At 36.8% G+C, this 68,525-nt stretch overlaps 3 protein-coding genes across 4 annotated transcripts; 2 read left to right on the top strand and 1 right to left on the bottom strand.

The window, feature by feature from the left end:
• The first annotated feature begins 9,287 nt into the window (after positions 1–9,287).
• Positions 9,288–37,998, top strand: LOC102802486 (uncharacterized). Of its 2 annotated transcripts, XM_085501128.1 has the most exons (10): positions 9,288–9,374; positions 21,360–21,532; positions 22,102–22,303; positions 23,636–23,800; positions 24,790–24,971; positions 28,409–28,481; positions 28,709–28,873; positions 33,505–33,646; positions 35,276–35,290; positions 36,195–37,998. In XM_085501128.1, exons 1-10 carry the CDS (start codon positions 9,344–9,346, stop codon positions 36,334–36,336), a joined length of 1,290 nt encoding a protein of 429 aa, XP_085357254.1. In that variant the 5' UTR covers positions 9,288–9,343; the 3' UTR covers positions 36,337–37,998. The 2 variants fall into 2 exon arrangements, with proteins under 2 accessions (XP_085357254.1, XP_085357255.1); XM_085501129.1 differs by lacking the exon at positions 35,276–35,290.
• On the bottom strand, positions 37,185–52,148 carry LOC100373634 (uncharacterized). The gene is made up of 3 exons (XM_002739091.3): positions 51,929–52,148; positions 40,302–40,655; positions 37,185–39,492 (listed from the first exon to the last, which is right to left on the bottom strand). The coding sequence occupies exons 1-3, from the start codon at positions 51,984–51,986 to the stop codon at positions 38,408–38,410; spliced, it is 1,497 nt and encodes a 498-aa protein (XP_002739137.1). The 5' UTR covers positions 51,987–52,148; the 3' UTR covers positions 37,185–38,407.
• A 4,864-nt stretch (positions 52,149–57,012) lies between these two features.
• Positions 57,013–64,961, top strand: LOC100373786 (NSFL1 cofactor p47-like). Its single transcript, XM_006821953.2, has 10 exons — positions 57,013–57,153; positions 58,166–58,299; positions 59,091–59,192; positions 59,529–59,606; positions 59,850–60,009; positions 60,174–60,283; positions 61,010–61,147; positions 61,276–61,404; positions 62,772–62,831; positions 64,205–64,961. The coding sequence occupies exons 1-10, from the start codon at positions 57,052–57,054 to the stop codon at positions 64,335–64,337; spliced, it is 1,146 nt and encodes a 381-aa protein (XP_006822016.2). The 5' UTR covers positions 57,013–57,051; the 3' UTR covers positions 64,338–64,961.
• Positions 64,962–68,525: the final 3,564 nt, after the last annotated feature.

Genomic DNA, 68,525 nt, shown 5'->3' with positions numbered 1-68,525 from the left:
CTTTTGAAGACATGGGGACACTTTTGAAGTCAAACTAACGGTGACATTAAATGCAAATTATTAAACTAAAACTATTAAGGGACACTTTTGAAGACATGGGGACACTTTTGAAGTCATATTAATTTGTTCTATTTAGGAACAACTAACGGTGACATTAAATGCAAATTATTAAACTAAAACTATTAAGGGACACTTTTGAAGACATGGGGACACTTTTGAAGTCAAACTAACGGTGACATTAAATGCAAATTATTAAACTAAAACTATTAAGGGACACTTTTGAAGACATGGGGACACTTTTGAAGTCATATTAATTTGTTCTATTTAGGAACAACTAACGGTGACATTAAATGCAAATTATTAAACTAAAACTATTAAGGGACACTTTTGAAGACATGGGGACACTTTTGAAGACATATTAATTTGTCCTATTTAAGAACAACTAACGGTGACATAAATGAAATGCAAATTATTAAACTAAAACTATTAAGGGACACTTTTGAAGACATGGGGACACTTTTGAAGACATATTAATTTGTTCTATTTAGGAACAACTAACGGTGACATTAAATGCAAATTATTAAACTAAAACTATTAAGGGACACTTTTGAAGACATGGGGACACTTTTGAAGTCATATTAATTTGTCCTATTTAAGAACAATTAACGATGACATAAATGCAAATTATTAAATTAAAACTATTAAGGGACACTTTTGAAGATATGGGGACACGTATGAAGTCGTCTGAATTTTTTCTATTCACAAAAAACTAATGGTGACATAAGTGCAAATTATTAAACTAAAACTATTAAGGGACACTTTTGAAGTCATATTAATTTGTTCTATTTAGGAACAACTAACGGCGACATTAAATGCAAATAATTAAACTAAAATTATTTAGGGACACTTTTGAAGATATGGGGACACGTATGAAGACATTAATTTTTTATATTCATGAACAACTAATGGTGACATAAATGCAAATTATTAAACTAAAATTATTTAGGTACACTTTTGAAGATATGGGGACACGTATGAAGTCGTCTGAATTTTTTCTATTCACAAAAAAAAAAAACTAATGGTGACATAAGTGCAAATTATTAAACTTAAAACTATTAAGGGACACTTTTGAAGACATGGGGACACTTTTGAAGACATATTAATTTGTTCTATTCAAGAACAACTAATGTGACATAAATACAAATTATTAAATTAAAACTATTAAGGGACACTTTTGAAGACATGGGGACACTTTTGAAGACATTAATTGTTTATATTCATGAACAACTAATGGTGACATAAATGCAAATTATTAAACTAAAACTATTAAGGGACACTTTTGAAGACATGGGGACACTTTTAAAGTCATATTAATTTGTTCTATTTAAGAACAACTAATAGTGACATAAATGCAAATTATTAAATTAAAACTACTGAGAGACACTTTTGAAGACATGGGAACACTTTTGAAGACATGGGGACACTTTGGAAGTCAACTTTAATTTGTTCTATTTAAGAATAACAATGGTGACGTAAATGCAAATTATTAAACTAAAACTATTAAGGGACACTTTTAAAGACATGGGGACACTTTGGAAGTCAACTTAATTTGTTCTATTTAAGAACAACAATGGTGACATAAATGCAAATTATTAAATTAAAAATATTAAAGGACATTTTGAAGACATTGGAGAATGTCTACAGAGCGTGAGTCCAGAGAGATGAATTTGTTCTGTTTTTGTAGTGAGTAGTACTACATTATTTGCGAAACGAGATCGACGAAAGACCGACGTAACTTGTATTTCCTCGGCGTCGATTCTCGGTAAATGGATGAATTTTTATTCTGAAAGGCATATTAGCATAAATAATGAGCTGAACCAGGCATAACTTTACATCAGCGTAATGAGTCTGCATACTGAATATATCAGCAACGATTTGTTTGGTTGTTACATCACGGTGCTTTATTTCTAGTCATGTATTAAGAGTGCTGAAAATCATTATTTTAAAATAATATTAATTCAAATTCACCGACAGTGGCATCTCTAAACCACAGAAACGTGTAATTTTTCAATTTTTATAAATGATTGTTTTTATAGCACTGCTAAGTAACAGTTGACGTGAATTATCGGCAATATGTGGTTATTAATTAATAACCACACAATGCCATATGTTTAGATAATGAAATATGGCGCAAATGCATTATTTAGCATACCGTATGACATCAGTACGAAGACTTGGACCCAGAACTCTTTCATCCATAGAGATGATCTATGAAGACATCTATTTCATTGAAATACACAAGTGTTCCAAAAATGTATGTTTCATATCGACATGGTGTGGGTCACGTGTTTACATATGATGTAAAAAAGCCTACGTTATTTAGAAGTAATTTCTAAGCAACGCCCAGACAATTCATTTTAAAATTCATTTTGATACCGCTAAACAAATGTACATTGTCTCCAACAATATCACAGTGACTTCTCTCTGATATACTCTGGTTTCAGACATGGAATTAATGTTGAACGAAACTCATTTCCTAGACCACTCACAAAAATCAGCTACTTGACTTTACGTTCTTCTGAATAACTATGAAAACGTATAAATATCTAACTCACAAGAGTAATATGACCTAGTGAATATTTCTACTGTATTGAATCAGACTAGTTTGTGATGTCACTAAATAATAGTTGTATTTTTTATTGTATGTACCAGTAGAAATAAAAACGTGTGGGCATTCAAAATGGTAAACAACAGGAAATCCCTGGATATCTAGTATCTGTAGTATGGAGGGAATAAAATAGTGGAGCATAGATCGTTAATACAAGTCGTATAAGGAAAATTACAAGTTCAAAAACACATAACAAATGTTGCAAAATTGACAAAAATATCCCAAAAGAACAAAACACTTAATCGACAAGTACATTACACGACAAATTCTAATCAGTAAGAGATGTTGTATATAATTGATGATACATTTTTCTTTGATTTTGCTTTTGATTTTTTAACATCACTTCACCTATTAACGATATTAACGACCAACTATCACGTGAAACCAAATAAAAATCATTCAAAAATAACGTACTAATACCAAATTGATTCTGGATTCATTGACCAGGAAAAAATAGTTTTGGGATAATTATCACGGGGGGAATTCTTCTCCACAGGGTTCTCCACACGTGTCAGGGGGAAAACTCGTCTCGTCTCTATATCTCGTCCCCTTGAGGTACGGGATCGGGAAAGTCACTTTAACTTTACAGTCAAATAAGACACACACAACGAAATACGTTTCAGCTCTCGTCTTAGTCGGTCAATCGAGCACTCTATAAGACACAGCGCCCTGGGGAAAAGTGTCCCCAAGGCTCTCGCAAGGCTGAACCAAGACTCGCCCAAGACTGGACTGCGTCAAGGCTCGCCCCTGGACTCTCTCGGACTGGACTCGACTCGGCTCGACTCGACTGCGTCTGTCGTGGAGTATTCGCCAAGACCAACTCAAACTCTCTTTATTCATTTTCAAAACTCTAACCAATTACAAAGCAGTAACAGACTCTAGGGCGTAACCTTCAATCATAAAGCCAATCACACTAAGTACTGAATATGTCATATCTTTTGATTAATCGTTCACTACATTAATAACTACGGATGTCAGAATAGCGACGGTATCTTGTAATTAGTTCCAAATCACTGAGCCAAGTTCCGTCCAAAACTTCAAATAGGCCTACACGATGACAGACATAACACAGCAATTCGCTAATAATCAGTTAATTAAGTCGACCAACAGATACGCGAAAACAAATTCATGACATAATCGTCGAGCAGGGCCGGGTTGAAAGGTTCGGTTGACGAAATGAATACAATAGCACTGATTGGACCTACATGAATACTAACGAATTTCACATTCCCAAACAAAAAAATACTTGCTTGCAAATGTACAGTACTCATTTCACCCAACCTCCTGCTCGACTCCGCTTTTTGATTCTATTTTTGCTCGCTTCTGCAACCGCTTATTGAATTCTACCGGGTAATATCGCCCCCCGCTCGCTCGTATTTTAAATTCAGGGTACTGAAAATAGTATAGTTTATAGTTGTCTTTCTGGTTTTCACTGATGTTATAGTTAAATACATATATATTTCTGTCTATAATTATATGCACACAATCTAAACCTTTGACCTAAATTTGACTGGGATGGAATATTTTATTGTAAACAATATTCTGGCGTGACATACTGCCACAAAATGTACTAGTATTTCAGCACAAGTACGGCATGACTGTATAATTTGAGGGTTGAAAATCAGAATAATTAATCAAGTATTATATTTCACGTTTTCCCCGTGAAAAGGGATGCTGGCTGTTCCCTCTCTGGGCTCCCTCCCCGCGTATACTAGTCCTACCAACTCCTATCATGTTCTCATTTGGTGACGCGTGTCAAGCTATAACTGGGCATCAGTACTCATTTCGCCCAATCTTCCGCTTTTATCGCATTTTAACCAACCGCATATCGCCTAATTTACGACCGGAAAACGACCATATTTGTATTCCTTTCTTTTCGCACTCGCTTATCCAAACACTGATTATTGGCACATGAGTTGTCGAAATGGTTGTTTTAGTGCCATAGTTTGAGGATTCAACGAGTATTAACCATTATTTAATTTCGAACGACACTTCCAATCCATCATACTTTGTATCGTTACCTTTAGGATTACAGATCTCCAGTCAAGAGAGTGGCGTTTGGACGGAACCCCAAAATGACAGGGAGTAAAACACGGAAGTGGAAGAGCTGTCCATGCATTGACCAATCACACAAGAGCTCACAAACACCAATGAAATATTTGTTGTTGTACTTAAAGGGGCACCTTCCAGTTAAGCCTAATCTCACAACAAATTTACTTCCTGGATTAAAATAACAATGGATAACAAAGATAGATTAACATTGTAAACAACATAAACAATAGTGTCCCATGATTCTTTGGTGCAATCCATGGGATTGAGCGGTTCCCCTTTAACAAAAAGGTTTCGCACTAAAACCAATGGAACGTGCGTGCATGTGCGAGATATATGGGTCTCATATAAACAAAGATGGCAACTTTAACTGTTGCGCATATCAACGAGTACGAACTTAGTTTCCAAGCTTTTATTAGGCTCTTTTCATGTGATTGGAAGGTATCGAAGGAGTCACCGTCAGTGCAAGTCGCGCCCAGGTCAAACCTCATACTTGTAATTTCCGTTTGAAGAACGCATTGGATTGTGGGAAAATCAATGTTTATCAACACAAATGTCGCACATTCGCAGCGCGACGACTACCGCGCTTTAATTAATATTCATGAATGACTATAAATACATTAAAATGCTTCTTCATTAAATGAACCAAAAAATGCCTGCATTCACTGTAGTGTCCCGTGTTAAGACGTGTTTTAAGACTTCAAAAGTGTCCCAGAGCGAAAATGCATAATACGTGAATGTTCAACAACAAGCTGATAGAGAGGGACTGTGTTCCGTTTGAATCCAGGGCTGCTACCTCTTTCACAAATATATGATTATCGAGACATTTACGTGATACAGGCAATGCTAACTCCCTAAAGAAACCAGGAACATATTGATGCGTTTTCCAAAAAACAAATAAGCCACGGCCATGTATTTAAAATGCGAGCGAGCAGACGGGCGATATATAAATCAAAAAAATATAAATAAAGCGGAAATTATTCAACAAGCTGTTGTAAAAGCGAGTGAAAAAAATGATCGAAAAGCAGAAGCGCGCAATAGGTCGGGTGAAATTAGTGCTGTACATTAAGTTCCTTTGTAAAAATACGATCGGCCAAGAATAATCATTCTGAAGCACGCCAGATACAGAAAAAATGCAGTATTGAATATTGACATCGTTCGTCGTTTTACAGACTCGTTTTGCAAGTTTTAACGGCTACGTTCTGTTGAAGATATAAGACTTCACTTTCGGAGTTATTACCGAAGATAATGTACGACAGCAAAAAACATTTGGTTATGTGAAATTGATTAGCATTCATGTAGGTCCAATATGTACTGTTTTCTTTTTTTCATTCACGTTCGCATTTCTCTCACATTATGTCGCATCTCAACCAGTTCAGTAATACACAACTGAGCCTATAACCTGTTGTTAACAACAATTGTCTCACTGGAGCAAATTCATCTCATGGCACATCAACTCATGAAATTCAAGTTCGGTAAACAATGCTCTATTTCTTTCTTATAGAATGTTATTATTGTACTAATAGAGGCTGAGTAAATGATGAGCAAACTTCTGCATAATTTCACCTCAAATGTTTTTCCTTTGCAATTTGAATGCAGTCAATACATTATATACACCAATGGAGCCTTAAACTAAATGTCTTCTGATTGCTAGCAAATACCTCCATGTTGGATTATAATTTTATTTGGCATCTAATGTCAGGTTAAATGTATACCGAGAATTCGAACATAATTCTTATACTCACATATTGAGAAACTTAAAGGGCGGTGGTCGTCGCGCTGCGCATGTGCGACATTTGTGTTGATACATATTGATTTTCCCACAATCCAGTGCGCCCTTCTAATGGAAATCACAAGTATGAAGTTTGACCTGGGCGCGACTTGCACTAATTACTGCCGGTTACTCCCTGGTTACTCCCTCGATACCTTCCAGTCACCTAAAAAATACCTAATTAAAGCTTGGTAATGTCTCAATTTGTACTCCTTGATCTGCACAACAGTCAAAGTCGCCATTTTTGTTTATATGAGACCCATATACCCCGCGCACGCGTGTCGCGACGACTATCGCCCTTTAAGCTAACGTCTATGCACTGATACCAATAAGACACTTAAAAGCAAGGATTCAAATGACCATCGTTGTAATGCGCGCGGTCATTGGATTCAACATTATTTTTTTTAATCAACACTTCTGTTCATCCATCATTGTGAGAATGGATGTGCTGCTGGCTGTTTCAATTGACATAATTTAAAGTGTGATCCCCATTTCAAGAGAAAGATACATGTATTGTTTCTGAGGTGGTAACGGTCAGCCATTACGTATTCATACGAAAACATTACTATTCTGTTTTGCTGCTCCTTTCAGTTTGAATGCAGTCAATAAATTGTATACACCAAAGAAGCTATAAACCAAGATGTCTTTTGAGGACTAGCAAATACTTTCATGTTGGATTTAATTTGGATAACGCTTAATATGTGTCAAACTTTTAAACGTGTTCCAATCCCCTAGTACGCTAAGTAAGTAAATATCACCCATTGTCAGGCATAATATTGACTTGATTATCATTATACCATATACCGTGAGATTCTTGGGAATATCTTAAATATTGACTCTAATTTGCACGTTTTTCAACGTTGCATAAGTCCGTCTCATGAAATTCATATGTTATTCACGTGACTGAAAGTGATAAAAACCAGTGTCAGGATACTAGTGATCAAAAACGATCAAATTGACCGCCAGCTAATCACTTAGACTGCATTACTTTATCTAGGTTTCATCTAGGGGATGTCTGAACCACAGATCAATTTTTAAGTGTTCCCCTGTTTTTTTCTGGAATTGATTACATGACAGATCTGACGGTTCTCAAACATCCTCTTCATTCAGTGAAATGTTACCTTTTTTTGTTTGTTTTTCCATATACAGATTTACTTGAAAAATTACATTTCTGTAGTGTTCTGTTTTTCCATTAATTTATCGAAGAAATGTTATTATTGGAGTCAATTTTTCAAATGTAGTATCATCCTGTCAGTTCGTTTTGCGATAAAATTTTCACAAGTATATATTCGCTTAACGAAAGACAAGAATCCTCTAAATTGGGACTTTCCTCCATTCATTTCTGAAAAATATACATGTTTCCTATCAAGAAGACAAATAAAATTCAACAATAATGTTTCATCTGGGTCTGATAAAATCATACAAAGCCTGCTGGGAGGTGAACTCAGTTTCAGAGACCCACCCCACCAGAACAGCAAATCCTTCCATAGGGACATTGTATATCTACAGTCATGGAAGAGACGCTCATAGGTCTCTGCTTCGCTCTGGCAGAAGGTGCACAGTGGGCTAGGATATTTATGTGGGTTGATTCTATGTAGTCTCTTATTCGTATACAAAATGTTATGAAGAGTTTTGAATTGGAACTCTCTTGTCTTTGTATCAGTAGTCATTTTTAACAGGAGATTATATAATTTTTTCCAATGTATGGACGTGTTAATGTTCAATTCCTCACATAGTTTGTTTTCACTAATCGGCGGAGTGAAGTCTCTGTCTCGCATTTCTTTTTTCAAATTTTGAGGGGATATTGCATCTAGTTGAGTAGGGATGTCTAATATTTATACAAATTCCATTAATTACATTTGTTTTGTTTTTTAATTTGTTAGGAATGGCTGATACTAGTCCAATTCATTTCAATTTCTGCAGTAATGAGAGATTGTTTTGATCAATAGTTTGCCAAGGTATCAGGAGATTTCCATTGAAGAGATCTGATACTCTACTTATCCCTTTTTGCTCAAAGTCTTCAAAGAAAATCATGTTACCCCCTATCAATATCCCGATTATTCCAAATACATTGATTCGTATTCTCAAAATAGGGTTTTGTTTCCCCTTCCCAAATTTCTAAGCATTCTGAGACAAAATCACCTAACCGCACCGACAGCTTGCTGGTTTCGTAATTACATTTGAATATAAGACTACCACCCACAGTCTTGAGTTGTTTATCCACAAACAACTTCCATGGATGTTCAAATCCAGGGCTCATGTATCGTTTAATCCATAGAATCCTATGCACCTTCCTCATAATGTAGAGATTTGACATATTATTGCCTCCCTGTCCCACCCCCCTATCATTGTATTTCTGGCAATTTTGTCTGCTCCATCTCACAAAAAATTATGAATTATTTTGTGAACTACCTTAATTGTAGTATTTTTAATAGTAGTAGAGTTAAGAAGATAGGAAAACTGAGACATTCCAAATGTCTTTATAATTTGTACCTTGCCAAATAAAGATAGTTTTCTCCTCTTCCAAGAATTGAGAGCAATTTTCATATTATTCATTGCCTTATTAATATTTTTTCTATAATTCTCCTCTTTATTGTAGGAGAAATGTGTACCTACAATCTTGATAGGGGAAGAGTGAAATGTTACTTTTAGCGTGCAATTGTACGTGTAGTTGTGGTATTTAATTGACTATTTCTTTTCCAAGAAAGGGTCCGGACCCACAACTACCCTCTAATAGATCCATCCGTCTTCTATAGTGGTTAACAGGTGTGTTAACGTTGTTACACCAATTGTTCTTTAATTTTGCGACAGCGCGTTGTTTAGACTGTTTTGCGACATAGAGCCCATCAACAAAGATGGCCGCCTCCGAAGCGAGAGAAATAAAAGGTAAACAAAAACTATTTTGCCCTTTGCACTGCAAATATGCTTCTCTTCAGTGCATAAAGTATTTCTAGTTGTTATCAGGGGAATTAACTATATGAGGTACAGTATGCTAACCTTAGCAAATGATTTTTTTTTTAAAACCAGTTCTTCACAGCCCTGTCAGTCGCACCATTTATTTATTAATTATTAATTGTCTGACATTTAGTAAACAAGTTCAGGTGTTACATCGAAGTGGTTGACGCGTAGCTAGTGAATCGTCTCGCATGATAAAACTACCATACACGACTCAAACTAGGTCCTGACAAAACATTCCGCTCATAAATAACGCTATGGCAATGGAACTATATACAAACCCTACAATTTTATTAATGGTCGCCCGCAACGTACAACGCATAAACTGCAGCAAATGGTACCCACGTCTATTACAGTAATTGCAGTAACCAGATTTGTGGTCTTCTGCATTACATATAAAATGCTTGGACACAGGCGATGGTGTGTCTGGTGCGTGTCATTTTAGCCGAACGACGCACCCTCGTAAAAGTGGTTTGAACTAACCAGCTATAATCATGCAGCTAAGTTAGTTGGTAATATTGATGTTTTGGTGTTCAGAACAGTATGGCATGACAGTAAAAGAAAATCCGTTTACTGGCTATTTTTGTCTCTAATAGAAAATGGTGTTTTAATTAAATGAGTGACTGCTTTTAATGTTTGTATTTGCATTCAAGATGTAAATAAGTTTGTCTTTATTTTGTAACAATTCAAGTTTCTGTGAATAGATTGATATGTATCAGACACAAAAGAAGCACTATAATAGCTTTTCAAAGCATTTAACTCTCCAGATAATTTTCTTTCTGTGACAGATCTGAAACTGAATACCTGTCATTGAATAGATATGTGCCTTGTTTGCACATGATTACATTTTTAATCACATAAAGGTATTATATTCCATAAATCTAAAATTCAAAATATAATTTGTTTTATGGACATTTATAAATATTTCTAAAATATTTATCCTGAAAGATGTTCACGTTTCATTCAAATGCCATGAAAGCAATTTTTTTTTAAATGCTTGAAATTACAGTAATTCGTTTAAAAATGGAATATAGACAAGAAAATGTAATTTTTAATATTGTTTGATAAAGTCATTGGACTGTGATTTACGATGGATTGAAAAACTTGTAGCACACATTCTAGTATTCGTTCAATAAAACAATGACATTCTTTAATATACACATACACTGGTTGTTTTGGTATGTACAATCACTGCACATGTGTATTAGTGGTTTTGATTTTTCATTTTGTTATGTGTAGTATGGGACTCATATCAAACACATGTGGTTGTAATAACCATTGCCCTTTAAATTAGGGTAAAATACTACACAAATGTAAAAATATTGTCATTTTCGTTATTTTTACAAGGATGAAGATTAATTAAAAATATGAGGTCATCATACTAAATTCAGAGAAAATCAATCAATAAAATAAAGTAAGAATATTTGTTTTAGAGCATTTTGCAATTATTTCCAATATCGTAAAATTGACAGATTTGTTTGTTTGTATACTGTTGGCTTTTACGAAAACAATTAATTTTAGATAGATTTTGACACAAAATAATTTCATTGCTATGTGTTTAATTAATATGTGCTCATGTGAAACAACTCAGGAGTAGCATTCTACCTCAAATGATTTCAGTATGATTGGGGAAAATGTAATTAAAAACCATCAAAACCCCCTCTATCATATGAGTATTTCTCTAGTTGAGTGCTAGAACACTAAACCCTACTGTCTTGTGTCATACACATATTGCTCACTGAATTGAATTTTGTGAAACTGTGCCCTCTAGTGGCAGTTTGTGCAGTGTAGCATCTAATGACCTGAAAGGAAAGGTCTCTGTTAATTTATTTCAAAACATGCCATGTTTAGTTTACAATAGTAAATAATACCAAAAGTTTGACTAGTGGTTGATAGCAAGGTTTTAGACTAAGCATACATTGTTACCTCACTTTTCATGAAATAAACATAAAATAAATGACATTGTTTATGTGTAAATATTATCAGAAAAACACTTCTTGATTGTCATCTGTTTTGTTTTTATATTTAATACATGTTTAAATTGCAGTGATGGATGGATAGATGGGTGGCTGACTAAAGCATCTATATATTGCAGTTAATTTTCCTTGACATTTTATTATACAAGTATTCATAAGGTTCAACTTCATTACAAATCACCTGCTGAATGTCTCCATGGATAGCAAAAATGAATGAGACTTCAGCATGTGATGTGTTGTGTGTTGTTATATTACTTATCTTCTATAACAGATTTACTCCACCCTCATTGGTGTGTCCCAAACTGGCTAAAATTAATATATTAGTTCAAACTGTAATTTGAGTTGCATATAAAAAAAAAAATATATTTAATAAAAATAAATCTGTTTAGTGCCATAATAGGTAGTCTAAAGATTATCTAATGAAGTTTAAACCAAATTTACATTTTGCCTTAAATGAGCATGTTTTGAGTGAATGTACTTAACAAAAATTTAGATGACCCCCTACAATAGACTTGTGTGGGATTCCTGTAGTTTCCTGGCTGCCTAACAACCATGTGTATGAGGGGGGGGGGGTGTCAAATCAATTTTATTTAACTTCTGGTCAGCAGAAACACACAGTTTCAGGCAGTTATTTTACCGTGCTTCTGCTTCAATTTTGTTCTGCACATGTTGATTCTGTATTGTAGTCATTCAACATTACCTTGAAAGCTCACATACTTTTCATAAAATACAGAAAACATATTTTATATTCATACACTCAAATTAAATATGAACAAAATATCATTTATATCCTTATAGTATCCCCATGTGCCTTTCGTGACCACGTTCATTTAAAATAGTAACCATGGCACATGTCTATTGTTTTCCAATTTTATATACTCTAATGGTCGCTTATTTATTGAAAATATGAAGAAAATAACGTTTAGTATTTCAATTTTGTCCAAACCACCTGAATAAACTCGTTACAGACTTGCAAATTACTGTATATTTTATTTTTACTAGAAGTTTATTTGCACTGGAGAAGTGACTCAATATAATATACAAGTAACCTGTAGAATACTGTGTGGGTAATATTTTTTATATTGATTTTTGTTGCATTTGCAGCAAATAGTTACCAAACAATGAGAAATCTACAGGATTGAATATACCCCACAGCTGGCTTCACATGCATTGTTCATAGTTCATATGGTGCTTACACCAGGATTTAATTACAGCACCTAGGCGGTATGTGGTTACAGCTTAATGTTCGAGTAATCGCAAGAAATTGACATGACAATAGAAATTCATTAAAGACTGCCACTCCCATGCAATTAACAGCGAGTGAAATTCCTGGGATTGAAACATATATTTTGAAGTCACTGATGTAGGCAACGAATAACTGCAAGTTGACATAAAGACGAGGTAGTTTATTTAATCAGTGGTCAACTAGATGCTGAAATTATAATTAATTTGTTTATTTCAATTTCTCCTGACGTCAAATAGAATACACTGGTGAAACACGGTAGTAACTGTGGGTGAAAGGATGTTTTGGGGTGTAGTTTACATTGTATATGGAGTGGTAGGGTCGGGTGTAATGTGTTCATTTCCAACTATTATGAAGTCACGTAGAATTTCACTTAATTTATTTTTGCTGACATGTTTTCAAGCATTACATGTGAATCTAATTTTCACTGCGCTGTGTCTCAATATAGTATGAGGGAAATGGCATATTCACTGGAATTTATTTCAGGGGAAAAATGTTTTCAGTGATAATGAAGTATTATGACAGATACCCTCCCCGTGGCTTTCATTGCGTATGAAAGTTATTTTCACGAGTGATGCGGTGTATCCTGCTGCCGTACTTTCACGAGCGAAGCCACGGGGAGGGTGTGGGGTTGTTATTATACACATGTCCCATATTTGATTATTTCATATTAAAAAAAGAACGTGCAACAAACCGGGATAGAAATTTAGATCGGGGAACCCAATTGCCCATTAATATGCTCCAAGACAGTGCTGCGACCTAGCAACGCTTGTCAGTGTAGAATGCGTGTCGCTGTACGTGTGAAAATAAAATAATCAGACGTCTAATTTAAGTCATTGTCCGAATAAATAACTCGTGGATGTTTAAGCGCGGTGGTCGTAGCACAGCGCGTGTTCGAATTTCATGTAAATAAACAATGTATTTTACACGCGTTGTATACGTCGCTGTGAGTCCCATATCAAACAGGACGTGACACGACGACTGTCGCCCTTTAGTTGGGACCACGACAGAACCAGAACTTAAACTGGGCGACTACGATACACGGTTGATGTTGAAGTTAAAAGTTCCTCCACAGATCTGTACATTGGCAAACATGCCGTGCAACTGCGGTACTCCACTGACGGAATGACTTTCGTTGAAATCGGTCGTCGCTGACTCGTGAGCTGCACACTACAACCTCGTTTGTGATGTTGCTTGCTTGTCGTGGATAGACTGAGTCTTGGTTACAGGTTAAATTTTGCTAATTTGGCGTTGGTAATCTTTATTTGGAACTGAGTAACGCCGCAACGTCTCCAGCAGAAACCTCATGGTATATCGATGTTGATGGTTGCGGCTCCATATTAATCAGAGATTTTACTGCGGGTCCAGGCAGCGGGTGGATCTTCCGAGAGCCCTTCAAGATTTATAAAACTCAGATTCCAGGTGGTCAACAAACATTAAGTTCTCCCAATCCTAGTATTCTATGTGATGTACATCTAACATTCCAAAAAATGCTGGTGAACGATTTGAACCTGACAAAAATACTTGAAATAGATACCAGGAAGGGGAGGGGGTAAAAGAAAAGTTATATAACATTTTATTATTCAATAATTTATTAAAATACACAAGTTTGTCCAACTCCCTGTGATACAACACCTCAGACATAGCTCATTGTCCTCGGCTGGAGTGTGGGCAAAAAGTTACTATTTGAATTTTTGATATCTTTTTTCATTAATGAGAAAGTTGACCCCGAAGTTAAAGTAACTGTTCAGCAGGAATGGCTTTTTAACTCTTCTGTGATTTTTTTTTTTGGCTTGGCTGATTTTGTCACGGTTCATACTTGACAGGCAGGTCGTACCATCACTAATTGGAAAAACAATCCTGACCCACCGCTACCATGGCAACAGCCAAAGTCTTGTAATAGCAGTGCCCAAATGATCATGCCTTTTATTTTGGCTACGTTGCGCACTGGTAAGAGATCACCGGCGCCGACATTGTTACCACTGTCAACGGAATCCCAACGCAGCTTTGAACTTTGAATAAAATGTAAATGCTGCTTCCAATCTAGAAAATACTATCGCAAAACGATTGGAAATTATACATTTAACGGTTGAATACGTCCTAACAATAAAATAAAGTGACTTCTAATGACTGCCATGTTATTTTGCAAACCTCGTATAAGGTGCCCGGTTTTAGTTATAAACAGACGTTAGCTTCACGTTCATGTCCCTTCCATGATAACAGCCGAAAACATATTGCTTGTTTTTTACCGGTTTTCATTGGCAACCGAAGTATTTTTATTTTGTAAACAAATTTTCGTCTGCTATTTTTATTCAGTTCAAATCGTTCAGCAACATTTTTGGCATATTAGGTGTACATCACATGGAATACTACGATTGTGAGAACTTGATGTATGTTGACTGATTTTTATCATAGTACGAAGTACCAGGAAGTTACTCAGTTCCAAATAAAGATTACCAACGTCAAATGAGCAACATTTGACTGGTAATCAAGATTCATGTAATCCATGGCTAACAAGCAACATCACAAGCGAAGTTGTAGCATGCAGTAAGTCATCCCGTCAGTGGAGTACCGCAGTAACACGGCATGTTTGCCATCAGCATTGTATTCAAACGAATCACGTGGTGTGCCGTTCTCGTTCAAACCCGGGATTCGATCAATAGGGGAGTCCCATTAAAAAAACACATTGCAAATCATGCAAGTTCAACATTTTCAAACCAATATACTAAAACAGAAATGCTCAGAGATGTAAATGAAGGATAGATATTACTTTTCACTATACACATCTCTGTTGATACTATCCCTCACATATTCTACTCCCAATTACTCCTGCGTAAAATGGACTAGCCTCTTCATGTTGACATTCAGACTAAAATCACGTGACAGGCTGTTAAAATTGGCTGTTGCATACTCTTTCGCCGGTCTGGAAAATGTGTTTAATTAACTCACATTCAAGCAACAATGCAGATTTCCCGGTGGGAGTGAGACTATTCAAACTCTGCCACTAAAAAATAGGGGTGTTTTCAGCAAAAAACGAATAACCCTGGAATACACACAATATATTGAATTTCGGAACAAATCGTGCATTACTTATAGCAGCAGAATACCACAGAAATATCAGACTAAACATGTAAACACTATATATTGTATTTCAGCCTGAACCCTCTATATTGCAATTCAAGGAATTAACCCCATATGTGCATCCATTTCCCACCTTGGTATCACCCACCCCTGAAAACAAACTCTTAATACCACGCTGAAGCGTTTGGTAATAAATTATCCGTGCAATTGTCAATAATAAAAAAATTACAGGATATTGTAATCATTGTTCTACAGAGTCTTGAGTCTAATATTGATTTTTTACTTCATCTTGATTGGTGACCTATTTTCAGACAACTATAGTATGGCAGTTTTTAATTAAATCATTGTTAGAGATTGTACCTTAGATCTGGATTATGATTGTAGATGTGGAACTATTCAATTCTCATAAATGTAATCAGAAGTTCAATATTTCAGTTAGTATAAATTTGTTCATAACCTATCTTCCCACAACAAGGCTAGAGCTCCATTGCTAGAGAGGAAATAGGTAAATTTTGTAAGATATTTTTATAATTTGTGAAAGTTGTACATCTGATTGAGAAAACTGTGTCATTTACTCTCCATTTGTGAAGAATCATACAATTATACAACAAAACTAGGATGAAAATATGCAAACAGGCAATTTTATTAAAGTAAAATAAAATTGAATAATAAAAAAAAAAACATTTTTTCTACATGGAATGCACAGTGAAAAAGAACAGTGACTATACCACATAGCCATAAACAATAAAACAACAACCTTGACAACGTTACTGTTGAACTACCTTTCTATTCACTTATGTGGAAACGGAATTTTTGTTTGTAATGTTCAAGTTTACTTCAAAGTAAAATCACTGCTATTCCAGAAGAATTTAAATCTAGTTCAGCCTTTTAGCATTTATCAAAAAAACAAAAACACCATGATTTAATTTCTGGACTAATGTTACCTTTATTTAGTGGTGTAAATATAGAATACAATGTGGAAATCTTGTACCACAGGTATCAATATAAAATTATTGGTAACTACATGCATTGTAGTGAACCACAACCACCTGTTGATTCAGTGGGTCCAAGTGCGAGCCAAATATATATTACCCACAATGCATTTTGTAAATACTAACCCATGCAATGTCATCAGTGTTTCAGTCAATTCTTCATTAAAGCTTGCTACTTTCTTCCAATGTTGAGATCTCCACAGTGTATCTTCATTCAGGTTCACTGTTGTGGCTACAAATCTGTAGAATCAATCATCCAAAACAAAATGTTTCAGTTGTAATATATTATTGCCAGTAAGCCTACCCAGAAGAGTGAAACAAAGAGGGTTCGTTTCTCAGTAGTTAAAAAGCAGTACCTTCTGTCTACTTGCCAGGCACTCAGTATTTATAGTTGTAACAGTGGAATCCAGGGGAAATGTGGCATAAAGCAGCAGGGCCTGTGTGCAGTTCTTATCCTTGTGCCCATAATCAAATAACTGTGTCTTTCATTGTGACAGATCACTGTAGGATTACTGGAACTTCATTTCCATTGGAACATGACTAGTATAGGTGTTTTCCATCTGTATGGATTTACCTAGCATTGCAACCTTTGCAATGTGTGAAACATAAGAAATACTATAAATAAATGTCCCATCCTAAGGACGCTGCTATATAAACATGAGTCCCATATTATTTTCTCCTGAATCTCTGTTTTAAACTACATTCAGTCAAAAAAGTTCTAAAATAAGTGAAAATAATTAATGAATTTAATTTTGGTCGAATTCAAAAACTTGTTTGTGTGGTATTTAAAAGTAAATTTGTTGCCCATCTTATTTCATATAGTTATACCCCCCTATCATTTAATGGTACATTCCTTTCTCTATCAGTTGATTCCCTTATATTGACAAAGGCTTCTATTGCTAAGGAACACGTGCATATGCATACATAGCAATGTCATTTGAATATCATTAGTCATTCTCTCAACCTTTATTACAAACCTTAATTTCTGTATAAACACACAATATATTTTGAACCTCTACTTAAATCATTTTGTTGCTAAGATTGCCAGATTCCAAGCTGTAAGATTCTACTTTGGAGTTGGATTTATTGTTACTGAAACGCTCTTCATTTATGTTTATTGTCTTGACAAAATGATCCATCCAGCCTGAAGCTGTGTAGACTGTATGCATACTGGGAATGATGACATAGCCTGGAAGGCATAGTATATGTAGTGAATGAGCTGCAGGGTATTAAGGCATACTTGCCATTCGTTGATTACTCAGATGTCTAGTTACTTTGTATTCCATGACAACCGCTACTCATATTCAGTCAACCGCTGTTCCACTATAAATCAGGAATAGTTTCACCCGAGATACCTGTGAAGTCTTTCTATTGAAACTTACATATGTTGACAGTAACTTGGGGAGATATGCATGCAGATGACTCCTACAACTTATGACTGCAGAGTTGGTTGTTTTGAGTTTGCACTGATAATTACTGAAAATTCCTCGCTGGATTGCATGTAGTATTGAAACAGTTACTCATATGCCGTGTATATTTCATCTGTAACCTTTGTATTGTGTGCGTTGCTTATCTCTGTGATTTTGAGACCGGTCGAAGGGCATCACGCCTTTTCTGACCATCACCGCCATCAATCTACACTCAATACATACTTGTGTCGTACTGCTGTACTCATTGAAAAGATTTGGTTACATTGTTATCTAGAAGAAAAAAAAATAATTACTGGTGTGGAACGTCTTGTGGCATGTGCTTGACTCTTGAGTGTTCATGGTTACCCGACTGAGTTGTGATGTCATGGTAATGTAGCGTATGGTTATTGATTGAGTCCATAGGTCATCTGTTTGTTTAACACTGTAGTTAAGTACAATATTACAGCCAAAATGTCGGTAAAAAAGCAAAAAAGCAAGGCAGTACGGACTAACACGTTTAGTGACAAAGACATACTAACGCAATGGAAGTCATTAGAAATAACAGACAGAGAAAACACTGCAGTGTCATCCAAAACCAACAGGGTTCTACGTGAGCAATCTATGACGCTGAGTGAGAAAATGAGGCTTGGTGAAAAGGCCTCCAGAGAATCAAACTCCTCTATTTCATCAGCGAAGGGGGCAGCAACTGTGACATGGTCACCGCAAACTAAACATCTTGCTGATGTTGGCACTACATCATATCCAAGTTCAATACAATATCAAGCGTTGGAATCGCGATCAACGACTGCTGCGCATATAAATTCAAGTTTATTGATGAATGTGTCGATGACAGGTCAGTCAGTAATTTGATTCAAATAAATATTTCATAACAGCTACACTCAAGTGTTTAATATTTTTGCTTACAGTATCTAAAAAAAATCCTTCAATCAACAGACATGTTTTCTAAACCCCCCCCCCCCAATTCAATTACCAATATATATACCGGTATATCTGCAGATTGATTTGTAGACTCTTTAATGGCAATGTATATAAAAGGGTGAATTGCTGCATTGTCAGGAAAATTGACTGGTTGATATAACAAACTAAAAGCAGTGAAAAATCAGCAATATTAAACCTGTCAGGGTTAAATACAAACACATTGCATTGTAGATTGGTCCTAATGAGAAAATTGCACTCCATAATCAGATTTCACAAAGTGTACAGTGAGAGCTGTATACCATGGGACTGAGGGAAAACAATACAATATAGTATTGATTTCTTTTCATCGCAAGAGAAAAAAATCAATATATATATATTCCGCACAAAAACCTGTTAGTTTTCTATTTGACTGTCTGTTTATTGTATAATAGACTAGGATACCCGATACCTTATTTTTGTTGGAATTTATTTTTGTTTAGAGCTCCATTAGTGCAAAATCATATAAAAAACTAATTTAGTCCTCCAGTGAAAATAAATGTTAAGTGAGAATAATGTTATGTACAAAACAATGGATTCTATACTGATGACCATTTAGCTTACCGTATGAATGCTGTGTGTCAAGTCAATGAACTCAATTTTCAGATTTCAGACACTTATACACATGGTGTCAGTTACAATCTGAAAATGCAATTAAAAGTTGATCTGACTACAAAAATAGCTTTGAAACATAATCAATGGAGTATATGCCACATTCATGTTATCTTTAGGAATTCACTTATAATTGTCTTACATTTTATGCCATACTTGTATAACGATTTTATGGATGAGTTGAATACAAGTACACGCCTTTAAAGTTGTAGATGTATTAGTTTACTGTGTTTAGAGTTAGTAAACATTGTAGTTTACATTACTGCCAACAACTTATGGATGCATGAATTGTATGCTGCCATTGTACAGCCTGAACAATAGTGCCATAGTGTCTCACTACTGGACAATGAAAATTGAAGGAGTTCTTAAAACCCATCATGTGGATAAATCTATTGTTGTAATAGGGTCATAATTAGGTCTGTCCTTACTTTGGTCACTTACAATATATACACTTTGTTTGTGATTGTGAGGTTGGATCACTTTAATTGCAAGTGTTTGTCTTCAATTTATCGGTAATGTTGCTTTCAGTGCATTGAGTCTTCTAGGATTCATTGGTTGTTTGGTTTTATAATTAAGACAAATACAAGTTTAGCAGGGTTATACTGGGAATGCTGTGTATGCACTACAAGTTTAGCAGGGTTATACTGGGAATGCTGTGTATGCACTACAAGTTTTAAAACTACGTTTCAAAATCATAAAGTCCATGCTGCATCGTCTCACTCTGATGTATGCTGTACATTTCCAGTGCATTTGTTTTTTGTTGTTTTGTTACCTTCCACTCTACCCTTCGCCATTCGCATATTACATTTAAATTTGTCCACAGCAAGTAACAAATTTAGTAACTTTTGTTAGTTCCACTAGGGCTAATTTAAAACTATGATATAATTATTCAGAGGGAATGATGTCATTTTAAAAACATACCATCCCCATAAACAGAAAAGTGAATTTTTCATAGTAAGACATTTTGTTTATAATAAAAAGTGTATGTTACAGTAGCCTATTTTTAAACAAAAACTAGTAAAGTTAAGCTAAACAAGTTGTTAAATTATAATAAAAACAATGTAGTATTAACCACTGTGTCTAAAACTATTATATCATTAGCAAAAACCCAACAAATACCACTGTAAGATCAAGTTACTGTAAAATGCTTCATTTTAGCTGGAATTAATTTTTGCTGAAAAGACTTTTTAGGGTGTTTTGTATGGAATTTATTTTCACTGATTTTTGAAAAGTTTAATGTAAATTATAGGAAAAAAGGTATATTGACTGGATTTTATTTTCACTGAATCATCCCTTCAGCGAAAATAAAGTATTTTACAGTATGCTCATTTATGTTCAGTGCAATATATGTGGTCTGATCATATATATAATTGGTGGAAAATAATTGGTGTGATACTTTGATGCTCTGTAATCAATTGCACTTATGTTGTGATAAGTTTTCATCAAGTCTCTGCAACACCAGATGTAATTCATTGCAAAATGTCTAACTTTATTTGTCACATCCAAATCAAATTTCTTTACGAAGAATTAAAATTGATGTATTGCATTGTGACATCATTCGTAACTTGCTATATGTATTATAATACCAGTCTGCTTAACCAATTCATCCAAGTATTCTGTTTTCACAGAGGATACCTACGCATTGGTTGAGGCTGCAGAGAAAGGTGATCCCAATAAAGTGAAAAATGTATTACAAGATGGCAGTGTGGATCCTGATTTCAAACGAAATCCTATGTTCCGTACTGCAATAGAAAGAGCATGTGGATATGGTCAAGTAGATGTTGTCCTGGAGCTCATTCAGGTATACATGTATATTTAATCTGAATTTGAACAATCAATCCTACTTTTGATAATGTTTCACATAATCTTTGCCATCATGAAGTTAACTATAATTCTAGCTAATGTGTTGCTCAGTACATAAATTCCTAGTCCCATACTTGTTTAGTGATTTAAAACTCATCTAAGGGAACTTACTATTAGTTGAACCACCTAATGTTTAATCAAGCAATAATTAGCTATTTTTCTCGTCAATTTCACCACCTTACAGAATATACCGGTAACCTCATACAAATGCTATCAATCCACTTTAGTGTTTTTTCTTATTGGTGAGAAATAAAACTAGTTACACCTTTGAGTGTTTCTGTGTTTCATTTCACGCTTTTTTGATATTATTTCTATTAGCATCTTTAATTCTACTAAAAGCCATTCTAATAAATCAACCAATAATACAATTTATTAATTTTTCATCTAACAAATCAGCCATCCCCAAAACTAAATATTTGTTTACAATTAAGATTTACAATACATTTTAATTAGTTTTTCGTTTTTGCGGCTATCCTTTTTTGAAAATTGACAGTGTTTTGTTTACAGAATGGAGCAGATCCTGAGCAGACTAATGCTGCTGGAAGGACTTTACTGCATGAAGCTTGTACCGGTGGACATACCGACATCGTGCAGATACTGATACGTTATATCCCGGATATCAATTCAGTTGATAGAACAGGCAGGAGTGCTGCACATTTAGCAGCTTTCAATGGAGAGACTGCATGCTTAGCCGTTCTAGCTGATAAAGGTAGGTGAGTGAGTTTACATTGAGCGGCAGTGCCATTAAAAAAAAAAAAAAATGTGCTTAAAGAGCTGCAAATCTTGAACATGTTAGCATCTACTTAAATTAGTTAGGTAGTTAAGTTAGGGTTAAGATGTTTTTTTTTTGTCTTCTCAACCCCTATTCAGCTCGACCCAATTTTCTGTTGACCCTTGTCATGTCATCCAGCTCATTCCTAAGCACTGTAAATATAACCATGTTACTGTGGAGATTATCAGATTAAAACATGTACAGTCTTGTTATGTGTAGCCGTCATTGATTATGCCTATCTCAATTATGCTATATTTTCATCCAAATGTCATTGCTAGCTGTCAGAACAAAACAATAATTGTCAGGAATTGTAACTTATTTGCTGTAATGTCATGAGGTTCAAAAAAGTATGTTGATTGTGCTAGGCTTGCTATCGGTGATTATACAACTTGATATTGTCTCATGGCTATATCAAATAGATCACAAATAAACATGGAATTACTTCTTTAAAAGTTATTTTCGCTGATTTTTGGATGATCAATACATCAGTTTCACAAAAACATTGAAATTTTTTTCTTTGTGGTACCCTGGGAGATATCCTATTACACGTATTTGAAATAATAAAAAAACAGGGGTCAGCAACATTGTTTTAAGAAAATCATATGTTTATATTATGCAGTTAATACACAGGCTTTTATGAGAAAAAAAACAAAAACATGGCCCTCTCAAATATATATAAAAAACATTGTAACTCAGGGTATTGATCATTCTCCTTTGCAGAGACTATGGTTTTTTTATCACTTAGCTAGGTAGTAACCAGGGACCCCCCCCCCCCCCCCCCCTAGTTGTGGCTCTCTAGGTCAGTTCATAAGCTTGAAGACTCTGCAAAGGAGAGTGGGTATTGATGGGGCTTTTAGGGAACAACATTTTTTAAAAATGAAATCAAATTGAACATTCTCAGGCATTTCACCACCAGTTCCCTCTTTTTATCACAAATTCACAAAATAGTCCTGTTTTTTTTTTTCAGAAGATTAGAGGAAAAATAGCCAAATTGGTTGAGTAAATATTGACTTAATTTTTGTCTATTGGCTCATTTCCAGAAACATCAAAAAAAGTGCAGAAAGATTTGGATGAGAAATTCTGGTGGTAAAAGTGATAAGCTCATATATATATATATACCATACAGTGTACCAGTATATATGGTGGCTTTAATAGGTGTTTTATTAACACACTGGCGTTCACAGAGATAAAATAGTACCAATATCTAGTTGTGGTTTTGAATCTGTAGTTGTCATTATCAGTAATACTTATTTCTATCTTCTACGTTAGGTGCTGATTTAAACCTTGGTGACAATCATGGTAAAACACCGTCACATTTAGCAGCAGAACGCAACCATCCTGGTATATTAGAGTATATGACAGAGAGAGGTATAGACACAGAACTTGGTGATGACAAAGGCAAAAGACCATCACACTATGCTGCAATCCATGGAGGTCAGACTGATATTTTGTTTTCATTTAGCTTAATCTTAAATTTTCATAACAGTGGCTATGATCTCACACTTTACCCATAATCCTTTGCAGGAGAATCAAGATAGCCGACTACATAGTACCGGCTACATATTTTCCTGCAGTTCTCTTAAAGAGGCAACCTGGATAACTTTTAATATTGTTGAGCATGCATGTTTGAATACAGTTTGTCGCAAAATGCATCTTGATAAAATTAATATATAGATTAATTTACTGTAACATAAAAAAAAAATAACGGTATTGAAGAAGTAAATATGGCATTATTCATTTGATATGGAGATGGTATTGAGCGATGTGTAGCTGAGGTCGAACTGCCTGCATGAGTGCATACTTTCAGTATCTTTGTGATAACCTTATTGTTTTAAATCTATTTTCTGTCTAAAGCAATAATTAAATGAGAGTTTATAGTTCCATTTTATGAACATTCATGTAGTGACAGAATTTTATTTCTGTTAAAGTGTCAATGACCTTGAATGCTGATAATGCTTTTTATAAATACTGCAAATTACATTGTTTTTGATGCTAGATGTAATATAATATTAGTTACTTACTTTTTAGTAACCTTATATTAAAACTACTATGCAGTATACATGTATTATAGTATTACTATGCTTTTATCCATTTGTCCTATATCTGTCTTACAATATTATATTGAAAAGGTAATTAATGTTACTCAGATATTCCCCCATGCCGTGCTGTTTATTACTTATTGATTGCCCAGAGATCTACTGTAAAGGCGTTAATTATTCACTGGGTTTTAATTTTGCTCATTTCGCTAAAATGCGCTAAATTAAAACCCAGTAAATATGTAAAATTTAGCATAGAACACATTATCTAAATGATAAAACCGTGAATTTAAAAACCCACTGAATATGCCTGAAATGGTAAATTAGCGAAAATTTAAACCCAGTGAAAATTAGTCATTTTACAGTAATTACTTTTTCTTTTTATAGGACTTGAATGTTTAGTATTCTTGGTACAGATTGACTGTGATATGACAAAGGTTGATAATGTTGGATGTTACCCAGCTCATTATGCCGCCGCACATGATCACATTGATTGTCTGAGATATCTTATAAAGACTGGGTCCACATTGGATATAAAGGATGGTACTGGGAGAACACTAGCGCATATGGTAGGATATAGATACATTTGTAGAGATGGATATTAGTTGTATAACACTAGCGCATATGGTAGGATATAGATACATTTGTAGAGATGGATATTAGTTGTATAACACTAGCGCATATGATAGGATATAGGATGCATTTGTAGAGATGGATATTAGTTGTATAACACTAGCGCATATGGTAGGATATAGGGTACATTTGTAGAGATGGATATTAGTTGTATAACACTAGCGCATATGGTAAGATATAGGGTACATTTGTAGAGATGGATATTAGTTGTATAACACTAGCGCATATGGTAGGATATAGATACATTTGTAGAGATGGATATTAGTTGTATAACACTAGCGCATATGGTAAGATATAGGGTACATTTGTAGAGATGGATATTAGTTGTATAACACTAGCGCATATGGTAAGATATAGGGTACATTTGTAGAGATGGATATTAGTTGTATAACACTAGCGCATATGGTAGGATATAGATACATTTGTAGAGATGGATATTAGTTGTATAACACTAGCACATATGGTAAGATATAGGGTACATTTGTAGAGATGGATATTAGTTGTATAACACTAACGCATATGGTAGGATATAGGGTACATTTGTAGAGATGGATATTAGTTGTATAACACTAGCGCATATGGTAAGATATAGGGTACATTTGTAGAGATGGAAGTTAGTTGTATATCACTAGCGCATATGGTAAGATATAGGGTACATTTGTAGAAATGGATATTAGTTTTATAACACTAGCGCATATGGTAGGATATAGGGTACAGTTGTAGAGATGGATATTAGTTGTATAACACTAGCGCATATGGTAGGATATAGGGTACATTTGTAGAGATGGATATTAGTTGTATAACACTAGCGCATATGGTAAGATATAGGGTACATTTGTAGAGATGGATATTAGTTGTATAACACTAGCGCATATGGTAGGATATAGATACATTTGTAGAGATGGATATTAGTTGTATAACACTAGCGCATATGGTAGGATATAGGGTACATTTGTAGAGATGGATATTAGTTGTATAACACTAGCGCATATGGTAAGATATAGGGTACATTTGTAGAGATGGATATTAGTTGTATAACACTAGCGCATATGGTAGGATATAGATACATTTGTAGAGATGGATATTAGTTGTATAACACTAGCGCATATGGTAGGATATAGATACATTTGTAGATATGGATATTAGTTGTATAACACTAGCGCATATGATAGGATATAGGATACATTTGTAGAGATGGATATTAGTTGTATAACACTAGCGCATATGGTAGGATATAGGGTACATTTGTAGAGATGGATATTAGTTGTATAACACTAGCGCATATGGTAAGATATAGGGTACATTTGTAAAGATGGATATTAGTTGTATAACACTAGCGCATATGGTAGGATATAGATACATTTGTAGAGATGGATATTAGTTGTATAACACTAGCGCATATGGTAAGATATAGGGTACATTTGTAGAGATGGATATTAGTTGTATAACACTAGCGCATATGGTAAGATATAGGGTACATTTGTAGAGATGGATATTAGTTGTATAACACTAGCACATATGGTAGGATATAGATACATTTGTAGAGATGGATATTAGTTGTATAACACTAGCACATATGGTAAGATATAGGGTACATTTGTAGAGATGGATATTAGTTGTATAACACTAGCGCATATGGTAGGATATAGTGTACATTTGTAGAGATGGATATTAGTTGTATAACACTAGCGCATATGGTAAGATATAGGGTACATTTGTAGAGATGGAAATTAGTTGTATAACACTAGCGCATATGGTAAGATATAGGGTACATTTGTAGAGATGGATATTAGTTGTATAACACTAGCACATATGGTAGGATATAGATACATTTGTAGAGATGGATATTAGTTGTATAACACTAGCACATATGGTAAGATATAGGGTACATTTGTAGAGATGGATATTAGTTGTATAACACTAGCGCATATGGTAGGATATAGGGTACATTTGTAGAGATGGATATTAGTTTTATAACACTAGCGCATATGGTAGGATATAGGGTACATTTGTAGAGATGGATATTATTTGTATATCACTAGCGCATATGGTAAGATATAGGGTACATTTGTAGAAATGGATATTAGTTGTATAACACTAGCGCATATGGTAAGATATAGGGTACATTTGTAGAGATGGATATTAGTTGTATAACACTAGCGCATATGGTAGAATATAGATACATTTGTAGAGATGGATATTAGTTGTATAACACTAGCGCATATGGTAGGATATAGGGTACATTTGTAGAAATGGATATTAGTTTTATAACACTAGCGCATATGGTAGGATATAGGGTACAGTTGTAGAGATGGATATTAGTTGTATAACACTAGCGCATATGGTAGGATATAGGGTACATTTGTAGAGATGGATATTAGTTGTATAAGACTAGCGCATATGGTAAGATATAGATACATTTGTAGAGATGGATATTAGTTTTATAACACTAGCGCATATGGTAGGATATAGGGTACATTTGTAGAAATGGATATTAGTTTTATAACACTAGCGCATATGGTAGGATATAGGGTACAGTTGTAGAGATGGATATTAGTTGTATAACTACTATAACTTGTAGTCTTATGATTATTTTTGGGAGTTGTTGATTTGTTTGAAAAATGTTATCATGTTTGCTCTATTGGAAGCACATCTCAAATAGTAGCACACATAAACTAACAATTGTAATGTTGTACACTTCATCATTGAAATGTGTCTTATTTTGACTATAGACTTCTGCCATTTACATATCAAGTGTATGCACTTTTGATAGTGTAATTATCATATTTTTGAGTGGTTGAATTATTAGTAATTTGTAATTATTAGTGTTATTATACAACATAATTGTAGAATTGAAAACATTTTTTGTGAAAGTAATTTTCAACCACAGAAAGTAAGAAAAAAAAAATATATAAGGTGGAATAATATCATATGTGACTGAATGTGTCAGTTACTCTCCTGCCGAATAGTTTCTTTGCTAGAGGAAAAAAACAACAAATTACAATTAGTTACAATTAATATTAGGATTATGAAATGACTTAGGATTTAAGGCATCAATGTAAGCACCCAGGTCACAAAATGTATATACAATACAATTTTTATCATATACTTTTTATAGCCTTAATTGGAAATAAATGCAAATCTTTAAAGCTGCTAGTTATTGATAAAAAAATGGAATCCCTGAATCCTCGGTGTTTATGTCAAAATGTTAAGAGAAAATATCCCACAGCATTGTAGAGCACAAGGTATGATAACAAGTTACAGAAACAAACAGTCCAAATATTACATTTCTAATTCTATTTCATCTAATCAAGACTGAATATTTGTGATTTATTTTTACAATGTGTGATGCATACATATTTGTACTGTGCAGGCTGCTCAACATGGTGCTATGACATGTCTACATTGGCTGTTTGAAAAGGGAGTCAATCCATATGCCAAAGATGGTAAGTCAAACCTGTATTAAAAATCTGTCATTGATTATACTGTATGATACTGCGAATCATTTATTTGTTTGTTTATATATTTGCTCATTATGCATCCATTGACATCTGTCCTTCTATCCATCCATCCATCCATCCATCCATCCATCCATCCATCTATGCACCGTCCATCAAAGTGCATGTATACAAATATACTGATTAGAGATGATTTGTTTGATTGTTGCTACCAGGTCAAGGTAATACTCCATTGCATATGGCTGCTGTTGGTGGTCATGGCAAGTGTTTTAATTGTTGTCTTCAACATAACAGTAGTCTGGAGATACAGAATAATAAAGAGGAGACGGCAATTGACATAGCTAGACGATTTGGGCATCCTGTGGTGATTGACAAAGCAGGTAAGACTATTCTTCTCAACTGTAAACAGTCTGATCAATTAATATAGGTACTGAACATAGCATATTCATCAATCAAGAATAATGGTACAGTTACAGTCCCTGAAATGGCAAAAATGATATTTAATCAATTTAAACATGATAATATGAAGTTATTACAAGGATATGTCAAAGTATGCATGAAGACAGTACAGCTGGACTATCGACTGATGCGCAGTGGAGGTCAATTCAACGGCGTACTGTCTGAGTGCATACTTTGAGGCATCATCATAATAACCTTATTATTATACATCTTTTGCTTCCAAAATCAAAGAGTGTAGAGCAGAATCAGCAATCAGCCATGTTTTTTTTTTTATTAGAGGACGCTTACGCACATAATCATTTCATATTTGGAATTTGCATTTCCTTATATGGTAGAATGAAAATACCCCGTAAAATACTGCAAAATTACGGCACGCTGTAACTTGTGGGGTAACAATGACAGATGTATAATAATATATGATACATCTATAACAAAATAATTTATTACATATCGATAATATTATATATATCTAGCACCAAATAGAATTTAATGTTAATTGTATTTGCACTTGTTCCAATATTCAAATTTTTCGTGCTTAATCACATTAACAATTAGTGAATGCATTCATAAATATTGACGCCACATTGGCACTTTCTACATTATATTTAACACATATGATGAAACTAAATTGCAAATGACCGTAGACTCCGGTCAGTCAAAATGACTATTTTGAACTGTAAGCATTAATCAGCGATTCTGCCAATGACGGAGAGATAGAATCTAGGTCAGGGGAAGCCCCATGACACCAAGATTCTTTTTTCTTACGTCATGAACCACGTGACCGAGGCCATATGGCAGTGCCATTACGACTGGCTGCGTAGCCTACTTTTTCCTGTTCGGGTTTCTGGCTTGGGTTGTTACCGTGGCCGCGGTAACCGACATTGTAGCTGGTAGGATAAGTTTTCCTTGTCTTTTTACCCTCAAGTCGATTTCCTCTTTGTGCATAGCATTTTTCACAATAAGGTAAATAAAACCTGGCGACGTAACTTAATCGCTGAACTATGGTTTCGTTGCGTCATCTTTTCCAACTGTATTTCGCTTCCCTCATGCATGTCGTGTTCATTTTATGCTTAATCAATGTATTTAGAAATGGATAGATGTAATGACAGCACCAGAGGCTCGCTGCTGTTTTGTCTCTTCGTTTTTTGAGACGACTGTGCAGTGGTATAATCAGAATTTAGCAGCATAGAACCCGCATCCAAAATGCTATTTTTGCCGTGGCTGCGTGCAGGGTTCAGGGTTTTTGCCTTGAAGGCATGTGTTTTTCACTGGAGTTCTGAGCCTGGGATGGTTTTTCAGAGCCATGCAAAATCACTGAGACTGACCGCATATTTTCACAGCAAGCGTGTTCAGTAAAAATTGGTTAAAGTGAGTTGCGTATTGGCATGAGTATAAAGTCCTCACGCTCGGCTACCGTTACTTCGTGTACTCAGACGTCGAGTAGAAGGCCCGATGGTGGAGGTACCGATATTTTTCGGTCTCCCCCCAGCTGATCGGAGGGCATCCTCACAGTCTGTGTTTTCAGGCGGTGGTTTACCCGATTTTACCGGCTACAGCGAGGCTGTGCCCCTGGAGATCTTTCCTCCTATGTGGCCCGTTGTGGGTCCTTTTGTGGATCCGTCCTTGCATGGCACCGAATTTGCCTCCAAGGGCTTTGGTCAAAGGACTGTCGGGGCAAATTGCGTCCCCTGGCAGGCCGGGTAGATCAGATGCAGTCGAAGTGAGCTGTCTCCACTACGCCCCCTCGGTCGGCAAGCATTGCTCGCATTCGAGTTGGGCTTTTTAGTAAATCATACAAGTCCCATCCCCACCCAACGCAACAGTTGATGTTCCTGGGCATGGAGTTTGACACAAAGGTAGGCTTGGTATAGCTATTTCAAGCATGTTGCTTGGCGCTAAGCAGCCTAGTCGAACGCCTAGTCAGTGCTCCCTTATTGTCCCTCCGAGAACTAATGCAAATCATCGGAATGATGACCTCGGTTTGAAGGGCAGTTCCCCAGGCCGCATTAGGCAGCCGCCCGGTACAACGCTTATTGCTGCAACACCAAGCTCTCCTACGGGAACTAGGTAGGCAGGTATTGATCTCGGACCAAGCGAAGGAACCCCTGCCCTGGTGGTTGCCACTGGCCAACCTCGAACAGGGGGTCCCCTTGGACCCACTCGCCCAAGCTATGACTCTGGTAATAAATGCCTCCCTCCAAGGTTGGGGAGCGCATCTATTGGACGAAAAAGCCCAAGGTATATGGCCTCCCCATTAGTTTCGGGACCGCCATATCAACCGGCACGAACTGAAAGCAGTGCACTTAGCACTACCACACTTTCTACCTGTAGTTAGAGACTACAGAGTTCTGCTCCGCACAGGCAACACAGCGGTGGTCTTGCCCCAACAAGGAGGGGGGAACGCGTTCGCCATTGTTGTCAGTCCTAGCGAAGCAAATTCTCCTTTGGTGCCTGGAATACAATGTGGAGCTAACCGCATACCACCTTCTAGGGGTGAGGAACAGTCTGGCAGACACCTTTTCAGGGCGACTTCGTCTCCAGAACACAGAGTGGCTGATACCCCAGGCTGTTTCGGCTGTGGGACGATCCAAAGATAGACATGTTTGTCGCACCCCGGAACGCCAAGCTCTCGACGTACATAACACTCCTGCTGACTCCAGGAGCCTGGGCCAAGGTCGCTTTGCTGACCCCGTGGACCCACATAGATGTGTACGCCTTTCCTCCCTTCCCGCTAGTTCACCGGGCACCGGAGAAAACTTCAACAGGTGCACACCTGCATATTGTCATTGGTCGCACCCAATTGGCCAACCAAGGCCTAGTTTCCACTTCTGTTGGAAATGCTAGTCGAAACACCAGTAGTGCTTCTGGACTTACTGGACCTGCTGTCCCAACCGGACGGCGCACTACCAACGAGCCCAGCGGGTATCACTTACACGCATAGATGCTTTCAGTAGAGCTGCACATACGAAAGGTTTATCTGAACGGGCTGCCAACGTCCTGGCCAGGGCAAACAGGGATTCCACCAATGCTGCCCACATTTCTAGGTGGAGAGCATACACTGATTGGTGTAGCAGAAGGGAGATTGATCCATGCTATCCCTCTATTGTCCAGGTAGCATACTCCTTCGTCCACCTGTTTGACGAAGTGGGTTTGAACAAGATTGTCGTATTATTAGGAGACTATTTACTGCTTCTCATATCAGAGGCCGAGATCCCATACAAGGGAACCGCCCAACTGGGATTTGTCGGTTCTGTTCTGTCTAAGCAGACCGCCCTTTGAGCCTCTCTGATCAGCACCACTCAAAATTTTGACGTGGAAAGTAGTCTTTTTACTGGCCCTCGCCTCAGGTAGGCGTCTGTCAGAACTGGAGCCATTGTCTTTCTCAGACGATGTACCGCCTTTATGGGCAATCAAGTTGTGCTAAAGACACGAATCGGGTTTCTCGCCAAGAACCAAATCCTAGGACACGATCCCCACCAGATCTCCCGGCTGTCAAATTTTGTCGGCCCGGATGGTCGGGAGGAATTGCTTCTCTGCCTGGTTCGACACGGAGTTGCTACCAAAACCGTACTAGGGATTTAAGACGGGGTACCAAGCACATGTGTTACGGCCCAGGCAGGCAGGATAGGCCGGCCTCCCCGACTTCCATCACCAGGTGGATTACTTTAACTTCCTTGACACAGAGCTTGCAGAGACACCAAGTATGAGCACATGAGGTCGGTGCAATTGCTAACCCATTAGTGCTAGCGTCAGGTGCCCCCCTCAAACATTTTCTGAGGGCAGGCTTCTGGAGAATGCAAACGTCTTTATCAACTACTAGTACTACCTAAGAGACACCCAATCTATTGAGGAGGGCCTCTTTTAGGCTGGGTCCTGTCAACCACAAGGGTCCCTGCACATAGGCGATAAGTCAGTCTCAGCATTTTTGTGGACAGATTGCTCTACCATCAGCACTCCTTCTGACTCTGCCTACAGCTCAAACTAGTCATTTTGACTGACCGGAGTCTGTGGTGGGTAATTGAACATAGTGAATTTAGGCAGAGGGTTCCCCGTACTCGCCTATTCACATAGTTCATACCCACCATAGACTCCGGGTCCCCAATTATCCCACACTTTCCGTAGCGCTGGTCTAAGTTCTTGATGCAGAGAGAAAGGAACCAGAGTGAATAGCCAGCCATATGGCAGCGGTTACGTGGTTTGTGACGTAAGGGAAAAGAATCTTGGGGTCATGGGGCTTCCCCTGACCTAGATTCTATCTCTCTGTTATTGGCAGAATCGCTGATTAATGCCTACAGTTCAAAATAGTCATTTTAACTGACCGGAGTCTATGGTGGGTATGAACTATGTGAATAGGCAGGTTCGGAGAACCCTCTGCCTAACTCTCAAGAAAACAGCAAAATAATACAGGATTGCATCATTAACCTCTGCTATGTGATATGACATCCATATTGCCTTCATGAATGGTGTTCTTGTGACAACATCCTAGCAACATGCCAATGTGTACCCCCTTTTTATATTGAATGTAAAACATGTTATTGCATTTCTTTTGCAGTCCATAATACAATCCAGTGCCTTCACTGTGTTGGTAAATATGAAATATTAGAATGGCAGAAAAGCCATCAACCAACTAAAGTACAGAGGAGTTTAAACAGCAGTAAAAAGCAGATTTACAGATCTCCAGTCCCCCCTGCGAAGTAAGTTTACTTATTTGTTTTGTATGTTGTTTTCATTTTGTTGATTATGATCATTTAATTTTCTATTGCCTTTTAATCATTATGGAATGTGAATAACCTGTGGACTGCCCACTAGTGACAACTTTATTATTTTTTAATAATATTTTTATTGACAAATGTTATATACATGAATATATATGAATATTATGCTTCATAGAAAATGGTAGAACAAGTGTAATTTTTCTCTTACACACACTACATTTGTATATATCATAACATGTTCAGTGTTGGGGTATATTCAGTAAATTGGCAAGTGTCTCGTGAGTTTATTAATAATAATATTACCGGTACTTAAAACATCATGAGATCCAAGCATGGAGTGTCTCTAGAATATTTTATGTTCACTCCACATATCATTTACTAATACTGATTTCTCATTCCAAATATTTATCTCTCAGAAAACCAAATTCGAGCAAAGGTATTCATAGATAAAACTTATGTGCTAATGCCGTGTTTACTGATGATTGCAAAGATTTTCCCATGTTGTTTTATTCCACCCAAAGTTTTGTGTTATGTGATTACCATGCTCGTCCGACTTCGCACCCAGGGTACTCATGTTTTTGGGGGGTCAGCACCTAGTTGAGTGCACGCTTTTAAAAAAGATTAACCAAATGACCATATTCGTTCACCATGTGGCTTATTGGAGTGAATATTGTATCTTTTTGCTCACAAAAAATATGCACATTTTATTGCAAATTATTTACATACCATCAAAATGTATGGTGCAAGAAGTATTAGGGGCTGTTGAAAAACAGTCAAAGTCAAAAGCTTCTTCATTATCTTCATTGTTGAATGTTTCTGATTGTACACAAACTCTTGATTCAAAGCAATTTCTGGCATGCTGTTTTTCTGTATGATTTGATTTGATTTGATTTGATTTGATTTGCATGGGTGCTAAGTTGGACGAGTATGGTATATACCTTGCTAGCTAAAGATTATGTAACCAGGGATAAAAAACAGCAGAGCTTGGATCACTATTCAGATTCTGCTACATCGTTGATGAAGGATGTTTAGATTAGCTCTCAACTTCTTGATTACCGGTATATCAAATTGTTGTGGTGGACCAAATGATAATAATTGTTTTTGCCACTGAATAACCAATCAGTGGAGATAACCAAATTGTGATTTTGGGCTGGAACAATGTGTTGCTGCTGGCAACTATATTTTGTTATGCATGACAGTATGAGACCTATGTGTACATAAACCCTGCTTGACAATATATTCCCCTGATAAAACATTGTGTGTACTATTATAAGCTATGTAAAGTCTGTCAGGTTCTGAATGACAAACAAATCTTAAGCCTTCATAGGCAACTGCATGTATTTTGCAGTCACTTTATATAACTCCTAGGCTGGAATATAATATTTATATGAATGGCCTGGTGAAATGCTATGTAATTACATAGTTAGCACTAAATTCTGTGTCATATATCACTGTCTCTATGACTTCAGTATACTAGCATGGGAATATACACATGTGAAGACCGACCTGTAGGTACATGTAAGGTATGCCAACAGCACATCAAACCGGTTCATTCGTATACATCGTTAATGATATTTATGATGTCTACTTTTTTTTACTTTTATGCAGCGTTGAATGGAATGAGTAAGTTACTAGATACATTGTTTTGTAGTTTCAGCTGTTATACTTTCTATTCTAAAAGAGTACTTATTTACCCTATTACTTCTTAATATCATCATTAGATCTATGCTATGAAGCTGTCATGTAGTATAGTGTGTAGAAAATAGGACTGCTGTATGCAACATGTAGTCTTTGCTTACATCCCATCAAATATGCCTTCAAATACAAGCTCAACATAAAACTAGTGGTACTATGTTGGAAGACAATTGGTTTATCACCAATAATATTAAGTCCAATTAGTAGTGATATTGCAAATTTTTATGTTTATTTGATTGACTGATTTATTAAAATGATTTTTCAATATTGAAAATAACATATAGATATATAAACTGTAATTTTGAGAATATGTTTGTCTATGTTTCTTTATACTTGTATTGAAAAGTAATGTATTGTTGATGTTATGATGTATTCAATATATTGACCTTGGTGTGTATAGAAGTGTGGTATAAATGCCTGTGTAAGATATTACTTTGCTCACATGAATGAGTTGCAATTATTCAGTATTATTTTAATCCCAAACTGTGGAGAGTGGTCATCATGTGAATGTATATAATAAATAAAATGGGGGAACTGACAAGAAGCCCTGTTTCTAAGTTCATTTTACTTGCTGCTATGCTCTCGCCCACCTAGTGCTCGGAGAACATATATTTTATTTGAAAAACATACTCCATTAGAAATCATTGTAGTAAATTAAGTATTACATTCTTATCATTTCTTCTGATCTCTCCTTTCACACATTATTTCTACTTAGTTGCTGAAGGAACAGACAGACTTGGATATTAGTGTTGCCTCACATAGTGCGCCCTCAAGTGGTGAGAGTGATAAACTGGTTTGTTTTTAATGATAGTATATTTTATTTGATTCTCAGAAAAGAACTAAGCCAAGCTGAGTTAAACAGATTGAGGAGAGAAGCTGAACAGAGCAAAGGAGATCACTTACCGAAGAGAGACCTGGCTGCCAAGTATTTTGGTGAACATTTTGACGGCATGTGGCAAGTGACTGGAAAATAAACCTTTTTGCTTTGTGTTAGTGGCTCCCAGGAATGTTCAATTTTTAGAGACTATTTTTTACGAAAATCTTCTTGTAGGATCATCTTTATGATGGGTTATATATTTCCAGCAGTTAGCTTGTATTGTGTTGTGTACCATGATTGTTCAGATTTTTATGCCACATCTTTTTTCATTTATATTACCTTGCAATAGCAAGTAAGTATATAAATTTATCTAAATATTGAAAGTTACTATCCACCTAATATGGCACTGTATGTAAATACTGAAAGTTACTATCCACCTAATATGGCACTGTATGTAAATACTGAAAGTTACTATCCACCTAATATGGCACTGTATGTAAATACTGAAAGTTAGTATTCACCTAATATGGCAATTTATGTAAATATTGAAAGTTAGTATTCACCTAATATGGCAATTTATGTAGATATTGAAAGTTACTATTCACCTAATATGGCAATTTATGTAAATATTAAAAGAGCCTATTCACCTAATATGGCAATTTATCTAAATATTGAAAGTTACTATCCACCTAATATGGCAATTTATCTGAATATGAAAACACAGTTAACCATGTAACAAGAGTTACTATTGTAATGTGGTATACATTTCCTTTGAGCTAAATCTCATTTTTTATGACTGTTCTGACCAGATTGTTTCTTTTAATCTGTGACTCTGATTTATATGTTGTTGTTACCACTGTATACTTTTTAAAAAATGAAATCCATATAAGGCATTGTTGCTTCAACATTATAAACATGGAATGCCCATGAACTATCAACATTTCTAGTGGCTATCTATGATTGTACGCACTCTGGTTACACCTGTACATCAAGACAATATGAAAATACGCTATAATAATTTTATTCTTTTCATAATTAATACATAACGCATAACATGAACAGTGTACATTGGTGTTTATGTCATACTGCAGTATTTTCAGTGCAAAACAGCTCCATAATAAAAAAATACTAATAAATAATAAAACAGCAATAATAAATTATGTAATGTCAAATGATTACAGATGTTTTATGGCTATGTAAAAAATAGCAGAATATGTTCACCAGGATTTGGGAATATTTCTGCAATTGCTTAGTTTAGATATTTGTTGTGCAATATCCTAATAAAATCAATATGAGGTTGTAAAGTTTTTCTGTCCACTGGACTGCAATGCTGTAAGTAAATAATGTATGAACCTTTTGGCTGTTTATTTTCTGTCCACATGATTTACTTTTAATTCATTTAATTTAATTTTTGCTGCTATCAATATCAGAGGACCACATTTTGAACATTTATCTTGAAACTTGAATTGTAGTACTAATGCGATTATAAGTTAATGCTTACAGTAATTTAGGTAGCATTTCACTTTAAGGTCTAAGTATTTAATATGTGTGTTATTTAAACATGTATATTAAATACAACAGTGTTTGGTCTTATTTGTTCTATTTTTATTGAATTTTATTTATGTCTTCCGTCCAATCAGTATTTGATCTACTGAATTTAAATAATATGTTACTTTGTTGCAACTAAAATCTGTGATTTCAAAACAATTCCTACAATTTGTTTGCAACATTTAATATGTTCATTCTGTTTTACAATTATGAAATTATACAGTTTGTATTTTTATACATATTTACAATAAAATGTTTGTTTTTTAATTCACTCAGATGATCATTTCTTTCACTTTTCAGTTGAATCAATATGATTCATGCCTCAAGATAAAAACAATAGCATTTGTATTTTGTTGCCACTGAGGGCGCATGCACATTGATTCAAAGATCTTTCTTTGCAAATCTACATTAATGTTAGTTAGATTTTCAATACATTTCTCTTTGCCATGTTCTTAGTTGACCAAGAGATGTTATTGTCACCTCGCATATATACTCCCAGAAAAATGTAAACGTGTATGCTACTAGATGCAAGTACAAGTTCACTGTGTTTACTCGGAATGGTTACACAATCCGTGATTGGTTTAGGCATTTTGTTATGCAGAAAGTGATTATTCTATCTTTCGATTATTATATAAATAATATATTATATTACGTAACCCTGTTGTTGTTTTCTCCTCTGCTCAGGGAAACATAAACATTCCCAACACTGGGTAATGATCTGATAAATCAGTTATTGTTCGTTTCTTTGAACAAAAACTTGAATCAGGATACATGTAGGACGGTTTGAATGGACCATTACTACAGATTTCCATCTGTGTCTTAGATGTAAGTTTGATTCCTTCCAATGTACTGACCCATGGTTTCAGATGGTCCTTGCTGTACACCACGTAATCCAGCCACTCAGGGCCTGGGGCTTGATTCTTATCTTCAAACATATCATTTGTAGTCGGGTCAAAGGTCGCAGTCAGTTTGCCAACACGTGGTGGTATTCCTGCATTCAGCTTGCCCAGTACGCGTCTCACGTGTCTGTGATTAGCTCTTACATCACAGTTAAAGTCTCCCGCATATATAACTGGCTCACTAAATGGAATGTTTTGGTCTTTCATAAACGCTCTCATTTCCTTAGCTTGGTCTTCCCGTACTGAGTCGTGAATGTCTCCTATCTGTGCCTGCATGTGCGTACCGAATACATGATAATTTCTGCTGGTACCTTTGACAGTTTTGATGATCTTTGCGTAGATGACGCCCTTAGCAGCAAACGCGTCTGCTTCCATGTAGTGCGTTGCTTCAAATATAGTTTCGTGCTGCTCTGTGATTGGCCAACGCGATACGATATAAACCCCACCGTCTTCCAGGAAACCAGTGTCCCGATCGCCCACTTTATTTGTCATATGAGGGAATCCATGGTGACGAAACAAATCCCTGAGTGAAACAACGCCGGGGAAGCAACCTCCCATGAACACCTCCTGCAAGACGATAACATCGACATCACCAAGCTGTTCTACTATTCGACGGGGAATCCGACAAGTACGCTCTCGCTGTCCATCGTGTACATACATGAAATCTAATTCGCGGACATTGTAAGACAATACCTTCAATATATTCGCCTGACACGGAGACCATAGAGCAGGCGCTTCTGGTACTAGACACATAACTTTTTTACCCGATAGACACGTGTCACCATCGCCCGTCATGTCTTTACCCGCACAGCTCATACCGTAAAGGGCACAGTCACTGCATTTACCGTCACACATTGGCGATGAACCTAAAGGTTAAATAATATGGTATTAGACCAAAATTGGCAATTATCCTTGGATATTTGTTAGTATTGGACAATAGTTTCAGACATGACAAGTATCTAGTACGAAATGCAAGAAACAATAATGACAAATCGTTGATCAGTATATAGACTGTCGACATTCCCTCTGGCCTAATGTTTTTTTTGTTATTTAATCAAATGCCACAATGGTTTCAAGCGAGTGCCGTACGCAATTCAAAAATACAAATTAGTAAGACTGCACATTCATGAATTGAATCATGTTTCTATTGTGACTGGTGTAAGCCTGGTAAATTTCATTTTTAAACCAAAAAAAAAAAAAACAAAAAAAAAAAACACCCAAACACAAAAATGAAATGTCGATAGACGAGTCACTTCTAAGATGTGAATATGGGTAAGGCTATTCACAGCGGTGGTTTTTTTTCTGATGCGCAGTAAAAAAAATGTTTGTGAGAGATTTATTGTAATTCTGAATGACGAACGACACCCAGACATGCGTCGATTTGAATTACATTATATTGTGTTTATCATATACAGACAGAGGGCATCATATGTGTACCGACTAATTGACGAATATTATGTAGCAGAAATGTATAGGTGATCGTGTTTATAACCTACATTTAAACAATATATACGTATATATACTACTATTCTTTGATTTCGCAATGAAAGAGAGGGCATGTTTTGTTGTTGTTGTGTCGTCAAACCGCACATTACAACTCGGTTATAATTTTTATGAAAACTAATATCCGTTATGCCCTCTGCTCTTATATATATGCAGTGAACAGTACACTTACCAAGCCATACTTTCAGCTTGGGTTTCATTGCCAGTGCCCCAAATCGTTTACTGGAGGCCTTTTCATCAGGAACACATAGTCGTTTAATTCCAGTCACGCAGCAAGACCCATCTCCACACTTAGCTGAGGTGGCATATTTCAAAAACCTGGTACGACAGTCGCTAGGCAGAGTGTTACAGAATGGCCCTGCTCCAACCCACTCTTGTCCTTTAACGGTTGCCCTCTGTTTGCACCATACTTTATTGCCTGCCCAGCACGTGTCTTGAAAGTATCCAATGAACTCATCGCCTCTGTCTTCGCAGTCTTCCGGGCTGGCGTTACAGAACGGACCCGTGCCAATGTCGTATATGGAACCTGGAAAAGAGTTGTGAAGTTCTCGGATAAATCGTGAAGCTCAAGGAAGGAACATTTTTTAGTTCATGATTAATAATAAACCAATATGTACAATAGCAATGTTATAAAATACATATTTTCATCCATATTACATCTTTAATCTACCATATAACCTGCCGATAGTAGAATAATTGATGTACAAATAGTAATTGTGTGAATACACAGTCATTTTTATTGTTGATAGTAGTAATGGAAAACGTCCACAACGTGGGTGTTCCAAACAAAATAACCGGAACTGGCCACTGGGGGCTAGCCACCGGGACTGGCTACTGAAAATATCCATCGAGACTCAGGCTGTTCACTGGGACTAGCCACCATGACTGGCCATTGAGACGAACCACCATGGCCGGCAACCGTTACTGGCTACTGGGATTAGCCACTTCGACTAATCCCCAGGACTGGCCATAGCAAAGATACCGGGCTACAGAGACCCAGCATGGCCACTCATATATATATATATATATATATATATATATATATATATCCAATAGTATAGCGATATATTAGAGGTTTCTCATTCATTGGGTTTATACATATATAAATATAAGAGCCCTTCATAACATTGCGTTTTACCTTCATACAAATACGCGACATGTCTCCAATGAATAATGCCTATTAAATCAGTCCACGAAGAACTATGGACGGACGAATGAATGAATGAATGAATATATAGATGGATGGATGAATGAATGAATGAATACAAAGATGAATGAATAAATGAATGGATGATGAATGAATGAACAAATAAATGAATGGTTTGGTATGGGTGGATGGATGGGTGGATAGATGAATGAATACATAAATAAATGAATGAATGAACGGACGAATACATTAATGAATGGTTGACATGGTTACTCATTGGCTATATATTTTACACACTCTGTACATTAGGATATAACTCTTTTAATTTTGAAATCCACTTTTCATTATATGCCTGTGATATATAGCTTTTACAGTCATTGGAATGTTATCACCGTGACGATAATATGAGACAGCCCCATTTCCGGCTGAAGTGGGCGTGGGAGGGCGTACTCCCACAGAATGACGGACCCAGTGAACCACCTTTCACACAGATACAACTTATATATTTTCCAAGAAACATCGATCAGTAAATTTTATCAGATTATTTCACACTGTTGAATCTTACAATTATATGACACGTGACCACAAATTACGTAACTTCTGAAACTTAAAAAGCTGAATTTCACATTGTTATCTGTATTGTCAAAACTGCCACGGTCCAATTAATGAAATGGTGGTTTAATGTTATATTATACACAGCTTTTGGCATGGATGTGTGGTTTCAGACACAACTTTTGCAAGAAAGTTGCACATGACACATGGTTATATACGAAACTTGTTATGCACAAACTAGAATTTAAACGGAATAAAAATATAAGGTAGAGTCCAACAGAAAACTATTTTTGTTTCGATATGGCATTTTGATAGAAACGATTAGAGTACGATTTTTCATAAAATCACACTCGAAAATTTCCTGTGCATGCAGGTAAATCATACACGTATGTACGTTCAACTAGAGTTTTGTTATTATTTATGCAAACAATACTGCTATATTTGCTGCTAAAACAAAACAAAAATCGTATCTTTATTGTTTTTATCAAAATGGAAATATAATATTGATATTTGCTAAAAATAGCACATTGCCTCTTTTAGTTTGAAATACATAATTCTAATAGTGTACAGAATAAGTAACGCATACAGAACACGGGCAATTTGGGTATGATCTCCAAGCAATCAATCAAACAATAATGAATGAAACTGAACATGATTTAAATAAACTTTCTTTCAATCAATTACATGGGGGTGACGCATCAGTGTCAACACAAGACCCGACATACAATTCCAACATTCACTTAGAGATTGCTCCGCGTAATACCAGCGGGGTAATCTAGGTTACCGCCCACGCTGTCTTTGAGCTGATACTTGTCATACGTAATTGATGGTGATAGTTTATTTTTACGTCCTCAAATAATCAGTTCAATCCGTCGCCAAGCGATGACTGAGTACTAGTCATGAACCGCGTAATTGACACAATGTGTCGATTTCATCTGATAAAACAACACGCGTTGTCGATAACACAATTCATTGCCAAAATATTTCGGTTAATGCGAAATTCAGACCATCTTTCTCTGGCCTCCTAGTAACTACAGGGATTTAAACAAATCCAAACTATTATTCATAATAACGATCCAATAAACGTACAATATTGCATGATTTGCAACTAACTCGTAGAACGTGCTAGTAACAACTAGTACTGTCGTTACCCTATCTTTGAGTTTTCCATGCGAGTTTTAGAACGAGGTATTGAATTTTTGAGCATGCGATACGATCAGAGAAGAACACTTAACGGATCACGTGTCAAGTAATCTAATACAGAAATTGAAGTCGCATATACCTCTATAACCCCGCGCAGTAAATAAGAACGTGGGAAAGTCGACCAGTAATGGACGTATCATTAGTTTTTACGGGGGTGTAAATACTTAAAGACCAAATTGTTCTCCACTGTCCTTACACTTTGTAGATTAACGTTCTCATTGGGGTTAAAATACTAACTGACCTCATAGATAATATGACACGATCTGATGATTTCACAGTCTCCGAACCCGTTTTGATATAGTCCTGGCACCCACACACTGAAACTGCACGACGCTTTGGTAATATTCCGGGTTTGTACACTTCGAATTGGGCAAATATAACAATCGAAATGGGCTTGACAGAAATAGATTTGACAACATTCCATAGATACGGTTGGAGTATCGTAATTTCAAATATCGAAATAATAAATGCAAATTATTGTTTGTTTTACTTTCCAACTATTGGTCTAGGTGATAAATATACGCGGATTTGGCATACGTCACTGTGCTAACTTTTAATTGATATATGCGCAGTATTTATTAGAGCGTCATTGTTTTAGCGTAGTAGTATTATGCAAACGTTCTTTATATATGTATAGTATTCTAACAAAAATGTGATAGCAATCCGCTGGTTCTCTGTTCCATCATTGGAGACAATGCAGTATTATCGGTACTCGGTTAGTATTAAGAAAAAAACTTTACCTGGATATACTATATGATATTATATTATATTATATTATATTATATTATATTATATTATATTATATTATATTATATTATATTATATTATATTATATTATATTATATTATATTATGCTTTTTGGTTCACGGGTAAAATAAAATAAAAGACGATCACGTAACAGTAAAAAACACCTTGGAACCCCGTAGGCAGGCCGGTGACACCGGTTCGCACTTAAGGGGGTACCAACCCCCCTTCCAAATTCCAAGGGAAAATCAAAACATTTAAAACACAGAACAAGTAACATAAAACATATATGCGCTGCTGTAAGTGTGTGCAATGATAGCCCACCAAGAGGACAAAACTCTTGGCTCCTGTGCGTGTGCTAAGTTTGTAAATACAATGATGTTCGTTTGTATCGATGTTTAACAACAAGACAAAGCAACTTCCTGCTTTAAATAGATCGTACCTGCCATGTTTACAGTAGAATGCGAAGTGTGTTATCCTCGATTTTACATAGTGCATCCTCTACCGTCCACATAATCTCAAATTCAGGCAGTTGGTTCATGATCCGGAAACATTCATATTCTGTTTCAAGCCTCGACTTAATACTTTGAATATAAATGTCCAGAGGCTCACTCGATCCTTTGTTTTGCCTTTTATTACGACGGCTGACATGAATTGCAACCTTAGCCATGCACGCTAAGAAACAAAATAAACCTTGTGCCTTGCTCGACATAAAGTGTTTTGAGCGATGGGGTGGTAAAATAGTGAACCACCAAATCGGAATGCGAAAATCTGGTTGAAGCAGTCGCGACGCGATGTTATTAAAATAATGGAGTAAGGCGCTATTTGATGGACAATCATAAAAAATGTGTTGAAGTGTGTCAACTTCATCACAAAAGGGACATTTATCTGAATTGTTCAAACGAGCTTTGAACAGAAATCTCCCCGTTGGAAAGGCACCATGGACAATACGCCACTGCAGATCCCCATATTTGTTAATGACTGGTGTTTCATAGCAATCCTTGAAGTTGGGTTTAGCACTTTCAGGCAGACTAAGGATGTCCCGCCAAACAGTGTCAAGTTTTTGTAAGTGTTGTGTTATTGACTGGACACGTATTAGATATTTATAGATTGCGCCTTTTTCAAACTTATATAGTGGCAAATTTAGTTCATCAGAAAAGTGCAGTTCAAAGCTATGATGTGAAAGAGGTTGATTACACTTCCCATTCCCTTTGAAGTAGGTGTTGATAGTATCTTTCCATTTGGTAGGAATAAAATCGTGAATGACCTTGATACTGAGATGGAGAATACGCTCGGAATGGATTTTAATTTTATCCGACATATCAGCGGCCTCCAACCAAGTTTTATTCGTTTCTGATACCAAATCACATACTTTGGTTATTCCCGCGTCAACAAAATGTCTGAGCGCAAAAGGCTCATTTCGTATGGGATGTATGATGAGTGGGTTGTTAAACAGTGGCTCATTAAGAATATCAGTTACGTTATTATCATTGAACTTACGCACTTTCTCTACAGATTTCCAACACTGGAGGAGCTCATAATAAAATAATGGCAATCTTTGTAAAGGTGCTTTGATAGTGGTGCATAGAAGTTGACTTGCATATGACATATTGCTCGCTTGCATAAAAAAGTAGTCTGTGAACTTAAAACAGGGGTGGTCATGGTTATTATATAAATATCTTTGAATATAGGAAAGTCGCATAGTACTTATGCGTGTTGGAAGATGTGTAACATTTTGTCCACCTCTTTCCAAGGGGAGGTACAGTGTTGCAGCAGATACCCAATGTCGCCCTTGCCAAAAGAAGTCGAGCAGCATTTTCTGTACCTTCAAAACTACGTCCGATGGCGGCACAAGGCTATTAAAGCGATACATTAACTGCGATGAAATCAGATTATTAATGATAAGAGCGCGCGTTCTGTAAGACATGCTGTAAACAAAATGATTCCAGAAGTTGATCTTATTATTTACTTTTGCAACAAGTTCAGCCCAGTTCTGATTCGTATAAGTTAGATTATTCCCAAGATAAACACCCAACAGTTTCAACCCCTCGCTGTTCCATTTTATATTGAGAGGGGAGTAGGTGATGTTGCGCCAGCTACCTACCCATAACCCTTATGATTTTTCGAGATTGATTTTAGAGTTTGCGCAAGCTCGTAGACATGTAACCAGCGACTTAGTAAGTTGAAATCCTGCTTGCGAGTTATGAAAAATTCCACGTCGTCGGCGTAAGCGGTGAGTTTAGAACGTTGGTTTTTGCTGTGAGGTATAACCAACCCTTCAATGTTTTCATCATTCCTAATTTTATGAAGTAGTGGTTCAATGGCAATGACGTAGAGGGCAGTGGACATTGAACACCCTTGCCTAATGCCACGGGCCACTGTGATGGGTGTAGTAAGGGCGCAGTTAACGCGGACCAGGGACTGGGCATTGGTATACATGAGGCGAATGTAAGAAAGGAAACGGTCACCAAAACCAAAGGCACGAAGCGTATTAAAGAGGTATCCGTGATGTATCCTATCAAATGCCTTTTCCTGGTCAATGGCAACAATAGCCAGGGGCGAGTTAGTTAAGTTGGCATAGTCAATACTGTCACGAAGTAGATTTATATTGTCGTGAATATGCCTGTTTGGTATGCTGCAAGTTTGGCCTGGATGAATAATGCTGCCTAAAACACCGCGCAAACGCAATGCAAGCGATTTAGTGAACATTTTGTAATCGCTACATAACAGACGCACGGGTCGCCAGTGTTTTACGTTGGTAACGTCACCTTCTTTAGAGAGAAGAGTGACCACGGCCCTTGTGCAGGATAGTGGGAGCACATTTTCGTTTGTGGCAGCAGTAAATACATCGCACAGATCACTTCCAATGATATGCCAAAAAGTTTGGTAAAATTCGTTTGGTATTCCGTCGATACCGGGAGTACGCCCATGGGGAAGTAGTTTGACCGTGGCACTCAGTTCGTCAAACGTGATTGGTTTGTCAAGGTCATCACGATCTGTTTCATTTAGTTGAGGTAGCCCTTCAAGGAGGCTATTTTGAGCTTCAATGTCAATGTTATCAGGTGTATACAGGTTATTGTAAAAGGTGTGTATGATTTTCCGTATTTCAGTTTGATTTTCAGTAAGAGTATTATCCTGGTGCCTCAACTGAAAGATCGCCTTTTTGGTTCCCTTCTTTTTCTTTAACTGGAAAAAGAAGGAATTGCAAACATCACTTTCATTTAAAAACTGATGTCGCGCACGCGTAGCACTGCCTTTGTGTTCACGTTGAACAAGGCGTGCGAGAAGTTTTTTCTTTTCAGTGTAACTGTTTAAGAGCGGTGCATCGTGTGCAGTACAACGTTCGATGGTTTTAATTTCCATTTCCAATGCTTGTTTTTCGGTTTTGTATTTATTTTGTTTGAGTGTGCAATACTGTTGTGTGAGTAACTTTATTTTATTTTTGCCAATATCCCACCATGTCTGTATATTTACATAATTATTTCGAAGTGTTTGCCACTTCGCCCAAAAATCAGTTAAGATTGCCACATACACTTCATCGCGCAGAATTTCTGTATTCATACACCACACTGGACTTTTGTTTTTACTGTCACCAATGGCGATGTTGATGTGGACAAGGGAATGGTCAGAAAAAGCTAATGCGCCATTGCTTATGTCAATATTCTTAATTTTCCCACGCATACATTTGCTGACATAAAACCTATCAAGGCGCACAAGCGTACCACCACGCCCCCAAGTAAAGTTTAATGTGTTCCCGTGGTATTGGCGCCATGCATCAAACAGTTTGTGATGATTCAGGACAGATTTGAGGAGCTTTGCAGTGCGCATGTTCGGTTCAGTCCCTCTATTACGGTCAATGTCGGGTTCAGTAGTACAATTAAAATCGCCTCCCATGATTACTGGGTCATTATTTAGAGAACTGATGAATTGTTCAATTTTAGTGAAGCATTCCACACGCTCAGCGCCATTAATAGGTGCATAGACATTAATTATGTGAACAAGATTTTCATTAATTTGAACATGAGCGTGCAACACGTACCCAGGCATGATCTCAGATTGTGATAAAATATTCACAGTTGCTCCTGGCGAAAACAAAATAGCCACACCCGCACGATTAACAGTGCCATGAGAAAAAAATACCAAGGCCACGCCACACAAGTTTCCAAATATTTTCATCGGAGACAAGAGAGTGTGTTTCTTGTAGCATATAAATATTACAGGGATGGTCACCCTTGAGATAATTGAAAACACTGTACCGTTTGAGGGCGTCCCGGCAACCATTGACATTGTAAGTTGCGCATGTAATTGTGTTTGCCATCATAACAAGGGAAATTAAAAATCAGCGATAAAGTTACCCGTTTTGATTTGCTGTTTAATTTTTTTAATGAGTCTGTGCATGCGAGATTTATCAGATGTGTTCAACTGCGTGGTATTGCGGTAGTTTATCAGATGTCGAACCAATATTTTAAGATTGGGGCAAAATTCAAAACACTTGTCTATAAATCTACGTGAGTGAAGTGTAGACACTAAAAAGGTTTTGATATTAGCGTTTGATATTGTTGATTCGCTGTTATCAGTACATGTTGAAACATTTGAAATGATAGACCCCTCATTCTCACTACATTCGCTGGCAGTTTCCTCCATATCATCAGCGGTTTTATTTTGTGACATAGGTGTGCTGAAAAGGTCTTGTGATTGATCAGTTAAACCACTTAAATCAATGGGGAGTTCGGATAGCGGCGAATCGCGCGGGGATTCAACTGTGAACTCAAGTGAGGGAGATGATGGAAATGGGGCCGACTCCGTAAGCTCGGGCTGTGGCTTTGGAGTGCACACTGTTACATTGGCATATACGTGGGGAAAGGGTTTGTGGGGTGGAGGGGGTGGGGGAGGCGATGGTGGTGCAATGGAAGGGGAAGGAGGGGTTCGTACCCTCTCTTCATCAATCGGACAATTTTGTTCAACAATTTCGATTGCATTTTCATCGTTACGCTTTTTAGAACTTGGTTCACATTTATTTTCGTCATTTAACTGGTCATTGTTTTGTTCTTCTCTATGAACTGGTGATCTAGAGCGCGTGCGCTTTTTGCTCATATATTTGGATGAATCTGTATTCATTTCAGTTTCAATTTCAATGTTATCTGTTGTACCATCGGTCTCATGATTGTTTATCTCAGTATCTGATGCTTGGGTGTTAATTATATCAGTTATGTCATCGTCTTTGTCGTGCAATGTGTCAGGGGAATTTAAATTAGTTATTACATTCACCTGTTGAGAGTCTGTTTGAGTGCTATTTTGGGCACTATTGTTTTCATCATTCATCATTTGCATATTCGTTGTTTGAGAGTTTGGGCAAGTTTTACGTGTATGTCCCTTCATGCACCGTCCCTCAAGGTGTTGAGGGACGGTGCTTCATGTTACATGAAAAGCACGTCAATTCGTCAGACGAAACGTAAATATTATATGTCTGACCTTGAAAAGTAATAGGTAATAAACCGTTGATATTGAGATCTTTTAAATATACATAAACTTGGCGGCGAAAAGACTTTACATGTTTCAGTGCTGGTCTTTTGCACCCGAGTGGGATCGCTCGCACCGCGCTCATGACACGCCCATATTTAGCTAAGGCATCTGTAATAAAATTGTCAGGTAAAAAAGGGGGAACATTTGATAGCACAATTTTTGTAGAGGGCCGGACAAGAGGTTCAACAGAAACATGGAGGTCTCCAATGTCAAGGCCAGCGGCAGAAACCATGTCGACCCATGTAACCTTATTTAAAAAGACAATAACCGATCGGTTCATACGGGATGCAGCCACAATATTACTGGCCCCGACTAAATCTGCAACCGACTCCACATAAGTTTCAACAGGAATGCCATCAATGTTTTCACACCGTACCGCATGGTTTCTAGTAAGGTGACCTGTTGGTGTTGACGGTGGCCTTGTGTGAGCGGCAGCCATCTTGGTTGCCGACCACCTTGTCAAGGCAAAGGCAAAAACACTCCAAAACCCACAATAATAACGAAAACAACAACTATAAATTACTCACGTAAAGGGTAGACACACTATATATATAGCTGTGTAGAAACACGGGCGCACAACGAGCGCAAAAACGCAAAACAGGCAGAAAATCGGGGAGCGCTGAAAAGCACCGCGTTCACCCGATTGTATTATATTATATTATATTATATTATATTATATTATATTATATATTATATTATATTATATTATATTATATTATATTATATTATATTATATTATATTATATTATATTATATTACAGTATTGTAGGCAGTTGGTCTTATATACAACACAATAATATTGTCTTCAAAGAACACAAGGATTATGAGAATTTAAAATTTTATAAATGATGGGTATTTATAATATTAAGACGCAGAGATGTTTCTTTCACTGTGAATATCTTCTCGATGCGCAATCTGTGACTAGAAACACGAAATCTGCATAGGGAACATCTAAGACAATTTTTATCAATAAAGGTCAGGCATTTTTTTCTAAAACAAGATATAGAAACTATATGTATAGATATAATATAGTAACAATGTCGATTATAAGTCTATTTGACGGATACTAAAATGTGCTTTAATCAGTTAATACTAGAATCTTTCTGTATGTTGATGTACATGTCCTTTCATATGATCACACTGCGGAGTCACGGTATGAACTTAGTTTCATTCAGTGGACCCCACGACTATATTCAGATCTATTGATTCTGATCTATACAACCAGCGTGACTATCAATGCCTGGTACAACTATTAACAATGACATTTAAGCTACACACTCATTCGCGATCCGGAATTTCCAATATGTTTAACATTAAATTTGACAATGAATTGACGACTTACAGCGACTGTACGTTTAGTAGTCGGTAATTATTGGTTATATACGTGCTTGGCGGAACTTATTATCATTGTCACTTACAGCTTTTTATTTTCATTTTAATTTAATGTCAACATTATCTATGTTTATACATGGCTTACTAAATTACAGACTCTATATAAGTAGAGTTGTTCGTATTTAGCTAAGGTTTTAAACGTCAACATTGACCTTATGTTATGGTTACTAACACAAATTATAAACATGATAAATTGTGTTGATTAATTTCCATCCGATCACATTTACTCGTATTTCAACTCTTTGTAAAAACAAGCCAAAGTGAACACAGCCAGTATGACGTCACTCCCAACTTGTTTAATCCAGTCGCGCGAAAACTCAAGATATTTGATAAATATTTTGTAGTGTGACCTTTTGCATCTTATACTTTTTTCTGGGCTAAAGGTCTCTCCGCCATGCTGGTGAGAACTATCTAGCATTTCACTATACTAAGAACGGTTACATTCAATTCAGACATCAACACAGCTAATTAACTTCAAACGCTTGATTGTACTTGTAACCTTTATGTTCAATTATACTAATATGACCACGGTATGGTATTTGAAGAATTTCTCCCAGGATCTTCAACATTTTCTGACATGCCTGGCGCACATCTGTTAGCCAATTCACCGACCACAATGTTTTGTTTACTTGTTTCACCGAGGATTCTTGAAAGTTTAATGAACACTGATTGCATAGATCTAGAGAGTATCTGCTGTCTTTCCAAAACAACACCGAACACGATAACAATGTCGATGATAAATATTATATACTCCGTATGTTGTTATCATTGGATTTTGTTAAACTGTTTAAAAGTAAATCATACACCAACATGTCAATGCAGCACACATGTTCGGCTCGCCATGCAGCGTCACGGAATCAACAATAACATACTTAAAAATGAAAATACGGAATGAAAACATTTCCAATCATGAGCACCGACTTTGAGTTAACTCCGTTGACAACTGATGCAACCTAATTGCCCTGTTGCTATAGATATACAAATTTACTTCATGATTATGAACATATACTTTCTTGTGGGGTTGCAGACATCGTGAGTATATATCGAATAGTTATCATCATTGACCAAACTCTAGAGGTAACATTGTATAACGTTAAACTATGTGAACGATTTTTTAAATATAAGTTTGCGAGAACTATTTTTGAACGGGCATCACTGACCGCAACCATGTATACAGTAAATATATTGACATCGTGGCAATAACATGCAATGAGTGAATCAGGAATATATGAGCCTACCTGCAATGGTAACAGAAAGTAAACACATAGAGTAGACAACTTTTAACGCGAACTCCATTGTTGAATAAACAAATGCGATTACAGTGGAGACCTAATTCTCTAATACACGCCTGAGTATAAGCTGACGATGAACTGCTCGTTCTTCTAAGAGTGTGGCTGTTTTAAAGTGCCGATACCGAGACCCATTATCAGACAATTTGACTCTGAATCATGCTACGCTGTTGATATAAACAGTTTGGATGGTTTCCAGACCAGGGTTAAATTTCAATTTTAAAAGGTCATATCTAGCCACGCATGCGCAGTACTTGGACATGGTCTTCATGTTTTCAAGTCAGCTATTAAATCAACTGTAACTCAGTATTGTGTCGAAGGAATGCCAGTATCATTTGTTTTATCGTCTGTTTTTCTAGGACAGGGTCATTTATTTTATTCGTAGTATAGTTTAGTACATATACGTTTACAATGGATTCTATACTGATCTGTGTCGCAGACTAACAGAACTATAGCATCTCAACTAGTATAAACAAACACTTAGATTTGTAGTTATTTACAAGTATATTTTTCGTTCCTCGATACATCAAGAGTTTTTCATATTCAATTCGCGTACACACAAACGTGAACCGGTCTTGACCAGTTAAAACTATTGTATCAGTACATATTTGTTAAACGCAGCGGGTCGATACCTCATGCGTGTTTTATACTGACAGACATTAAGCAAAACATATGTACCATAGAGAACAGTTTTGAATAAAAATTGAATACATAACATGATATTTGAATGGTTATACATCTTCAAATCGACCCTAAGTTTTAAGTTATTGGGTTAGAAAATCTATATATTTGAAAAAAGTCCGATTGTTCATTGCTGTTTACTCAGAGAAGACCAGCATGTGTTTTTCTTCAACATCGGTTCCCAAAACAATGTACGTACTTAGATGGTCCCGAAATATCGTAAACTTGACTTAGTTCAGTTACTTGCTGTTGCGATAACGATTAAATGAATTGATACAAATCCAGTAATTGCAATGAAAAGTGGGAGGGGTGTTAAACCGTCGCAGATGTAACTCTTTGACACACATCTACTCAATCAGAACATTAGCTGCTCCACGAAATGTTTAAGCTTTCATCGTGATTATTACGCATGTTATACTATATCCTGGGATACATGAGTCATTGAATCCATACAAAAAACGTGTTTCTATGTGTCGAAATCAGAACCGATCCTTGTCCTGTTTTCGGTCACTGAACCGTGCTATACTAGCCACACAATGCTTAAAACAGACTCTGGGTTATTTGTATACGGTCTAGAGACTATACCACATAATAAATAAAACAGGTTTGTCCCCATACGAAGCACTCCCCTCAATAAAGTCACCGAACTTTTCATGCAAATAACAAAGTTCATTCAAATCTTACTTATTAGTCAGAACGTCGAGCAAACCCTCACAATTGGGTCTATGTTTTGAATTAAGGCGACAGAGACCATTGAAACGCGATATCACCACCGAAGTGTCTGCAGTCCCCAAATTCATAACACACAGTATCCATTGAATTCTTTTTGTTAAACTTTAAGTAAATAACAATATCTCACACATAGGTATTTTGAAATTGTGGTTTATTTACATGTATCACATTTTAAGTCCATACGTTGTTTTATCTTGAAGACCAACACTCTTGTCAAGTATATCATTATTATTGATATTTCAAGTGTATAATCGACACTTCAAGTCTAACATTGATACCCCAAGTTTTAACATTGCTACATCAAATCAAACAATGACATTACACGTTTAACATAAATAAACTTCAAGTCTGAAATTGATACCTGAAGTTTAACATTGATACTTCAAGATTAACATTGTTATACGTCAAGTCTGACATTGGTATACTTTAAAGCGGGAGGGTCGTCACCTGCGCACGCATGGAATTCAGTCCCAAGCGACGACAACAACACACGCTAAAAACGCAAAGGCTCACGGGCAGACGCTTGTTTGTAAACAGTGACACGCTATGGCCATCTGACGCATGCGCAGATGACGACTCCCCGCTTTAAATCTAACATCGATGTACTTCAAGTCAACACTGCCATACTTCAAGTCTAGTAATGGCACTTCAAGCCTAACATTGGTACCTCAAGGCTAACATTGATATTTGAAGTCAACCACACCTGAAATAAAACATTGAAACTGTTACATCAATTCAAATCAAACACACGTCAAATCTAACATTGAAACTTCACGTCTAACATAGATATACTTTGAATCTAAAATTATTGATACTGCAAGTCTAGCAATGATACTTCACGTTTAACATTGGTATGATTCAAGTCTTACATTGATATACTTCAAACCTAACCTCGTTACACTTCAAGTTTAACACTGGCACATGACAAAACTAAATATTCAATCTTCAACGATTTTTTGCGCGTCCAAATGTTGGCGATCATTTCATCTTTGTAATTGATATTTTTTTTGTTCAAATTTTATTTTCCCCTAATTCACATTAAGTGCAAATTCCGGCTATTACTAAAATATTTCCTGAACATTTATGCATATCCATACCATGAAATAGATTATATAACAGCCGCATACTGTAAAATGACTAATTTTCACTGGGTTTAAATTTCACTGATTTACCATATCAGGCATATTCAGTGGGTTTTAGATAATATGTTCTACTTGTATGTTAAATTTTACATATACTCTGGGTTATAATTTAGCGCATTTTCCAGTCAGCGAAATAAGCTAAATTAAAACCCAGTGAATAATTAACCCTTTTACAGTAATACAATTCAATCTAAAATTATCGTTCAACTTTAACACTGAATATACACAAAAGCGGCAGTTGTATAACCAATATAGACACTGTGCTAAAGTGTTTATATTATCAACGAGTTATGTCAGTATAACCAGAAAAAAATCTACACACGACTACGATTATTTCATATAATAAATAGTCAGTGTTATTTCAAAAAAATGGTGTTCACATTACTGTTCTTCTTACATCCTGTGTTTCAATTGTCAACGGGGTGTCCACTAGTTCACGTCTTGCTATGCATCGACAACAACAGTAACAATCATGATAACAATCGTGTGATGATGGTAGTCATGTGGCATATGCAAAAACAGAAAATTGATAAAAAAAACAACTCAAAAAGTGTACTGTAATAATACACGCCTACCAGATACACTTTCTTAGAGCCGATGATTTCAGATGTATCTTTTGTGTGTGAACAAACATTGTTCTGCTGCTGCTGTTTAATCACTGTAGCCACAGTCCATGTATTGAGGGGCTGCCACAGTCCATGTATTGAGGGGCTGCCACAGTCCATGTATTCAGGGGCTGACACAGTCTATGTATTGAGGTGCTGCCACAGTCCATGTATTGAGGGGCTGCCACAGTCCATGTATTGAGGGGCTGCCACAGTCCATGTATTGAGAGGCTGCCACAGTCCATGTAATGAGTGGCTGCCACAGTCCATGTATTGAGGGGCTGCCACAGTCCATGTATTGAGAGGCTGCCACAGTCCATGTATTGAGAGGCTGCCACAGTCCATGTAATGAGTGGCTGCCACAGTCCATGTATTGAGGGGCTGCCACAGTCCATGTATTGAGGGGCTGCCACAGTCCATGTATTGAGGGGCTGCCACAGTCCATGTATTGAGGGGCTGCCACAGTCCATGTATTGAGGGTCTGCCACAGTCCATGTAATGAGGGGCTGCCACAGTCCATGTATTGAGGGGATGTGCTGAAGTAGACAATGAATGACAATTTGGTGACATTTTTATTCTGGGCTAATTCTTATCTACATTCATTTACCAAGTGAAATTTGAAATAAATACGAGTGCAATTGTACAAAACATGACATCTTTTTCACATACCACTTCAATTGTAATACCTGAATAATAAAACAACAACGCCATTTATGGGGAATAGAGGTTTTGATCAGCCTCATGTATCAGTATTTTAATTCTATTGGGCCGGATGGGTGTTCAAAACAATCTAAAACAGATATAAATAGTATATAGTGGATATTACTATACGTGTTAGAAAGGTTCAGACTGAATTATATATCACATGCCATCTTCTTCATGTTTTTACTACTATGGGTTAATGTCACAATTGTACAGAACATTAAAATTTCACAATTCTTAGAAAAGCAATAGTCCGAAATATCCTGCAAGACGGTAAAATTTTGCATTTTTGCTCTGGATTTATTCCCCACTTGGCGAGAAAGTCGTATATTATTAGTTATATGAATACGAATATTGTTAAACCATTTAAAAAAACAACAACAAAATAACAAACATTTAATTTATTGAATTTTAAAAGTCGTAATATTTTTTCAATATACCGTGACACAATGGAAAATTTTCTCCCCATAAATGAAATAAAACGTTCAGTAGTTAAATCACGAATTTCGAACAATTTTTCGTATTGCATTTGAATTATTCATGAAAATTTCGAATATTACATGCAATGTTAAAAATACATTATATATTCTTTCCACGGATTTACAACATGTCCTCGGGGGCTACGTCACAAGACGTTCCACGTTTCTACGACGTGCACCACTGTACATGCATTTCAATGGGCTCTGTGCGCGCTGCTGTGGAACGCCGGTCGAGCCGGTGAAAATTCGAGAAAACAACACAAACTCAACTTTGAAGTAATCCTGAACAACCAAATTTATATATGTTACACACGTAGGGCTAATCTTGTTACACTGTTCAGAGGAGGCTCAACAATCATCCCAAAGTACCGTTTTCTGTGAATTTTGGGCCTTTGTTTTCACCGACGCGGGTTGCCAGGCTGTGAAAATGCCCGGATGTCCGCCCCCGAGGATACATTTATTTCAGAGAACTATTGAGTGTGAAAAAAACAAAAGTAGTTCAAAATGGCCGCCAGAGGGCGTTCGTGTGTGAACACATTTCGAGAAAGTACTCGCAGATATTACAGTTGTTGCCATTATATTAGATATCTGTTCTTCTGTGCATTATAAATTATATTATGTACGATAAAGATTGGTATTATGTTGTTAAGTTATTTAAGCAGCCTCTCAAATTTAATGATTAATGAATGGAGAAGAGAAATATAAACAAACCTACATACCAGGAAATCAAAATGGCGGATCACGATGAGATGGTCACGGAGTTTACGAATATTACAGGGAGCGATCTAGAAAGGGCGCAGTTTTTTCTTGAATCATCAGGCTGGCAATTGCAGGTAAATATCTACCTCTTTCAGACTCAAAGAAAAACATATTCATTCACTCAGATGCTTAGAAACTCGTCAATTGACATCGCTGGGCTGACGATATTCTTTGTTTATATATATGCTGTCTCATCCTCTAAAACAGAATTAGACCTGTTAAACTCATCCAGTTTTTTTGTACAGTCTGGGAAACAGACTAATTTACTAATTCAAAGGCAATGGTAGATACAGTTATGTGGGCTGACAGTGGAATAACAGTTTTACATGCATTAACGAACGAACATGTTCTGTCAGTTGGCGTGTGTGTACTACGGTACGACTCTGGTAAACTTGTAGCGTCTGAAGTATTTAAAGAAACACAAAGAAGCAGTCGTGAAAGCGGCTTTTTTTACATTCCGCCCGATTGACAGTTTTGGCTATATGTTCATGATGACGAGGCATTCTTCCACTCGAACTAATTATGACTTGCAAAAAAAAAAAAAAAAAAAAAAAAACGATTTCTGCTGTATTATGATAACTGGAGGTGAAAAATCAGTAAAATTGACGAAGTATTCAAGCTGTTTCTGCATTGTAAGTTGAAGACTTACTAGATCAGTAGTGAATTCACGTGAGTTCACTATTTTCCCATTCTCAAGCAGACATCTAGGTGTTGTACCACATTCAACTAAATAACAAAATAGTTATTGAGGATAATCTTGCTGAAATTGCATTTATTTCAGATCACAACATTTCTGAACAATGTAAACAAAAGTTAGCACAGAGTATAGTAAATTAGCCATTCTTGTTTTACCCACGGGTTTCACCACGTTTTCCTCATTGAAATCTCCATAGACATACCATGCAAATATTATGTCAGTCCGTGGTCGAGAATACTACAAATGTATGCGAGTCAAATGCTTTGTTTATTAACCCAAAATTTGGTGTGATGACTCTGACCACTGGCCAGATATGGTTTCTTCTGTTTGCGAATGGTGTCTGTAACTCGTATGGTTAATTAAGGTTTTTTATCTTGTTTATTTTCTAGGTAGCAATTGCTTCATTTTATGATGAAGCTGAGATGGATGACACACCGGATACACTGCCCTCTGGTGTTGGAGGTAGGGTCAGTGAACCAGAAGGAGTAGCCCCACCACCGTACTCAGCAACTGGTGGTTCACGGTAAGAATAGTCAACAGTGGCATTTTCACAGTCAGATAAAGAGAGATTTATTGGAAACACCTAAACTCTATCATAGACTTGCATATCTAATGCTTGTTTCCTAATAGCTTTTTTCTTTTGTTGTTTATAATGCTCAAAAGCATCCTTTTAACATATTTTTTTTTGACATGCACTTTTAAATTTCTGACTAATAACCTAGTTCGGACATGTAAGTCATCGAGTATATTGCTACATGGTATTATTATTTATATTTGTCTTACAAGCGTTCAAGTTGCTGGCTCTACCACTTTATGAAGCTGAAGTTACGTATTTTGTGTAAGATGTGAATTAAAGAGTCCCAAATGAGAGAATGAATGATTAAAACCAGAAAACCTTGTGATTTGGATGATGTTTATGATATATAAATGTACTTAATGAAATTCCACAATCAGAACTTATTGTGAATAATTTACATACTTAAAAAAAAGATATTGCAGTAATTGTGATATTGTAGCTTAATTTTCCAAAATTAGTAGCCAAAATGAACTACCGGTATTACAAATTTACAAATTTAACCCTTGATTGCCAGATGTCTTACATTAACAGTATACCAACTATAAAGTAACAAACTGTTTAATTTATATATTTGTGTTCGCACGTTAACCAAGTATCAAACATAATTGATGAACTCCTGGCTTTTTCAAAATAGTAGCCCAGCCAGCAATTTAAGGATTTTTATTTATTAAGTTACATGCTAAGAAACAAATAATTATTCTTATTTGCTTATGCTGATCACCAAACTTGTATCTCAGGTTCGCAACCTTATCAGATATGATGCCTGTTGGAGATGAAGATGATAGCAGTGAAGATGAAGGAGAGACATTTTATGCTGGGGGAGCAGAACGAGGAGGAAGGTAGGGAGAGCGTTAATTTTTAGAATTCAAGATTTCTCGCAACTGATGCTAATGATGTTTATTGTACCATGTACTATGCATTAAACTTTCATTCCATGATCTGGTTATATACGCAGCATATATCATATTGAAACAATGGGCCTTAGATGTGATGACAGCTGAGATCACATGTAGAGTGAAGGACCAACAAGACTTATTTTAACCAAACAAATAATGTTCCATTCTTTCCTGCCATTGTGTCTGCTGTTCCTCTGATCTATTGTAATCATGCCATGGTATTTGGAAACATTATGTTCTTGACCATTTATTTTGTGTTAATATATATTCATTTTACAGTGGGCAACAAATAGTTGGTCCAGCTAAAAAAAAGAAAGCTAGTAAAATAGTAGAAGAAATGTTTCAATCAGCCAAAGAGTAAGTTTAAACAAACAATATATTGTTTATGTGATAATCATTCCAATCTTTCTTGATATTTTTTCTAAAACCTCACATGCTGAATATTGCTTTGCACTGTACTACACTTAGGTTTGCTTTTTAATTCAAACCCTCTTCAATCCACACCACACTGTCTCGTCAACTGAGGAACTGTACATTTATCAATCCTGCTTCAAGACAAACATATTCATACCATTTTAATAACATGATTGTTTGATCCAGACATGGAGCTCAGGAAGTGTCAGCTGCTACACCAGTTCCTAGTGGTAGTTCGGCTGGTGCATCATTTGGAGGTGCTGGCTACAGACTTGGAGATACAGAAGGAGGTGATGTAAGACCAGTTCCAGGAACATCTCGCTCAAAACAAGACCAACCCAAAGATGTATGTAATTGTCTTTGTCGATTCACAAGATTATTAAATCAGAAGAAGATATCATGTCCAGCTGGTCACTTTGTATTAATGTTAATTGCATGTCTTGTACATTAATATCAATAATCTGATTCTCTATAAATGTTGATGATCATATTTGTTTATTTTTTCAATAGATGCATGTTGTTCTCAAACTCTGGAAAAATGGATTTACCGTTAATGATACAGAGTTGAGAGCGTTTAGTGACCCCAAAAATGCCGAATTCCTAAATTCTGTTACAAAAGGGTAAGTTTGCATTCCTAACTTACTATCAAGTATCAGCACTGCAGACAATTTAAGGAACGAGTGTATAATAATGTCATTTTTATTGCATTATCACATAAATAGAACCAATTTGTATTATAATATTATTGCTAAATTTTGTCTCGTTCACACTACTACTTTATTCCAATTTTCCATCGCAACCAATTGATTGATTGATTGGGCTAATCTGCACTGGCTCGGAAGGTTGTAAATGATTAGCTAGTTTGAATTTGCATAACAATACTGACAATGAACGTGCATTCAATGCCACAAGTTTTTTGTTTTTTTAGCCAATCAGAATTCATCTTCCGAGCCAGTGCAGATCAGCCGGATTGATTTGTACAGAATGTAATGAAATACTGACAAGAAATTCAAACAGCCAAATTGGTTCACTATGATATGAACATCTTTCTTATTGGGTAAAATTCAACACATTTGAACACTGACTGTAGCAGTGATTACGCAAACATTTGATATCCCCAGTATTATGAAATGTATTTTGCTTGTTCTGATATATATATCCTAATTTGGATATCACAAGAAAACCGTCACATGGTTCTAAACACAGAATATAGTCTCTGTGGCAAAATACACTATATCTACTGTGACTACTTGCAAGTTGCACATGAAAAACATTCACCATGAATATTTGAACTCTGCACAAAAGTATTGAAAAGAAAGTAAACTTCAATTTATGTTTATTCGCAGTGAGATACCTAAAGAACTGCATAATAAGGCGAAAGGTGGTGAGGTGAACCTGGATATGGAAGACCACCGTGATGAAGAATATGTACCTGCAAAACAAGCACTCAAACCATTTACAGGGGAAGGATTTAAACTAGGAAAGTGAGTTAAAAATAGTGTTATTTCTCATCTATAATTTAATTATGCTTCAGTCCACTCTTATTATTTAATCTATGAATTTGGTGTATCACTCTCTGACTTTATTCTCGTTTTTCATTTCATATTTGCAGTCCTACTCCTAAAGTAGTAACTCAAAGTACACCTTCTGTACCAGCCAATGTACTGAATACCAATCCTATAGAAGTAGATAAAAACAAACCAATAACTCAGCTGCAATTACGATTAGCAGATGGATCAAGGTAATGTTGATTCTAAGTTGTTGATGAAATTACCTTAACTTGTAGCTACTTAGTAATGTGTTTAGGTGCATGTTTTTAGTTAAAGCCAATAGTTCATACGCACTTGATTAACATATTCCTCCAGTTTCTATGTGACGTTGATATACTTTCTACTTGTAGAAACCTAAATAAATCTATTTTGAAACCTGTGGATGGTGACAATCCCATCTAAAATTCACAAATTCAATATAATCTTTTGTTTTTAAAATTTTTCTTAATTGCATGGCTAATGTTTGAATCTCAGGTTAAACAAAACACAGTCCATGATGTTTATTTTGAAAGCGTAATGGGATTCTTGTTTATATTGTATTTCATAACTTTCTAGTCATGGCAGATCCTACATGTCTGTCAGTGCCATGCAACAGACAGGAAACCTTTGTGCACACACCATGCTGACATACACAGTCTGGTATTTAGAGTACTTCTTTACTATGACATGCAATCACAAGACATACGGTTAATACCACCTCAAGTGCCTTAGATTAATTGAAATCTGGTTCTGGTTAGTGTTGGTGACTCCCATCAGTTTTAACCTCTGATGTAATGTAATGCAAAAGCTGAAAATCAGACACGAGTTGAAGAATTTGATATGCATCATTTACCATAGATTTGTTGTACCCCAGCTGCCTCCATTTGTTTTCTCTGCTTTTCTACTGAAAAATTAATTTCAGAAAATTTGCTATACAATTCTTTTTTCACCCGCTATAATTTTGCATATCTTGACCTTTAGCCTTTGAAAAACCACTCAATCCTGTGAGTCAGTACCAAAGGTCACCACTTGAATAATTAATAAATTACATGCCCATATATGTCAACAAGTGGGTGTTTCAAATGCCAAAATCAAGTAGGTGTTTACTGTTGTATTTCTGTTCAATATTTGTGTTACATTTTTGAAGTTGCAGTATTCAATGTACAATTCATGTAGTTGTGTTGTGATTGTTGTGTCTATAGATTGATGAAACACTTTAAAACCAGAGTTTATTCGCTGTTGTGTTAAATATCATTTATTGACACCCTTATCAGCAATGGGATATTTTTTCATGCTTTTTCATCGCGAGATGAATTGATCTGGTGATCTGATCTTTGTTGCATCAAAGAAAACTTATGAAATGTTGCATTGTAATTTTGACCGGATCGCAGCATTAATTTCTAGAAAAAAAAGTGAACAAACTCATCTCAGACAGAACAGATAAACTGGAATAAATTTTCTAGAATCTTTCATACTATTCTATTATTCATTAAATGTAATTTCAGTTGATATTGCAATTCAATTTTTATTTTTATGTATATGTGTATGTACATATTTTATTTATATATTTTTTTTGCAGACTTAGTGGTCAATTCAACAATACCCACACTGTTGGTGATATCAGGAGATTTATTATATAGTATCCTTTTCAATGTAAATTACAATCATAATGGCTACACTAGTTCTGCATTTGAATGGTCTATTGTGGTGTAGCACGCCCTCTGGAGGCATGCTTGCTACATTAGTGTTGGGCACTCAGTCTGAAAAAAAATTCTCGCATTCAAACAATGAAATATGTACGACCGTTGTTGGTTGCTGCATGTAGCCTCAATATTTATTTGAACTTATAGCTTTAGGAATTAAAATTGTAGTTAAATTGAGTACTTATAGCAAACAGATATAATTTTTTCACAATAACACAAATTGAACTAGAAACTGTGAATAACTAACTGGTGATCAAAATAAGACTTGTAATTGTAACATCTACTGAAACAAACTGACTTGGAACTGTTGTCTAAACATCATACAATTTGCCTAAATTTGTTGCTGACCCTCATGATTTCCTGTACCCCATCACCAAAGCTGCCTCCTTCATGAGTAATTCCTTCAATGGTAATCCAATTCCCTTGAGTCACCACTAAGGGCACCACATTATTTACAAGCGTTTGACAGTACATGTTAAAATTCTGTTACAAAAGGGTAAGTTTGCATTCCTAACTAACTATCAGCACTGCAGACAATTTAAGGAACCATTGTATAACAATTTTTATTGCATTATCACATAAATAAAACCAATCTGCAATATAATATTATTGCTAAATATATGGTATCTTTGACATGCTTTGTCAGTTTTCATTCAAGTTTGGCACATACATGTACTTTATACATGTTAGGATACATGTCCATGACAATTTGTTTCAAATCGGATCAAGGATGGCTGATTGACAGCCATCTGACTTTTTGGCCTTACTACTATATTTCCAAGATTTATGTACCATTTTCATTCGTATTTGGCACATACATCATACATGTCACTTTGTTTCATAATCAGATCAAAGATCAAATGTTTTTTTTTTGGCCATATTACTACATCTCTGTCACCCATGTATCATTTTCATTGATATTTAGCATGTCATAAATAGGTACATGTACATGTCAATTCAATTTGCAATTTGATCAAATATGGCCGACTCGCGGACATCTTGTTTATTTAAAATGTGATAACTTGGACATGCTTTCACTTGTGATCTATGTTTTTCTGTTGTATACGTCACTTAGGACTCAAGTTTCAAAGACACGCCCACGACAACCCCTCCACTTTATTATGACGAGCACAAAGAGAACTTTCAAAAATTTAACGGGGACTGTGTCATTTTCAATGACTTGTTTATAACTGCATTTATCAGCCTTTGTATATACATCTACATTGTACCCGATGTAATACTGAACGAAGATATTTTTTGTAGTAAATATGTTCTTCTGTATATTGTCTCCTTAACTTGTCCATCGCAGTTCACGCCCACAGTATTCTAGCACAGTTTTTGTTCTACAAACCACATTTCCAAATCGAGAACTAACAGATGACAGCAAGACACTAATCGAAGCCGACGTATGGAACTCTCTCATTGTACAGCGACTCAAATAGAGGAGATATGGGACTGGAATGAACTGATCTATACCTATAGCAGATACCAATGTGACACCCAAGGCATTATCTCTTAAGCTTATTGCACTGTGGTTTATTCCTTTATCTTCCCATGAAACCGTTGAATACATCATAAAACATTATTGTTACACATTTTAGTGACAAGAGGCATAAAAACAAGACATAGAAATTATGTACATCTTGTTTTCTTGTTTCTATACACAACTCTTGTGCTAAAGACAAGAAATGGAAGCTGTTTTAAAGCTGGAATTTTTAAGGCTGGTTGTAGGTCTTTGTGTCATTTCCTTCTATCTGTATATCCCAATAACGGTTTTGTTTTGTTGTACAATTATTTGTTAACATACTACTTAGCTTAAAGTCTAAATTATTCCATTTGTAATGCAAAGATCATAGACCAGCTATAAAAAGAATGATGCGGTGATCTATTTAAGATAGATTTTTCACGTAAAACTGTGCCACATCATTAAAAAACAATTATAAAATTATTATATAATTTGCATAATAGTAATTATTAGATTTATTGGCAATCATCAGTTGCAACTCGATAACATGGTTAGATTGAAATGACAATATATTGGAATAAAGTGCAGTGTTTGATGGTAATACCGGTATAATGTGGGCAAGTTCTTTTTAGCAGCCATACCAGAGCTTTTCAATGTTTGCCTTCCCTTGAACTATATTTTTAGTTCAATTATTCGAAATGAATGTTATCAACATTTTTGTTAAACAAATGATAAAACTGATTAAAATTGTTGGAAATTCACTGGTTAGTATGTATTGGATATGAATGCATTGTATGTGAAAAATTATGCTTTTTGTGTATTCACATTTTCTACCCCACAAAAGACATTTGTCAACAAATGCAAATAAGTGGAATTTAGGCGAGGGTACTCTAAACCCGCCTATTCACATAGTTCATACCCACCATAGACTCTGGTCAGTCAAAATGACTATTTTGAACTGTAGGCGTCAGACGCCGATAGGTGGCCGGTTTTTCCGAGCAAACAGAAAACAAATGATGAAAGTCGTTTCCCAGTCCAGGATGAAAACGAATTCAAAACCTTAGTTAAGACCCAAGAAGGGTGGTGTCTTACCTTGCCTGTGCTGTCCCCGAAGCAAGAAGCCAATGCTGCTGTGGTGACAGGGTTTGGTGTGCCAGAGAAAGCTAGACCCAAGTCGAATTCAGGGGGTGATAAGCTTGAAGTAGGACCGAAACAGTTCGCATGAGCTTCCTGGAAGTGCTAGTGATACAGACAATAGATTGGGTGTCTCTTAGGTAGTAGTTGATGAAGACGTTCTGCGTTCTCCAGAAGCCTGCCCTCAGGATGTGTTCAAGTGGGGCGCCTGACGCTAGCGCTAGTGAGTTAGCAATCGCACAGACCTCATGTGCTCGTACTTGGTGTCTCTGCAAGGTCTGTGTTGAGGAGAATAGTGTATTCTAGACCTCCAGTTCAGTCGCAGTAATCCACCTGGAGATGGAAGTCGGGAAAGCCGGCTTATCCTGTTTGCCAGGGCCGTAACACAAAAACATGTCTTTGGTTCCCCGTCTGGAAAACCTGGTACGGTTCTCGTAGCAACTCAGCGCTCGGACCGGGCAGAGAAGCAATTCTTCCTGATCCTCTGGACCGGCAATGTTTGACAGCCGGGGGATGGCGATTGGTTGAGGATTGTGTCCTGGGATTTGGTTCTTGGCAAAAAAAAACATTCGTGTCTTTAGTACAACTTGATCGTCCATAAAGGCAGCACAGCCGTCGGCGAAAGACAGTGCGTCTAGCTCTGACCGGCCCCTACCTGAGGTGAGGGCCAGTAGGAAGATTGTTTTCCACGTCAAAAATTTGAGTGGTGCTGAAACGAGGGGCTCAAAGGGAGGTCTGCTTAGGGCTGATAAAACAACCGACAGGTCCCAATTGATTCCCTTGAATGGGCCCTTGGCCTCTGATTATGGAAAGCAGTAAATAGTCTCCTAATAATGGGACAATCGGCTAGACTTGACCCCAAAGAGTTTTCTATGGCGGGGGACAAGGCTGACCTGTAGCCAACGATCGCTGTGTAGGACAGACCCACTTCGTCAAACAAGTGGACAAAGAAGTCTGCTACTTGGCCGATAGAAGGATGGCATGGATCAATCTCCCTTCCACTGCACCAACTGGTGTATGCTTGCCATTTCGAGTTGTAGGCGGCGTTGGTGGAATCCCTGTTCGCCCTGGCCAGGACGTTGGCAGCCTGCTTAGATAGACCTTTCGTCTGCACGAGTCTACTGAGAGCCTTCATGCGTGTAAGTGGTACACTGCTGGGCTTGTTGGTAGTGTGCCATCCGGTTGGGACAGCAAGTCCGGTATGTCTGGTAGCACTACCGGTGTTTCGACTATCATTTCCAGCAGGAGCGGAAACCAGGCCTTGGTCGGCCAATTGGGCGCCACCAGAGTTAATATGCAGGTGGGCTCTTGTCGAAGTTTCTCCAGTACCCGGTGAATTATCGGGAAGGAAGGAAAGGCGTACACATCCATGTGGGACCAGGGGATCGATAAGGTGTCCAGGCTCCTGGTGTCGGCAGGAGTGTTACGTACGTTGGGAGCTTGACGTTCCAGGGTCGGGCAAACAGGTCTACCTTTAGACCGTCCCACACCCAAACAGCCTGGCGGCTACCCACTGGGGGATCTGTCACTCCGTGTTCTGGAGACTGAGACACCTCAAAAGGACGTCTGCCAGACCGTTTCTCACACCTGGAAGGTGGTGTGCGGTTAGCTCCACTTGTATTCCAGGCACCAATGGAGAATTTGCTTTGCTAGGACTGACAACGATGGGGAACGCATCCCCCCTCCTTGTTGATGTAGGAGACCAACGCTGTGTTGTCTGTGCAAAGCAGGGCTCTGGTCTCACACTTCGGATCGAAAGCGTGAAAGTGCTAGGTGCACTGCTTTCAGCTCGAGCCAGTTGATATGGTGGTCCCAAACCCACTTCGGGGGCCATATTCCTTGGGCTTATTTGTCCAATAGATGCGCTCCCCACCCTTGGAGGGAGGCGTCTGTTGCCAGAGTCATAGCTGTGACGAGTGGGTCCAAGGGGACCCCCTGTCTGAGGCTGGTCAGTGATGATTACCAGGACAGGGTTTCCTTTACTTGGTCCGGGATCGATACTCGCCTGTTTAGTTCCCGTAGGTGAGCTCGGGGTTCCAATAACAAGCGTTGGACCGGGCAGCTACATAGTGTGGCCTGGGGAACTACCTTTCGAGCGGAGGTCATCATTTCGATGAGCCGCATTAGTTCTCGGAGGGACACTGAAGGAACGCTGACTAGGTGTTCTGCTAGATTGCTTAGTGCTAGGCAACGCGCTTGAGATGGGTGAACCAAGCCTACTTCGTTGTCGAACTCCTTGCCCAGAAACACCAACTGTTGAGTCGGATCGAGATGGGACTTTTTGTGATTTACTAGAAAGCCCAACTGATGAGGTAAATCCTTTGTAAGCCCTACATGTCTGGCTAATAACCCCTTGTCTGGGTTGTGTAACAACCAGTCGTCTAGGTACGGATTGATGTGTACCGACATTTGGTGGAGCAGCAGTACTACCTGTTTCATTATTCTGGTGAACACGTAGGGCGCTGTGGATAATCAGAAGGGGAGCACCCGAAATTCGAATACTTGGCCCAGATGGGCAAATCAAAGGAGCGGGCAACTCGCTGGGTGCATTGGTGAGTGCAGGTAAGCTTCGCATAAGTCTAAAGAGGCTTGCCAGTCGAGCCGGTGGATGGAGAGTAGAAACACTGGATGGTGTCTCCATGCGGAACGGATTGAGAAGCACATACTGGTTTAGTCTGTTTAGGTCCAAAACCGGACGCCAGCTGCCTGTAGATTTTGGTACTACGAATACATTTGAGTAGAAGCCCGGACTTAGTGCCTGCTGAACTATTCTGTGTATGGCGCTCTTTCTTAGCAAACTGTCTACTTCCTGTCTGATTGCTTCCGCCTTGCGGGGATCCCCTGGCGGAGGAGATGTCAGTGGTATTACGCAATGTGGATTCTGAGGGACTGCCCGAGGTACCCACTGTATCCGATGCGAACGAACTGCCACCTCTCAGCCTAAATATGTGAGCGAGAGCGTGTTCGAGGGTGCGTCTCATGACAGGGTCGGTTCCCTCTGGGAACGCCTGTGGGTCGGCGAGAAGGGAGT

This window comes from Saccoglossus kowalevskii, chromosome 7, assembly GCF_978046115.1.
Source record: "Saccoglossus kowalevskii chromosome 7, keSacKowa6.1, whole genome shotgun sequence".
Lineage (NCBI taxonomy): Eukaryota > Metazoa > Hemichordata > Enteropneusta > Harrimaniidae > Saccoglossus > Saccoglossus kowalevskii.
This window is presented reverse-complemented; position numbering and strand designations above follow the sequence as displayed.

Coding starts and splice junctions, on each gene's coding strand:
- LOC102802486 (XM_085501128.1), top strand. CDS start 9,344: ATGGCCGCCTCCGAAGCGAGAGAAATAAAAG. Junction 21,533..22,101: donor TTGTCCTGGAGCTCATTCAG/GTATACATGTAT, acceptor TTTTGTTTACAG/AATGGAGCAGATCCTGAGCA. Junction 24,972..28,408: donor GGAGAACACTAGCGCATATG/GTAGGATATAGA, acceptor TGTACTGTGCAG/GCTGCTCAACATGGTGCTAT.
- LOC100373634 (XM_002739091.3), bottom strand. CDS start 51,986: ATGGAGTTCGCGTTAAAAGTTGTCTACTCTATGTGTTTACTTTCTGTT. Junction 40,656..51,928: donor ACTTTCTGTTACCATTGCAG/GTAGGCTCATAT, acceptor ACTCTTTTCCAG/GTTCCATATACGACATTGGC. Junction 39,493..40,301: donor CAAGCTGAAAGTATGGCTTG/GTAAGTGTACTG, acceptor TTTAACCTTTAG/GTTCATCGCCAATGTGTGAC.
- LOC100373786 (XM_006821953.2), top strand. CDS start 57,052: ATGGCGGATCACGATGAGATGGTCACGGAGTTTACGAATATTACAGGG. Junction 59,607..59,849: donor ATGTTTCAATCAGCCAAAGA/GTAAGTTTAAAC, acceptor TGTTTGATCCAG/ACATGGAGCTCAGGAAGTGT. Junction 62,832..64,204: donor ATCAGGAGATTTATTATATA/GTATCCTTTTCA, acceptor TGTCCATCGCAG/TTCACGCCCACAGTATTCTA.